The 72,089-nt window shown below is 41.6% G+C and overlaps 2 protein-coding genes across 3 annotated transcripts in view; both read left to right on the top strand.

Annotated features, from left to right (window-relative positions):
* The window catches only part of tbx2b (T-box transcription factor 2b), a 10,272-nt gene extending 1,680 nt beyond the window's left edge, over positions 1-8,592 (top strand). The window contains exons 2-7 of one of the 2 annotated variants that reach the window (XM_061248449.1): positions 2-269; positions 1,885-2,031; positions 3,800-3,876; positions 4,101-4,270; positions 5,434-6,038; positions 6,878-8,592. In XM_061248449.1, coding sequence (XP_061104433.1) covers positions 2-269; positions 1,885-2,031; positions 3,800-3,876; positions 4,101-4,270; positions 5,434-6,038; positions 6,878-7,315 — 1,705 coding nt within the window. In that variant the 3' untranslated portion in view covers positions 7,316-8,592. Of the gene's footprint in view, position 1; positions 270-1,884; positions 2,032-3,799; positions 3,877-4,088; positions 4,271-5,433; positions 6,039-6,877 lie in introns of both variants that reach the window. The other variant, XM_061248448.1, reaches the window with a different exon arrangement.
* Positions 8,593-27,705: 19,113 nt separating this feature from the next.
* tbx4 (T-box transcription factor 4) lies at positions 27,706-57,631 on the top strand. The gene is made up of 9 exons (XM_061247990.1): positions 27,706-27,768; positions 31,638-31,784; positions 33,721-33,815; positions 43,084-43,203; positions 46,044-46,191; positions 53,799-53,951; positions 54,603-54,691; positions 56,247-56,467; positions 57,009-57,631. Exons 2-9 carry the CDS (start codon positions 31,641-31,643, stop codon positions 57,629-57,631), a joined length of 1,593 nt encoding a protein of 530 aa, XP_061103974.1. The 5' UTR covers positions 27,706-27,768; positions 31,638-31,640.
* Positions 57,632-72,089: the final 14,458 nt, after the last annotated feature.

Raw genomic sequence — 72,089 nt, 5'->3', positions numbered from 1 at the left:
GGAGAATGTTCCCTCCGTTTAAAGTTCGAGTAAATGGCCTTGATAAAAAGGCTAAGTATATCTTATTGATGGATATAGTTGCCGCCGACGACTGCCGGTACAAGTTCCATAATTCTCGTTGGATGGTAGCTGGGAAAGCTGACCCAGAGATGCCTAAGCGAATGTACATCCACCCGGACAGCCCTGCCACGGGAGAACAGTGGATGGCGAAGCCTGTTGCTTTTCATAAACTCAAGCTGACGAACAATATCTCCGACAAGCATGGATTTGTAAGTACCTTTTGTTAATAAAAATGCAACTTACAAACAATAGATATAAAAAATGACGATTTTAGAATGCACGGTCTGGCGACCTTTTCAGCAGCCTAAACGGGATTAGAGTAGCCTATTACAATAAAAAGTTAAACGTAGCTACTGTAAGCAATTAGTCAATAAAATGTATTGATGCAGTGTGCCGACTAAACAAATGGATTTGTTGAGACAAAGAAAGCACAGAATATATAGTAATCTAACAATTTAAAAGGGAGTAGCTATAACTATCTATGTGATAATTAAATGAAATACAAGACAATGCTTTAGCCTACATGTTGATTTTCGGTAGCCCCATGGCCTTTTTAAATGATCATTTTGTTGAAGAAATAAATCTATATTTCTCTGTGTTTTGCAAACAACACTATTAGCACTCTCCATGAATAATGCAAAGCAAAACCAAAACAAAAAGCTTAGCTGTTTGATATTATATTTTGTTGCTGCACAATCTATAGGGTTATGCAAGCGACAACAATGTTTTTTCAAATAGGCTTAAGGGTCCTCAGAATTGTATAGTCACAGAGGTCTGAATGCATAGTTCCAGTATTGGCTGGTTTGCAATAAAAAAGATTTAAGCTCCGCGGAGTGGTTTCGTGTGAAACGCGGCGACCGAGTTTGGGATTAGGTAAAGTGGAAGGAATCAGGTCAAGGAGATGGGGCAGACTCTGAGTCTCGCTGTAATGAGTGGGCGAGCCTCTCATAGCGACCTTTGACGTCTGGTTAGATCCCTTCTCTCCAACGGGATGACTTTGGCAGCCGGGGGAAATGTGTGGACAGCCCTAGAGTGTTTTTACTGTCCCTAGAAGTGCAATTTATAATGAGAAGAAGGAAAGAGAAGCGGTTTAGCACTGGAAGAAGAAAAGCTACACGTTACTGGACTACCTCTATTAAACAGAAAAACAAACCAGTGGCGGCATACCAATATGAGCAGCAACATCTTAACCACCATACTACAATCCAATCGGCGTCAACCAATATTTCAGAATACTGGTTGGTTTCACGAATCACCGCCTTTGTGAAACGTAATTATTCGCAACATTTTTATTTTTTCCACACAATAGTTTCATGTTGATCACATACATAATTCTCTTGCAGGAAACCATTTTGTGTTAAAACATTTTATATGTTTTTAATTTCTTCATACACTCTACATTTATATTTACATTGACATGCTGGCATCGTACGTAATCGAAGTACACTGTACATTATTTCAGTTAGCCTACTTAAGTTTTTTAAATCAACAAGTTACGACAACCAGGCCAGGCAGGGCTTCATATCTACCTTGCTTTATTATTATTATTATTATTATTATTATTAATATTATTATTATTATTAGTAGTAGTAGTAGTAGTAGTAGTAGTAGTAGTAGTAGTAGTAATAATAGTAGTAGTAGTATTATCATTATAGTATTATTATGATCAATAACATAATATAATATTATTCTCAAGAATAATAATAATGTGAGGTGCACATGAACAATTTCTAAGTAGCCTAAGGGATAGCATACCACAATGGATGTAATTATATGATAAAATTCCAATTGAGTCTGACACAATTTCTTTATTTTTGCTTGCAGACTATTCTGAATTCTATGCACAAATATCAGCCCAGATTTCATATTGTGAGGGCCAACGACATCCTGAAGCTCCCCTACAGCACGTTCAGGACCTACGTGTTCCCGGAGACGGACTTTATTGCCGTCACTGCCTATCAGAACGATAAGGTAAGTTGCTAATATTTACGAAGGCCTACACCTTTGACACTGTAGTGCAGGGAGGCGTCTCCATTTGCCATAGCATCGTCCTTTCTTGTTCAGAAAGTATATGCTTTTTAAAATACAACTCATTTAAATGTATTCTCAAATTGAATTATTTGGGTGAAACATTTAGTAAGGCTGACTTGTAGAGCACCACTCTAACAGAATTCGACCTGGTAATCGAGAGTACAATAGACTCATGATGTTTTAATACATGTATTTTTTTCTCTGGTTATGGTCATTGTGCTACTTTTATCGTAAAACATTATTATTACATTATGCTGTTATCGTAAAACAACCGTTATCGTTATCAAAAAGCAAAGAAAGAAAAAAAAGAAAAAAAATGCGTTTGGCTGTAGCACGTCTCGTGCTCGTTAGCTCACGTTAGTTTTTCCTCAACAAAAAGGCAGGCCCATTTTTGAATGCAGGAAATGCTCAAAGGCAAATGTGAATATGTTAAATCAAAAAATATATTAATTTAGCAACCGTTAATATTCAATGAGTTTAGATAATATAGTATTAACGTTCATTTCGTAAGGGGAGGGGAATGTTAAGAAAGGTCATATCCATCCAATTTGTCTTGTCACCCAATGAACCCTGCTAGCACTGAAGTAGGATATTTTTGGTTAGATGAAGGTGCCAGTAATTCGTATATTCTCGGGGACTATTTATTTTTTGTTCCCCTCTAATTCTCCCACGAGCACCCCTCCCCTGCCTGCTGATGCTAATTGACGTCCATGTCCGAGCGGCCTGGTGGGCCTGTTGGTATCGTAAAGTTTATGGCAAAGAGTCACAATCGATTAGAAGGCACTTAGGCACACCAGCCATGTCCGCAAGCAACTACCCCAAAGCAATGCAATCTAAGCGTAACAATTCGGTAACGCAAAGCAGGAGCACGGCGCTACACTACCGATTCAGACTCGTTGATGTTTCGAAACACTCAGGGTAGGCCTAAAAGAGGTAATGCAACTTCAACACCACGCTTTACGCACGAATAACACTTTGTGCATGTTATCTATAATTAGACTAATATTATGGCCACTGTAGGCCATATTGCCTGTAAAATGATAAGGCTATAAATTGTAATAGTCATTTGAGCAGTAGGCCATACCACCGTCGCCGCTATTAGGCCATCAAAATATGAAACTTGCGTGAAGTAATTAATAATGTATTATTCAGTATCTCCAGCACAATATTTCAGGCTCCATTCGTATCTCCAACCCTTCCTTCATATATTAGAAAGGAATAAGGGTATATCTAACGCAGCCATGCCGAATATCCTCACGGGGGCAGTGAAAAATAACTTCCTATCATTAAGACTCCATTAATAATGTAGGTTATTACCGTGGCATAATTTAAAATAAATCAATCGGCTGTTAAACAGGTTATTTTCTATGTTGTATAATAATTTTCGAAATATCCAAATGATTTTGTGTACCTCGATCAAGCTGTTACACTAAACAAAGAGCTTTCTCCACAGAGCAGACATTTTTTGTTTGTTTTGTTTTGTAATTAATTATTTTAACATGTATTTTAAATACGTACATTTCACTGACATTATGACATTAACTTGGTTATCTGAAACCCTTAACCCAAATTTCTCACATAGTAATAATAATAATAATAATAATAATAATAATAATAATACTTCAGAACTAATAAATAGTCTCATAAGTGATGCCACGTAATCAGATGTGTGTAACGACTAAAGCCAATTCTGTCCTTCTCTCTTTAGATCACACAGCTGAAAATTGATAACAACCCTTTTGCCAAAGGGTTCAGAGACACGGGAAATGGACGAAGAGAAAAGAGGTATTGTTATAGTTACACAACTGATACAGCTAAAAAAATAATACAAACGTATAATATGTGACTGAGCAAATCTGTAGACTCATAACTCTTGAACGACTGCTTAAACTACATATATCCTATGCCATTCTGTTAAATATAAACAAATAGTCTACTCACATTTTGATGCCTTGAAATTATTTCTTCGAAATACAGATGCAATAAATTAATTTCAGTTCCCCCTTCAGGAAGCAGTTAACCCTACCGTCACTGCGCATGTATGAGGATCAATGCAAAGTGGATCGCGACGGCGGCGATTCTGACGCCTCTTCGTGTGAGCCAACGATCGGCAGGGATTCTGTGCATTCGCCACTCGGACCCGTAACCAGCCCACTGAGGTTCAACAGAACCAGCAGAGGTAAAGCAAATCATGATTCCATGTTGTGTCTACTACACGGCATGCCATTGGCGGATTTTCTTATCGTTAGCCAACGTTAGGTTAGGTTGTTTAGTTTACATTATATGCACTGAGGTTTTCAGTTCGTACTGTTCGGGCCTATGTGAACAATGCCTGGAGTAAATTGCATGCCTTGAACTCTTTGAACTAAACATAGCATATTTTAAACAACTACGTTTGAAATTGCGCAGGTGGGTTATTATTTTGCCAAGAGCAAGCAATAAACAAAAATATATTTAATATATTGACACATTCATTTTTATTAGCATAGTCATAGGCTTCTTTATTGTCATGCGAACGCGCGGCCCCAGTACTTATGGGCTGAACCCTCCCCGCCTGCATTGATTTTGAATCAGGCTTTGGGTGTTATTTCGTTAGAGCGCATGGACATGGGTGAATTCACCCGTCAACCACCCGCCGACCGAATAAGTCATGTGAACAATGGTTAGAAAATAAACACGCGTCCCTACACTGGGAAATAAGAGGCAAGATGGGGAATAAATCCGTGAGTCCTGCATTAGAGCTTTGCGCGTGATCTCACAGGTCAGAACATACATAATGTATAATCCGAGCACGATATGATGGGGGGAAATTACTGCAATTTGGTTCAATGCGCCATCTAGCCAGCCAGCCTCCTCCGTATAAAGCCGTGGTTCAGCGACACCACCTGTCATTGGCCTACAGCACACATATAGCATGCAGAAGCATCTAAACACATAAGCTTATTCAGAGTCCATCTAATTCCCTCCCCTTAAATAAACAAAAACAAGCAACCTGCTTTGCTTTAAGAGTCATAGTTATTAAATTATTTAAATGATTTAAACCTTCTCAAACAACTCCAGCAGGGGAGAAGTCTGATTATTCACGCAGTGGGCCCATTTACTGACATTCTGGATGCCGACGTGGTTACAAAACCCAAATAATTAGGCTACACCTACTTGTATAGGTATTTTATGCAAATGGCACCAGTGTGATTTTGAATGTTTTGACTATTAATTAGCTTATTGTTGTATTTCACACTGGTTGTCTACGTTAGAATGGGTTTAGGCGAAGTGTATGCTTATAACTATGTAATGATAACATGGATTAATCAGAACCTAATTCGTAATTTTATCGATCGACAGACGAGAAAACCTGCAACGACAGCGACCAGGAACTCGATCCGCAGGAGGAGCGCTCTGTCGGAGCGAGCAGCCCCGGTCCCGAGCCACCCTCTCCCTTCAGCCCCAGATGCGAGGACCGAGTGAAAGAAAGGCCCAGCCCAGATAAGAAGGGCGACTATCCCAATTCCAAGAAAGATAACGACTCTATATTCAGCATCAGAAATCTCGAAAAGGACAAGTCGGAAAATAGGCACAGGAAAGAAACCGAGTCTTCCAAGGCAGACACAGACTGCGGGGGCATCAGCGCGGGTAAAGAAAGCTTCTCTCCACTGATGGTGCAGACGGAGAGTCCCTCTCACTTTAGCACGGGACACCTGCAAAGTTTAGCCCTCTCTGGCCTGCACAGTCAGCAATTTTTTAACCCTTTGGGTGCCGGACAACCTTTGTTTATCCACCCGGGACAGTTCGCAATGGCGCCCGGAGCGTTCTCCACTATGGGCATGGGACATTTGTTGGCCTCAGTTTCCGGAGCCAGTGGTCTCGAGAACGGAAGTCTGGCTGCCCAAAGCGCGGGCACCCCGAACCCCTTCCCATTTCACCTGTCACAGCACATGCTTGCCTCTCAGGTAAGCGCGTGATCCCCTCTGTGCATTTCACAAATGCTACTATTAATTCAAAGCCTAGATACAAATGATAATAATAATAATAATAATAATAATAATAATAATCACAACACATATGACATATCACAGCGTTTGTAATGATCTTTTTTCAAGTTATTGCATGCGTAATTCTGTCTTTGAGAGGTGACCAGAGGAAACCGTGTCCTCATGGGACTTAATACAAGCCCCTATATTTTGAGCAGTGTGGAACTCCATCTCATTCAAAACTTCATCTTCTGGGTTTTACCAATGCGAATCAGTTTAAAACGAATATAAAAAAACACATATATCTCAAATATTTTCTGGATATGATGAATCGTTTCTGTGATTTTTTTTTTTTTTTTACAATGTAAGGTCACCAAATGATGCTTTAAGCACAGACTATCCGTGTATGTATACTTATCCAGTACAGCCTATATAGCTATATATCACAAGTATTTGTTCAACGAAACAGTAATACTAATGTGGAAAAAGCTAATGAACAAAATATGGATTTACTGAATTGCATAGGGCAAATTGAGCAAATAATTAGTTGTGTGTTTGGTAACCTGCAATTCAAAACTCGAGCAAGCTTGTATTGTGTGTGTGAGAGTGCGAGTGTGAGTGACTGTTTATACGGAGCCATATTTAAAATACGCACCACAGTCACATAGGTAATGCGACTGGAATGTATGCCATTGCTTTAATGAAGAGTGCAAAGTAGAATTTGAGTCTTATCACGTTGTTATGCACAATATTGCAGTGTTTACATGACATGCAGGCGTCTGTCTCGAAACTAAGCGTATATATGCATTTCATTGCAGGGCATTCCAATGCCGACCTTCGGGGGCCTCTTCCCATATCCGTACACCTATATGGCGGCCGCCGCCGCTGCCGCCTCCGCCCTACCAACCAGCAGCGCTGCGACTTCACTCTCCAGAAACCCCTTCCTCAACAGCTCTCGGCCCCGGCTGCGATTCAATCCTTATCAGATCCCCGTATCTATCCCTCAAAGCACAAACCTGCTTACCACCGGACTGCCCAGCAGTTTGGCCGCGGGGTCCGAGTCATCGAAGTCGGGCAGCAGGGAGACTAGCCCCGCGCCCGAGCCTCACAACCACAAAGCTCGGCCCAGCCAGAGAACCGGTTCTCCCAAAACATCTTTGAAAGAGTCCATCAATGAACTCCAAAACATACAAAGATTGGTCAGTGGGCTCGAAAGCCAGAGGGAGACGTCTCCAGCAAATGACTCCCCAAAGTGACCAAGGGCACCATCAGATTCCATCCATCCACCTGGTTTGAAATATTCGAGTCATTTCATAACTGATTTTGTACAGCACGCTGCAGACTATATGACACGCTAGGATGAAGACGCGATGGACCTGAAACACAGGCTTTGCCACAGGTGGCTGTTCAAGGGTTAAATCCCTCAGAAATCATTTCAATGTTATTCAAATGGACTACGAGAACGTCTCGCACTTGTCATAACCATTGTGGTCTAGTGGCTGAAACCTGAACATATACCTACGAAGCGAGGTTGTGAAGATTTAAGGACGCCTGCAATACTAAAACGCCGTGTAAAGCGAGTTGGTATTAGAATTAATTTTCACGAAAAAAAATTTCAGGAGGTCATAGCGGACGGACACAAAGATCAACTGCTATTGGAAAAAACAAAGGAGATAACCTGATTTAATTGAATAGGCCTATATAAAAATTGATGTCAATTTGGTCCACGAAGGAACTAGAAATAAGGCGCAGCATAAAGTAAGGTGGTTGGTAGATAGTAGAAAAGCTACATCCAAAAATACATTTCAAAAGGGATGGAAAACGAAACGTTCCGTCATGAAAACTGGTCTCTGAAACAGCTGTGGAGGATCGATCGCTTGTATTATGACGGACACTTGTATTTGAATTATTTATGTAATTAAAAGAAAAGTAATTCTGTAAATAAGGTATAAGGATCCAAGAATATGCAAATGGGTATTAATTTATTCAAAGCTGTACATTGGCGTGTACATACTACTTAGATTTTAACACGTTGCATTTATTTTCCTTTTTGTTTTTGATTTTACATGAACGTATATTGTAAATGAAAACCATTTTGCGCTTGCTGGTTTGAAACAGACAGTGTCTCTATATCTGTGATGCTTATTTGTCCTGCCTGTGAAGGAAGCGTGTGCCATCCTTGCATAGCTGTTCATTCGCCGACAACACTCACCATATTACGAAAGCTCCCAACTGACCACCTGATAATATACAGCTACACACAACGGCAGGAATCCCTCAGGTTTTTTCACTCCCGCAGAGAAGAGATTTGCTAAGTTCCTCCTCAGTGTGGGCGCAAGAGTTAAACGTATCTCATTTATGCTGGTTATTCGGGTAATTTCAAATGTTTTGTTGAATTCTCTCACACTTTCAATAAAAAAACAATGTGTTAAAATGTTGTTTGAATCATTAAGCTGAACTTGTTATTTTATTCATAACATGTAAACTTTGTTATTGATGGTTAAAGTAAACTATAGCGGAATGAAAAATCGAACTTCAGTCTCTGCACAGTCTTTCGTGTTCATTTACACCTGAGGCAAATCGAGAATGCAAGATGAAATGAAAATTCCAATTAAGGAGGATTGGGTTTATGTTCAAAGGAAATTTTAAAGCATTACTGGTGAGGGTCAAATTTGAGTGAGATTAAACTAAAACGAAAAACATGGGTCAGGGGCTTTAATGACCACTGCCTTAAATGAGTTACTGAAAGTTGTATTCAAACATGTTTTTGGAACTTGCTATGTTTATCTGTGAAATGTATGCAGGGTTTGAATATGAAAAATACACAAAAAATATGCAAAGAATGCAACAAAAAAGTACACACAGTAATCCTGACACCTGCTTGAATGTTTACTTAAAAGTTGACTTTGAAACTATGACACATAGTGTATGTAGCTATATTTTCCTAAACCAGGCAATGATTGTAGGCTTTAACATGATGCCAAAATGCAACTCCATCAAGTCTGTAAATGTAAAATTAATTTAGCATTCGATTCCCTGATTCCCACCGAAGTAATAGTTCTCTAAACAAACAGCAAGTAGGCCTAAGTAAAAGTAAGTAAATAAAAGGTATTTTCAAGAATGTCAAGAACACTCGAAACATTGGCTCGTCGACATGAGAAGTTTTAACTATCAATAATATTCATTAAAAAAAACAGAAAGCCAACATTGCATTTAATGATTTATATATATCGACATTTCTTATTTGAAATGATGAATTGCAATACTCAGATCTATGGCAACGTTGATGAGGAAGATCCGCGCCACACACGCAACCAACAAAACAGGGGTACTGCGCCCTCTACCGTCACATCTTCGGGGATATTTGTTCACCCAACTTTCATGATACAGTGCTTCTGTCGAACCGTCATTAGGCCAAAAGTTGTTACATTTCGTTGTTTTAAAAAAAAGCTCATAGGCATACGCAACACACGCCACATCTGTAAAACCCATAACGTGAAAACCCAGTCTCATTTTAATAAAAGTTAGTTCAGTAGGCTACAATAACTATATGTAGGTTATCCCAAAATCTAGTTTAAAAAAACAGAGATTAAGCTCTGTTACAATGAACACATAGCCTATGTTGTTACTATCAAAACTGGGGCAACCGATGACAATAAAATAGACTACAGTATATTCTTCTTCTTCTTCTTCTTCTTCTTCTTCTTCTTCTTCATCTTCTTCTTCATCTTCATCTTCCTCTAACCAAAAGTCAGATGCATAGCAAACGATAAAACACGGAAGCATTGTTATATAGGCTAAATACGTTTATTTCTCATAACGCAATTAATTATTTTTCGGGAATATCATATGAATAGCCTATGCAACAGTTTGGATTGTGAATTTTGACTTCCTATGGCTGAAGTAGACCAATTGCTTCGGGCCTAGACTGAATAAAGCGGACTTCCAGTTTCTTCAAGACAGTGCTACCTACTATCTGCCAGTATTTACAAACTAATTTTGGTTTAATTTCAACGGCATATTGTATAATTTACTAAATATATCTAATATGACATGGAAGGCCAACCCTCTTTTCGCATATGCGATGAAACTTATTCGCTCGACTTCACTAGGCCTAATAGCCACTTGATCACTTCAAAGATACATATATCGAAGCATTCAAAACAACGCATAAGCTATATTTTGGCTGATATTGTAAACAATATCTTGGAAATAAATATTCCATCGTTCAATATCACGTGATGTGTCATCATAATCATCGAAGCAGCGATAATAATAATAATAGGCCTAATAATAACGATGTATTATTAGAATTATTATTATTATTATTATTATTATTATGGTGGAAGTGTTAGATATAGGCTACTGTGTATTATGTGCTCCTTGTATTTTGACTTCAACACGGTCACCATCACAATAAGGCTTTTTGCCAAGAAGCTTTATTTTAGATTTCAGTGATAAACATAAATCTGGGTTTCCAGTCTGCTTCCGTTACTTCCTTTAGTAGGCTATCTACAGCTCCGGTTATATATAGAAAGAGAATAGTAGTTTAAAGTATTTTTAGAAGCGTTGTGTATGGTACGGAAGTCCCAGTTTTCAATGTGTTTCAACAACTCCATTCTGTGCCCTTTCTGTGACATGCAGAAGATTGTCTATCAAAACACGCATAGCTGAAGGCTATTAGTAGGCTACGGTGAGGCATTTAATTCACAGCAGTATTTCTTTTGGCCAAGGAAAGCATTTCAGTTTAGCGATAGGTACGATTTGAGCGTCAAATGGATATGCTATAGCGCTGTTTATTGTCACTTCCGTTGTCAACTCAATAAAGCCAATAAAATGATGATCGTCTAGGCCTATAACTAAATGATATATGTGCAGAAGTGTGATTATATAATACAGGCTAGCCTATAGCCGGTTGAACATTTCAGTGAGAGACAATGAATAGGCTAATAATTAGCAGTTTGGACATAGGCCTATTTACGAATCAGTTTTTAAATTGGGAATTGCACAGCGTAGCCAATTGTACCCAACTTTCATCTTGTGGAAAAGTCATTAAATGTTTTGTTTTGCTTTGTGGTTGAAAGCTTGGCGAACTGGACACTAGATTAGAGGTACGGTTTATGTTGTCTACTAATTATTTCTACGTATAGCTTAGATTACATGCGGTTATTGCTCTCAATCTTTGTTCTTTTCATTCAACGCGAGAAGGAGAACGTAGAGTGAGAGGTAGAGAGAGTGAGAGAGACAGAGAGAGAGCGAGACTTTTGCTTGGGAGCTGAGAAAAATAGCACTGTCATAGCGAAAGGGTTAAGCGCCGCGGCAGGGAAGTTCCGGAGGATGGGCGCTTGGACGCCTAGCCACTCTGGCCGCAGACAGCCCTTTGTCCAGGAACCGGCGCCTGTCGCCTGCCTGCCGGCCACACAGCCTCCCCACACCCGCTTACAAAGGCTGAGGGAGATCCCGAGAGCTGCAGCTCCTAATTAGAGAGCCCCCTTCTTCTTTCTTTTCTCTTCTTTCTCCTACGATAATCACAAAACTCTCGTTTTATTAAGGGGCCATTGTTACACTCTGTTATCTCCAATTAACAGAGCGAGGGGCTCGACCTCCTGCTCTCCCGGAGAAAAAACTATTTGTCTAAAACAATCAGTCAATGATCGATCAATAGGCTCCAATGGCGGCCTCATAGATACTGACTAATGATTTGTAATTGTACAGGGGTAAAGAGGCCACGTCGATACACCACACTTTTAACGGCGTAACGTTCAAGACTTCGTATATCAAGTAGTATACATATGATCTCTCTCAATAATACAGAATGACAGGGTACAGATGGAGTAGTTATAATAGGCTATTTGAATTCTCATTGCAAGGCAACATCGCCTGTATCACAGTGAAAATGTGCAGAAGAATATGAACAATGCCATTTATGGTGCACATAACGGCACTTTGCAATGAGTAACCAATTAGGCTATTTGTTTTAAAAGCAATACATTCATATCAAATGGTAATGTGTCGTATCACGAAATAGTAGGCTACTTCCATTGCACGAAAACACACAGTAATATCTCTTAAGATTCTGCAATGATAACTGTTAAGAGATGTAGTTATTGTAGGACATGTCAATTCATGGATGAACACGTACAAATCAGACAGGTTGACACTTGAAATGTAGTGCAATGTAAGTACGCTGGGAAATGAATCTACACGACACTAATAATAATAATAATAATAATAATAATAATAATAATAATAATAATAATACGTTTGCAATGTTTATTAAGAAATTAAGTAATACAAGAAAGTTGCAGGTCAGCGAAATTCCGACTCGACGGAAAGTTGACAGCTGTGGATTAAATACAAAAAAACCTTCAATTGTGATGGCATTTCACCGATTGGAATACCGAAATAGTGCTTTCAAGCTTTATACAAAATAGCAAAACCCCATTTCCACCGTTCAGAGAGGCTATTCATAACTTACTCATTCATTACCACTGTCTTATTGTAAACAACAGGAAAATACATCCTATAACAAAACGACAAATTAAACAACCCCATCATATATTTGTCACCTTCACCACACCGTGTTCTTCAACATATGTAGAATTACTGAACCAAACACAAAGTCAATCCAATTTACACGCATGAATGTCTACCAATTCTGAATGAAACCACACACTCACTGAATATGTTATTTTGAAAACACTAGTTAAAACAAAACATATTTAATTGTACATTGAAAAAATGTACATTGTTCCTGTACAATCCTGTTGGCAAACACTTATCTGTTGATTTGAGAAGGTAGTTTGATCTTATGTTCTACATAACAAAGCACACTGATTCACTTAATGTACAGAAGAAGAAAAAACAACAACACCTGTCTGGATACATTTTAGATATATGCATATAGATGTAATTCATGTTGATCATAATTTAAATGTATTTTAATATGTTAGATCTTGATTGTTTTAATGATTCATTCTCATGTATGAACAATCAAAATACAGTTACAGTAGTTTCCTCCAATGAACTCTTCGCAGATATGAAATGTGTCCTTCTGAAGTATGTACATTTTCATTGTTGTTTTATCTTTTAATAAAAATAAAATGAACAATCTTAATCTAAAATGTTAATTACATCTACTTTTAAATTATTTAAAATATACCTCAAATGTATTAAATCTTATGAGAATTTTATGCATTTAGATAATTTAGAGATGCTCATAATAATGTTACAGGAATGAAATGTAATGAACATTTGAGATATTCTATGTGTTTTGATATAAATATGTGTTGATCAGAAAAAGTGAATAATTAATAGGTTAACATTTATTTATTTGTATTTATGGGGGAATATTTTACTCATATTTTTCAGTTACGATTTGATTTGCTTATAGTACAGACTACTTTGAAATATCTGAGGAGGACAAACCAATCTTTACCCAGTTTTTAAAGTGCCACACAGTTCAAGGTGTTGCTTATTTACCTCTGAATAACATTATATACCAGGTTAAAGATTGTTATTTGTAAAACAGATTGTAAACTGTATGTTCTATCCAGATTTTTTAAAATGCAATGTGATTCCGGGAGCACCCAAGCCCAACCAATACAAACATGTAACACACGGAACCTCTGCCGTTGAACTTGGAAAACCCGTTCTGATACTATTCCATGCTCCAAGGGTGAAGCAGCATTGACTAGGTGGCAGGATATTTTTCCTCCATAAAAGGTTTAAAAAACAAAACAAACATATTGTTACATTTCTATAAGCGTGTTTGCAGTTGGGGGTGTGTGTGTGGGGGGGGGGGAATCACTTTTACAGATCCTAAAAGTGATTTCAAATAAGAGAGATACTGCCCCCTGCTGGAAATAACAATTCACTTGTAACCCTGGCTACACGGTAGCCATGTAGCACACCAGTATATGGTGGTAATTTATCGAATGCAGGCTCGACCCTACGGTAGCTGTAGGGAAACATAAGTGCCAAATTCAATGTCCTCCCATGGGTAGCACACAGCTTTGTACCAAACAAATACCAAAAGGAAATTAAACCTGCAATGAGGAAAACGCTTGGTAAGTAACCATGGTTTCCAGGTCAATACCAAATTAATCCCCATAGCAACAGACCTAAATTCACAACCGCGACCACTTGGGGGCTTGATTGCAAATATATTGCACCTGTGTATGCCGCTTTCCTTTGTACACTGATGGAAGGCATGCGTTAGTGTTTTTTTTCCTATTATGATATAGCCAAACAATAAAGGCCTCCATTTTTAAATTAAGTGCCTCCTATTTTATTCATTTTAATTCACAGCACATGAATTGATCATTTATTAAACGTCCTGATATGTAGATTACCTTTAGCAGTTATGTGGCGTGACAGACAGTAAGCACGTCTCCATTTCTGATCAGCATATTACTATAGTAATTCGTAAACCCCAGAAAACCTGGGCCAGAGAATTTACTTAGCTGCATTTTTTCTAGTCATATTTTTCCTCCTTTGATGAAACCTCTAACTGATGAGACTCACTTAGCTAAAATTTCACTGTTGTCATGTGTTGGTCCACATCAATAGTTTTAAATAATAGTATTGATATGGTTTTGGTATAGATAGAAAAAAATATTAACAATGATGATCATGATGCTGATGATTATTATTATCGTTATTATTAGTAGTAGTAGCGGCAGCAGCACCAGTAATAGTGGCGTTAGCATTTCTTCATTGTGCTGATCGCATTGAATAAAATGTAAACTGTCACGTAAAGGGCCTGGCGTACCGTGACTTAACACTAGGTGTCACCATAACTCCCTTTGGAAAATAAGACCAATAAAAACTAAAAAATAATAAAGCGGTGTGTTTATAAATGAATTAAAATATTACAATGTATTTCAGAATAGAGCCAAGTAAATTAAATTGTTGGGTATTTGACCTTATGTCATTATAAAGGGTATCTTTTCAATACAGCGGGATTTCATTATATTTTCAAAGAACTGGGGTGTCATGCTGTAATATTGAATATATTGTATGAGTTTCAAAGTAAATAAAAAGTTAAATATGCTCTTTCCAGTTTTGTGATATAGTGCTATCATGCTCACATATCATGACGATTAACCTGTAGCCTATCTTACTGATAGTCAGGTGTATTTCTGCTAAATCATTGATTAGACCACTACTAACTACTTAAATCCAAAAATAAAACATATGCTTTAAAAATAACTGTTCATTGTTAATAAAATAAACCTTTAGTTATTTTTAGACAGTTATTTTACCTTTTCATGCATTAGCATTTTGTGTCTAGGACCACAACCACAGGCTCATCAGGACAATATTGCAATGCCTCCATAATAACAGATAGCTGTTACCATTACAAGCAATGCAAACATAATGCAAAATAACTATCTCTAATGTATAGAAGAGTCCAGTAGTATGTAGGCTCTTCATTCTTTTCAAACAATACTATCATGAGTTAAATTATATGAGAAACTATTGAGAGAATTATTAATTTAATGAACTATTACAGTTCAAATGAGCAAAATGTCATACAGGATAACAGTCCAACATGCTGAATGCAGAAATGCTACAAAAACTAGGTACAAATAAAATAAAAACTTTAATCTCTCCCCTGGGCATAATTATATGGGTCTAAAGTTAAATAGATTTTTAGTCTTCAAAGCCCTTTGTCCCAGCACAGGAATTTCAGCCAATGTCATCCTGGATAACATGTAATCTGGAGTAATTTATAAAACATTTTACTTTGATAAGTCCTTAAACAGGAAGTGACATCATACAGGAGCTTCTGAAGGACCCCTAAGATGTGGTAAAAGGTCAGTAAGTCTCTGCTAAAATATTTTCATTTACCCTTTTTACTCACTGGTACACTATGTTGCAAAATCCTGAGTCATACTGGATAATGGCAAAAAGGCTCTATAATGTTATTTTCATGCACATTTGTTTATTTGATATGAAATTACACATTTGGTAGTCGAAGGTCAAGGGGATAGATTTCTATAGACAGACCAATTTGACTGATTAAAGTTCAAACTCATTTATTTGTCATACCGGATAACAATTACGTCATGCGGGATAGTTTATTTGTGTTATCTCAGTGTCATTCACTATCCGGAATGACATATTTATAATTTTTTTGCTATTAGGTATATAATGTTCATTGTCATTGTGCATTACATTGTAATTAACATATTATAAGTTTTAAAAATGTTTTTAAAGAAAATGTAATCTGAATTTATGTCCATAAGTAACAAAAGAACAAAATCCAACACATTCATCGCTTATTGTCAATATAATGATTATATTATTATTTACCTTTATGAATGAATACACATTTTACAAGTACAGTTTTCACATTTTAATGGAAATTAACTTGATGACTCTGTCCTGCAAAGAGAGAGTAGCCAGGTTTTTGGTCCACAGGAATTCTGACCCATCAGCTATGGAGTTTCTTGCAAAAAAGAGAGCAAGGAAGTAATATGGACCAGCTAAGTGAAAATTGCAGTTAATTTAAAAGGAAATCTGAGATATGATAACATTGTTTTATCATACTGTAGATCACACTATGGTGGTCTATTTTGGCAGACTAATCAGTAGGCCGATATTTATAACGGCATGGTTGTATTAACTATCCAATGGATCAGCTACGGAACAAGAGCTGTTGAAAAGAAAGCCTAATTTTTTTTCATACTAGTTCTTTTTTCATACTATAAAGGTCTATTATTGTGTGACTAATCAGTAGGTCATTATTTATAAATAATTTAGGTCAGGCTGGATAACACAGATTCTGTGTAGTAAAAACACATACTTTAAATTGAAATAGTTTAGAACACAACAACAATGTGGTGCCAAGTACTAGATAAGTCTCTTATACAAAACGTGGACCATTGTCTTACTTACAGAGACACATTGACCCATAATCTACAACAAGTGGCACTTATGTATAGATTGTATAGATATTGTTACTTGTATAGGTATTGTTATTTTTTGTATTCTAGCTGCAATTGTGGTATGCTAGTTTGGAAGTTGATTGTGCTCTTAAAGGGTTCTGATTTTCTGCATGTTTACACTACGACTCGGAACTATAATGTCCTCTCAGGTCCTCTTTGCACTTGTTCTTGTGTTTAATTTGCACTTTGTTGTACGTCGCTCTGGATAAGAGCATCTGCTAAATGCCATGTAAAAGTGCATTTTATATCAAATACATTCTCGTAAATGTACTACATACTTGTTGAGATCTCACCTTGAATATTTACTTGCTATTAGGTGATATTTTATATCAAATACATTCTCGTAAATGTACTACATACTTGTTGAGATCTCACCTTGAATATTTACTTGCTATTAGGTGATAAAATAAGTAAAAAATAAATATGTTTTCCCAAATGACATTTGTGACTGATGTCATCATATGATTCTATATTAAAATATATAAATTACATTGGCTAAAAATAGGTTCTTTTAGAATGAACTCAATATAATTCTAATGAAAACTGCGTTTATTTTTTTATAAACTGGAATCCGTTATTTGTCACTGATCCATACTTTGTAACAGTGCAATGCTGAAAACCATGCTGACCACATCCCCCAATTTGTACCGTTGTTTGTGTTTGGAGTAATTGTGTTTTATAAAAACACAATTTTAATTTAAAAAAGGACATAAGGACTTCAGGATGTTAAGGACATAATGATTTTTGAAATATCAATCCCAGTGACACAACTGGCAGCCATTTTGAGGACACATCTAACAGCCCTAGAAACCTAGTAATGTTTTCAGTTTCTGAAACCAGCCTGGGTTCTTACAGCCATTTACTGGAGAAGCTGCAGAATTTATAGCTTATTTAAAAAGGCACTTACATTAATTTCAAATTACAGTTGACTTTCAACATTTCAAGCTTTCAATATCGGTCTCACACATCCCATTTACAATGCACACATTAGCATTGGGCTCGAATTTGGGCCCTTGTGAAATCATCTGCTCCTGGCTCCCAGCCATCATTCTGACATGGGGGAAGAACACTGGAGGTAAACCAAAGCTACGTGTCTCCGTTTTGACGGACAGAGATCTTCACCCTTGAGCGCCTGAGACTAAATTAGCCGGCGCTCGTATAAACATGCGATCCCCTCTCACCTCCCCGGCTTCAGCCGTGTGTAAACAGCGAAGGGTGCAATCGCACACAGGCCTCCACACCTACTCCACCCACACCGAGGAGGTCGCCCTGTCGCACCAGGAACACCCCTCACTCCCGACTTTTATCAAACACAAAACAAGACTGCGTGGAACCGATTAAGACCCAAAAGTCAGTATCACCCTCCGATGAATGAAGGAAGAACCTGACTAAAGACAGTCGACACCCATAGTATGTGACATGCACATACCTCTGAACAAGCTGGGACTTTGTTGCTGTAGATTAGAACAGCGCAACTGCATTTAGATAGCGCCTTTTATCCCGTTTAAAGGATTTCAAAGCTGTTTACAATTGGGAAGGTGACTCACTTCAACCACCACCAGTTTATAGCATCTGCCTGATGCATGGCAGCCATTTTGTGGGAGGATGGTAATCACACCACAGCTGAGGAAAGACTTTATTTACCCAGTGAAACTGAGGACTGAATAGATGGACAGATTAGCAGATTCATTTTGAAAGTTTTAGCTGTTTTTCACAAGTACAATCACTGCGATCGTCATTGGTTTCTAAAAGTTGCCAAGTCCAGAACCAATCAGGAAATAAAAAGTGTACATACCAGCTGCATTTACTGCGGTCGTACTCGTAAACATCACAGGCTTCATGGAAATGGTAAATGGTAAATGTCTGCGTTTATACAGCGCCTTTATCCAAAGCACTGTACAATTGATGCTTCTCATTCATCAATTCACACACACACTCACACACCAACGGCGATTGGTTGCCATGCAAGGCACCAGCCAGCTCGTCTGGAGCAATTGGGGGCTAGATGTTTTGCTGAGCCAATGTCATCATTTCACAAATGACCTAGCTGTTTAAATATGTATAACATGATATTTACAAGTTGTCCTTGAGATGTACATCAAATAAAGGTATTCATAATAAGAACTTTTAGAGACCTTTCCGCATGCTTGCAGTGTGGGCATAGGGTGCTGCTTGCCTTACTTTTCCCAGAGTAACAGAGGTGTAACAACATGTCTAAATATCCAAATGGGAGAAAAATAAAAAAATTGAGGTTCGGAAAGAAAAAGTCTTCCCAGCATTTAGTTTCAATCATCTGTATTTACTAATTAGTAAAGTTCTTCAGTGCGGAGAGAGAACTAAGGCATGACAAGACTTTCTCACCCCCAAACTTAACCACCTCTGAAAAATAGTTTGGAAAAGAGAGGTCACCGATATCAATGTTTATAATAATTGTTGCAATAAATATCTAATTATTTGAGTGGCTTCAGGGATTTATTTATTTCACTGTAGAAAATGAGTGTCAGCATCTGGACCCAATATCACACATAAACTAAGCACAATAGGCTTTGTAACATATTCACAGATTCATTGGTTTTATCTCAAACACATTTTTCATTGGTTTCAAAGATTGGCAAAGATCTTATGGTTTTATGTAAATATATATTTTTTTAATTATACAACATACACAACTCAAAGTTAAGGACATATTGAACACTGGAGACATATAAATTAACAGATTTTTGATTGGGCTGTAATGTAGTCTGTTATTACCTAAAGGCTTTAGCTGCATTAACACATATCTACTGCAACTTTATACAACATAAGCATTGATTTCAGATCACTTTATAGACTGACGCTTGCATTTCCTTTACCTCTTCCAGTACTCTGCCCTTACATGTACTTACAAGTTGCATGTAATGAAGCCACTTCTGAAATGATTCTCGCTGCAGGAGTAAATGGATGATGTTCTTAACACCCTTCCAAAACCCTTCCTTTTCACACGTATAAAGCAACAAAACTGATCTGGAAAATGAGGCTCTTACTGCAGGGATCAGCAACTCACGGTCCTCGAGGGCTGAGAACTGCAGGCTTTCCACCTTTCCTTTACCAGGTGTGAAGACAGTCTGGCCAGTCACTAATCACTAATTATCAGCCAAGCATGTGGCAGCAACTAAATGCATAAACGCATGGATACGTGGTCAAGAGCTGTTGTTCAGACCAAATGTCAGAATGAGGAAGAAACGTGATCTAAGTGGCTTTGACCTTGGGATGATTGTTGGTGCCAGACAGGGTGGTTTGAGTATCTCAGAAACTGCTGATCTCCTGGGATTTTCACGCACAACAGTCTCTAGAGTTTGTCGAGAATGGTTTGAAAAACAAAAACACAAGGTAGGTGAAGTCCATGGATTCAACACAAACACAAGGTAGGTTAAGTCCATGGATTCAACACAAACACAAGGTAGGTTAAGTCCATGGATTCAACACAAACACACGGTAGATTAAGTCCATGGATTCAACACAAACACAAGGTAGGTTAAGTCCATGGACTCAACACAAACACAAGGTAGGTTAAGTCCATGGACTCAACACAAACACAAGGCATGTTGGGTCCATGGATTCAACACAAACACAAGGCAGGTTGGGTCCATGGATTCATGCTGTTGGCGCCAAATTCTGACCCGACAATCTGTATGCCTCAACAGAAATTGAGATTCCTCAGACCAGGCTAAGTTTTTCTAGTTTTGAACTGCCCAGTTTTGGTGAGCCTGTGTTCTTGGCTGATGTAGTTTTCTGCTGTTGTAGCCCATCCATCTCAAAGTTCGATGTGTTGTGCATTCTGAGATGCTTTTCTGCTCACCACAATTGTACGGGGTGGCTATCTGAATTACCGTAGCCTGTCAGCTTGAACCAGTCTGGCCATTCTCCATTGGCCTCTCTCATCAACAAGGCATTTTCTTCCACAGAACTGCCGCTCACTGGATGTTTTTTGTTTTTCACACCATTCTGAGTAAACTCTAAAGTTGTGCGTGAAACTTTCAGGCGATCAGCAGTTAAAGAAATAGTCAAACTGGCCCGTCTGGCACCAACAATCATGCCAGGGTCGAAATCACTTAGATCACAATTTTTCCCCATTCCGATGGTTGATGTGAACATGAACTGAAGCTACTGATTTTATGCATTACAGTGCTGCCACATGATTGGCTGATTAGATAATTGCATGAATAAGTAGGTGTACAGGTGTTCCTAATAAAGTGCTTATTAAGTCTACATTTATTTTACCAAAAGAAGAATAAAAACTAATACTGCAAAATTGTCATCTTTGCTTTGAAAATACATCTAAGTTTACAGGGCATTTCTGGACACTGGAGCCTTTACAGTGATTCCCCCACTTCCACCCCATATAAGGAGTGTTAGAGGGAGGGGCTTGTTAATGTTTAACAAGTATGTTTATATTGTTAATGTTTATATTTTTTATTTTTCATCTTCGTGAATATGAATTTTAGCTTAAAGATGACATTTGTAACAACTTCTTATCAAACAATAAACACATACACAGACTGAATAAATACAGCAATACATAAATAATTCTAAACCTGCCAAAAACTATTGGGAGTTGTAGGCTTTTGGTTTGTTTATTTTTAGTTTAAATGTATTTATTTGACAATAAAAGTAACAAGATTACATCTTAGCTTCAATGTCAAAGATAGCACAAAAAGCCACAAACTTATTTCCAATGTTGTCAGGTCTGCACATGCATATACACTCAGTGAGCACTTTATTAGGTATTTTAGACTTATTTTGTTTTACTTCTGCTGCTATAGCCTATCCACTCAGAGTTATGATGCGTTGTGCGTTCAGAGATGCTCTTCTGCATACCACTGTTGTAATGTGTGGTTATTTGCATTACTGTCACCTTCCTGTCAGCTTTGACCAGTCTGGCCATTCTCCTCAGACATCTCATTAACAAGGCGTTTTTTTTCTGCAGAACTGCTGCTCACCGGATTTTTTTTATTTTAATTTTCTTTGCACCATTCTTTGCAAACTCTAGAGACTAATGTTTGTGAAAATCCCAGGAGATCAGCCGTTTCTGAGATACTCATACCTCAACGGTCAATGTCACTTTTTTCCCCCCATTCTGATGGTTGATATGAACATTAACTGAAGCTCCTGACCCGTATCTACATGATTGTATGCATTGCACTGCTGCGACACAATTGGCTGATTAGATAAATGCATGAATAAGTAGGTGTAATTAAGTAAAAATGTTCCTAATAAAGTGCTCGCTGAGTGTACAATACTGTTCAAAAGTCTTAGGCACGTGTAAAAAATTATCTGTAAAGCGACAAGGATTTCGAAATAATGTAAATGTAAAGTTTATAAATATTGCCTTTAAAACTGCCTCAGTTTTCTTAGGTACACTGTCCTGCAGTTTTATAAAACAAATCGACGGCTAGGTTGTTCCAAATATATCGGAGAACTTGCCACAGTTCTTCTGCAGAGTTTGGCTGTCTCCAGGTAGCTCCAGAAAGCTGTTACGATATTTCTTTATCAGAAAACGGGCAATATATTACTTAATTTGTTACTTCACTTCATTTAAAGTAAAGTTACTGCAAGAAAACTGCAAGTAACATTTAATTATTTTTAAAAATAATTGTTTGGAAAGCTCAACTTGCTCTTCAACTGACACACTAATAAAACATAAAACAATAAACACCAAAGACCAACTTTATATGAAAAACATCGAAGACGTTTGCACAGTACTGTCCATTCCCACGCTGTTTGCATTAATGCCACAGGCAGGGGAGCTTCCTCGTCACCGCGAGTCTGAGAACACTTCAATGAGTGAAAGGGTCTCACCAGCTGATAATACCGTCAAGAGCGTGTCAGTGGACACCTCCAGACGCTACGGAACCTGTAGATCATATCATCCTATTTCCTACGTCAAGCAAAGTTCATGTTTATCTGACATTTTCAAACCAGCTTGAACTTGCTCAGTGTCACTTCACGAGACAGCACCGTGTTGCCATTGTGGGAAATATTTACTCGCACAGTGGAACGGCCATAGGTACATTTTGAGCATGTGTGTGGGGCATAACAACTGCCTTCATTTAATAGAACACATTAAAACTGAAACAAAATGTGAATTTAATTTTGAAGAAAGACAGAAAGGAAAATGAAAGCAGACCACAAGATAACTGACAGTTTACGAGAGCAGTCTTGATAGGATAATGCCTTTCGCCGAAATGGAAACGTGCACCGGTGGCACACACTGACCGTGAAGTCAGCAGCAACACGTGCTAAATAGGAGGAGGCCAGTGACATCACTTCCACTAATAGCCAAACAAGGCACACAAACATTCTGACACAAGTCACTCACACCAGGGATAAAATGTTGATCAGGTGATCCCCAACTTGCCGGAAAAAGCCATTGCACTGGCTTTGCCCTGGAGTGCACACGGAATGTACAAACTATTTATTATTTGTATATGCCTTGCTCAGCAATTTGAACCAATATGAGGTTAGTGCCAAAATTCTGGCACTAACCCAGATCCATTACATTTTGTACCATGCCTGAATGACCAAACAACAGCATAATGCTTAGTATGTCTGAGAAAGGGAATGATATTCACTCTACCCCTACATATTCTCTCCCTACTGCCAATTAGTATAGACATTTCTCTACTGAAATGTTTTCAACTCATCCGTCATTTGTGTGAAATAACATCATATAGAAAGAGAAACGGATAATACCTGCTGTCAAATATGGAGGTGGGTCATTGATGTTTTGCTAGTGGTCCAGGGGCACTATTTAAGATTAATGATGCAATTAATTCAATAAAGTACCAGGAACTTTTTCCAGAAAATCTGGTCATCTCTGCTAGGTCTCCTGAGGCTCCAGCAGGACAATGACTCCAAAACATACATTAAAATCCGCACAGAAATGATTTAGTGAAAACTATATCCATGTTCTGCAATGGCCATCTCAGTCTCCAGACTGTAATTCTCATCAAAAACCTGTGGCCTGAACTATAGAGGGGAGTCCATAAGCGCAAAACCAACTACATCAATGATTCTGAGAAGTCCTGCATGGAGGAACGGTCAAAAATCCCCCCCAAATGTGTCCTCTAACCTTTAACAAATGAATTTGAAAAATGTAAGACTTTGGTTGATTCAATTGAATCATAAGTAAAGCACACTACCTTACACAAAAATAAAGCTTATGTTTATTTTTGTGTAAGGTACTATTATTAAACTATTTACTATGAAACTATTATTTTTAGTTTTAGAATTTTGTTGTGCATATTTCCAAAGGGTGCCAATAATTCTGGAACCCACTATATAGGCTATATAGAAATATGGAAATGACATGTTTAAATTATTGAATAAATAGAAATGGGAATAGACTCGGAATTAAACCGTTCGCGTCGCTATCGCTGAAAAAAATAATTTAGCAAACAAATGGAACCATGGAATGAATTTGTTTGCTGAGTTCTTTTTTTACCGATAGCAATGCGAACTGTTTAATTCCCTGAACATAGGCAACATTCCCATTTCTATTTATTCAATTTCAATTCTTTACGCTTGTCATAATTTAAACATGTTCGTCTTAATAGTATTTAGGCCTACTATATGTAGCCTATGGAAGTAAATGTTGACTAAAAAATGATCCTTACTAAACTTTATTCGAACTTTTCGGCCACAAATAGCTAAAGGCCTAAGACATGTTTTATGAAGTCTGTTGATGTCCCAAACTCAATGAACAACAATTACAATTGTTCATTCATTTGTTTTAAGATAACAAATATGTTCTTCTATAAAATTAACTAGAAACCAAAAGCTGTTTAAAATAATAGTATTGAAATGATACAACATTAGATGATTCTCATTGAAAAACGATGTTATCTGCGATAAGAAGAAGAGCTTTAAGAAACCTGCTTTCTAAATGTGAAATTGAATCAGCTAGTATCTATACAGTCTTCCTTAGAAAATTTTTTAAAGTCTATAGACTAGCGACTAATAAGAATAATAATAATACGAATAATAATTTTACTATTCGTAAAAAATACACTACACCATGTTTTTCATCCAAGTAGGGTACCCTGTGGACAACACCCTCCCAAATAACATCTTAAAAACAGTTCCGTTTTTCTGCCCCTGATCGCTGCATCACGTGACGCTGGGAGTGAGGGTTTAAATTCACTTTCAGAAGCCCCGCTCAATTCAACAGCTATAAAAAAAATCAAGCATTTAATAGCAGCAACTTATATACCACGGTAAGGTAGTATCTCCTGTTGGAGGGCCCCCAAGATAGACATGTAGCTATATTTAGGGGGATAGTGTGCACACGTTAGGATAGCTATTGCAACAAGACTACTGGACTTCAACATAGGAGGTAAGGGCAAGATATTTTAATCACGTGTAATAATGTGGTATATTACTTTTATATATGTGATATTTTTTGACTTTACTTCGTAAAGGCAATGCGTAATGATATATTTAACAAAAAATAACAGTGGTATCTCAAACCCGGGTTTAATTGAGTTATGATAACTGCATTTATTACAGAGATTAAGTTTTGTCTGCTGGTGCGCATGAATAGGTTTGCTTGAATCTGAGTGTGGTTCAACCCCGGAATTCATTTTTAATAACGCAGATATGATAAGATAGACTTCTGAGTCTATTTAGACGTGTTTGTGTTGTTTTACTACTTTTACTTGGACTTGTAAAGTCTACATTTTGGACTATATCATATAAAGAATTTAGAATTCTGTCTACTTATTGTCAGAACAGCAGTTACTTGGCTTTGGGCGTAATCAAAATCTTCACTAATTGTATTATGTGTCTTGTCTATACTTTATATCATCGTGTCATATTGATTTTACTATCTAGTGCATTTTCTGGTGATTAATTTTTATATTGGTGATTTATATTTAAATATAAAAAGTTACAAGCTACCACTAGCTAAATATAGGCCTTTTAATTTCCACACTGCTATATAAAATGCACGAAAGACAACCACGATACTATTTAACAAAGAGCAAACTTTATGCAATAGGTAACACAAGTTCCACTTACTACAGGTTGAATAATGAAAATCGTTTATCTTTTTAACTCCAAGGATTTTGGACATTTTGTTTTTTCCGATTTTACAAAGAATTACACGGGATGAAATTAGAGAAAAAAACTTCAAGATTTAGAAGAAAACTGATTGCACAAATAGAAATACTAGCTAATTCATGACAATCTTCGTCAGTCTATCACACGAATTATTGCATATATTTCCATTTTCAAACAGCTCTGCATCCTAAACGCATCGCAAATTATCCGCATGAATAGACGTTAGAAGAGCAATATGGTGTGAAATATATATACATTGAAAGACAATACTTAATTTATAAAATGTAGGCCTACGTTTGAAAGCAAAACGCAAGTGTGAGAAATAGGCCTAATTTTAGAACTAACATAGCCTAATAACTAAGCCTATGACGCTATAGGCTAGATAAAGGTTGAATCATAAATAAAGCATACTACCACACTGCACTACCTCATTACGGAGCATTGTTTTCCTATGGCTATAAACGCTTTTGGGGCCTGTGTGAAAACTCTTAAATGTTTTCACGTGAAATATGGAAGTGATTTTGGAGTAAATCGGTCGAAGCACAAGGCCGAAAAGACAATAAATCACATGGAAATACTGGAGAGACAGTCAAAAATGGAAATACATCAGCTGGTGAAATATGTCCACAATCCGCCGTTCAAACAATTTTCCGTTATATTTCAACTGACCCGAACTATTTGCGCGATTTGTCTGTCGCAGGATAACGATTACATCAATACCCTCATAAGGGCTACAATAAGCCTGATTGACACACACAAGTGCTCATCCACTCTGCCACGTGGTACAACTCCACCAGGTAGCCTACTCTTGATCGTCAGGATGAGACGTCAAAACCATCATATGATTGACATTTGAAATACGTGTCTCTCAATAGTGTTGTTTGAATGTTTTCTTTCCAAAATTTCCTTTGGGCTGGGGTCCAGCTTCATTTTTTTTGTTGCGCTGAGACATAGATTAAGAGTCATGTTCAACCTATTCTCGCAGGGGTAAATGAATCTGTAAAATAGTGTAGGCCAACCACATGAAATTCACAGAATAGAGTGTCGCCTATATACGTGAAATGTATTGTAAACATATTGTTATGTGACCTAATTTGTCGTAATTAGGCAACTCATTAATAGGCTATTCATTAATAAAAATACAATGAGGAAAATATATGTAAGGACAATATGGAATTGTGAATGATAAAGAAATCGCTACAATTAATCGTCTTTCACAAGAGATAAACATCCGCTGGTGCTGAACAGATTTTCACTGGGAGTAACGTCAGCACTGCTTCGGGAGAAGGAGGGACGACACCAAATAATTCATGCAGGCGTTTTAACAGATCAAAGAGTCGAGCAAACTCTCTTCGTTCCAAGAAAACATCACATCGGGTTCTCTATGTCGCAGCGTGCCGAGGACCAGAATTTCGTTCAGACGCGCCTACTTTGCCACAGTGGGGTTAACACAGAACGTGCGCGCTGAGGGAGATTTTAGGCGTACCGTTATGTTGAAAGGGAGATGAACTGTTTAAGCGATACTAGATGCTGAAAAACACGTCGTTGCTGTAACCACTTCTCAATGGAGAGTAATTTGCTACAGTCTCTTCGCCGTGGAACGCAAACTGTCCTTTGAACTGATATGGAGGATTCCTGTATATATATTTCATGAGGTAAGCTGAAATAACATTGTGAGATGAATCCCATTGGTTTCCTGGCTGGTGTAAGCAACTGATTAACATGGTGGAGACTGTTTTTGGGTCTAATGAAAAAAGGGATTAAAAAAATATAAGAAGAGCAATTTACTAGACTCATTGTGTACTTTATGCAAAACAACTTTGTATTGTGACTCAGATCAGGAGCGCGGCCTCAGATATTGAAGGCAATATTCCAATATAGAAACTGTGAATGACTATTTTAAAACGTTATGAAAAAAGCTCGACATATTCTACCAGATTCGCTTCTCATGTTAATTCCTCTGCTGTTATTTAATCATTAAGAAACATACTCATTAATTTTACGAATAAAATAGGCCTACGTCTGAAAATATAGAGTGATAATATAATCATATCATTATCCAGCAGATAATATTTTTAAATTGTGTATATTTGTTTCACAATTGCATACGTGTTGGTAATATAGCCTAGTAGCTACAGCATGACACATCTGATTAAAACAGAATTGAGCACTTGAATAAGCCTATCAGCTGAAAGCTTCAGTAGGCCGCGTTTTAATTTTATCGTGCATGTTTAGTACCAGTGACAGCACATTTCACTTAACTTTAAACATAGATCTAAATTGCTGAAATTTTAATAGACATATCAACGCATAGCACATATGGTTTACATGCATAGATTGTTTCTGAACTATTTTTTAGTCATTGATTGCAGATTACCTGCTCTGACAATGATTTCCTAAAAACAACCGCTTGTTATAAATTATTACATGTACTTAAAACCGCCCCTACTCCATTGTAAAAGGTGTTTTATCAAATTAGTCATTAATAATCATGTATACTACTTCTGCTAACTTTAACAACAACAACAACAACAATAATAATAGTAATAATAATACGAATAATGTGTACTAATAAGAATGAAAGGAGGAAGAAGAATAACTGAAATGATCAGGAGTACTACTAAATGTTGTTAGTACGATTTACTATTCTGTTGGCTTGCTTACATTTACATTTTTTAATAATTTTATACCTGAGAAATGATTGACTTTAAATTGTTTATTGTTCTGAAAACGTATTTGTACAGGATTGCCCAAAAGGTGCAACTACAACATCGATGGTAAAATAGTTGTATTTCAGCAACACCACCACTGGTCAAAAATGTAATTAAATCATAACATAAACATAGGCCAATCCAAGTGTCACAAATACAAATGAGTCGAAATAACAAAACCGAAGAGCCAAATACGGGAAAAATATGCTTCTACAAAGGCCTGATAAAGCTATTTCTAATTCGGAACGTGTATATTATACATAAACTTAGATTATAAGCAATTACTATGATAAATGTTTCCTTTATCGCTATCATAAATGTTTTTTTCGATGAGTCATTAAACCCTTGCCCCCCCCCTCAAGATGGATAGTACACGATCCCTCCATTTTATGTTCGGTGTATGATGAATTAAAACATTCTCAGATTATGGGCACAGAAGCTCGTTACTTTACATATATACGTTGCATGTAATATAATCATCGATCAAATTTGTTCCATTTTGCTTGCCAGGTTAAAGATAACTGCTGTTCTCCTCTTGTGCTGGTGTAAGTGTAAAGCGTTTGAAAGTAATAGCATACGTTGTTATTCATTTTACTGTGATACATTCAAATATACAGGAGATTACATTCCACCATTACACCTTACAGAACTTCAATTTTCACTATTCCACTGCCTTAATGAAACAAGTGTGAGCAGAGCAGAAGAAGGCCTTTACACACTCAGGAATTATGTTTAGTTACAATGAAATAATTAATCATTCCATTATAAATATAAGACACTTTTTCTGCAATGAGATAATGCACAATTACTAAACAAAAAAAGATTACAACCTTTTTTTGGCAAAGGGACTTAAAATCGGCGGTGCTGTCGCAGTTCCATGGACCACAGATTACACGCAGATTTTCACCGCCAGATCTGCCCAAAACGTCACACCCATCGATTGAAGCCTCTTGTTATTGCCTAAAATAAAGCAATATGCATTGGCTTAATGAACATATTATAAATGTGAAATTCAGTAAAAGCGACATACTGCCAATAATGTTTGTATTTATTTAATAGAAAGGGGGATGCATCTTTCACTATTTTGGAGTATGGGGCACTCAAAATGACTTCATAAACGCAATGTGCACTCAAACCATATCTGCTGTGAATAGTTTAACGGATTATCTCTGGAGTGACACCGATGTAAACACAGTGCTTGCTCGCAGTTCTTAGCTAAACAGAGCAAGTGATAGAGTAAGTGGTACATTTTCGACTCTAAAGGTCCGTGCGTGATTTTGTGCGGCATTACTGTGTCGGTCCTTATCTTTATTAGATTTTGCAATGTCTGCACGAGTTTACGAAACGTTCAATTATCGCCTTTTGATCTTAAGTGTACGCAGTCACGAATTTATGTTTCTTCCTTGCATAAACGTGAAATGAGTTTGACACAGATTTAACAGGACTGTAGTGGAATTAGATGTCCGACTTGTCTCCTCTTTCCTTCGGCATGACCATTTACTGAAATGTTTGCATCTGTGCAATGGAGAACCATGGGAAAGTGTCTCAGCCAGATCCAATCGCTTGAATATGTACCGTTAAGCCTCGTGACACGAAACTAGGACACCATAATATTAGAAGCATAAATATTTAATAAAAAGGTCTTCAGAAAAAATGAGTGTTTGAGTGCGATATCGGGGCACTCGTGGGCGGCTCACTCTAAACATTTACTCTGCAGTTTACTCCCCAGATAATGCAGAATACGTGCATACCAAGGGGCCAATGAAAGAGCCAAAATGAGTGATGCTGCGTATGACACGGCCTGCGCTTACGTGTGCGTCTGCCGCTATTGGTTTGGCCTGAATTTGCCGTTCACCACAAGGCAGAGGTCCAGTCTCATCACTATGTTCTACACGATATTTGTGATACTTTCTGTCAACACATGCTAATTCGGAGCGTGGCTAATTTTATTCTCGCTGATAGTTGTGTAGGGATGCAGTTTTGGCTCGTGAATACTGCATATCACATGGCTGTGTTTTTTAAATAGAAGCATTGGTCTTCAATTTATAAAAGTGATAGCAGGCACATGCAATGTGTTAGAGCAGAAACCTTCGTCCTAATATTTATTTTCAGTTTAGCATTATCTTGAGAATAATGTGTATGTTTTTTTAATGTTCGAGCAAACAGTAACTATTCATTTAAATAGCGAGACAGAGACCAGCTTTCAAGTTTGGAGACAGAGGTCACACAGGCTCCTGAAAACATTAAAATAAAATAAAATCAGCTGATTAAAAATCATTCGCGCATTGCCAGTCAGCAAAAAATAGAAGTATGGAAAACTTAGTGTCCTTATTATAAAAACCAGGTAATCTTTTATTATAAATACTGTTTATGCTCAAAAACAGAAATATAAGACATGATCAGCAACTCAATAATGTAAAGATTAAATTGCATACAGTTCAGTCAAGAATAAAAAAAACAACAGTCAGTTGTTCAAATTAGTACTCATTTGGCTCCTTTGGAAAATGGTCATATTTCCCCAACCCAATGGGACTGATGATTTCTGTAACAAGATGGCTGTTGGTAACTCAATACAACTAGACATTTTAAGGTCAAAAGTACTACCTCTAGACAACAAAGATGAAAACAAGACAAACAAAAAAATAGAAAAAACCCAGTCCAATGAATTATGCGACATGCCTCAAAACACACAGCATTCCACAAAAATCACCAAAAAAATGGCGGCAGTGGACACAATTAAATACATCAGAATAATACATCCTTGAGCTCTGTTAGTGGCGAGACCCAGCCCTGACCTAAGCCCTTGTCCTCAGGAGATGCTACAGGAGAAGGTCTCGGCTGGGACAGATGAAGGCGTGACCGTGGACCCTCCGGCCGGACCTCCAGAGCCCGTCCCCAAGACCTCTCATCTGGGGCCGGCTGCGTCGGCCACCACGCCACTCAGCAATGAGCCTGATCAGGTACGAGGCCTGCCCTGCCCTGCCCTGCCCTGACTACACTCAGTGTGCTTTGACCTTCACTTTACAGTGATGGCATTTGGCAGACACTCTTATCCAGAGCGACGTACAGTTGATTAGTCTAAGCAGGAGACAATCCTCCCATTACATTACATTATTGGCATTTAGCAGATGCTCTTATCCAGAGCGACGTACAGTTGATTAGTCTAAGCAGGAGACAATCCTCCCCTGGAGGAATGCAGGGTTAAGGGCCTTGCTCAAGGGCCCAACGGCTGTGCGGATCTTATTGTGGGATTAGAACCACAGGCCTTGCATGTCCCAGTCATTTACCTTAACCACTACGCTACAGGCCGCCCCCTGGAGCAATGCAGGGTTAAGGGCCTTGCTCAAGGGCCCAACGGCTGTGCAGATGTTATTGTGGCTACACTGGGGATTGAACCACCGGCCTTGTGGGTCCCAGTTATTTACTTTAACCACTACGCTACAGGCCGACCTTTCCAGACCTGAGACTACAGACCTGACACTGCTAACTCAATTACCTACTCTTGCTAGACTGACCACTCGGCATTGTACCAGAGCAGAGTAGGAGAGTTGAGAACTTCATAAGTCACTTATGATCACATATGCACCAAGTGATCCATTTATTAACACCAGCTCATTAATGCAAATATCTAATCAGCCAATCATATGGCAGCAACTCATAATAGCATGCCAACATGGTCAAGATGTTCAGTTGTTGTTCAGAATGGGGAATAAATGTGATCTGTGTGACTTTGACCGCGGAATAATTGTTGGTGCCAGACAGGGTGGTTTGAGTATCTCAGAAACTGCAGATCTCCTGGGATTTTCACGCACAACAGTCTCTAGAGTCTGCAGAGAATGGTGCAAAAAATAAAAACATCCAGTGAGCAGCAGTTCTGCGGGCAAAAACCTGTTGTTAATGAGAGAGGTCAGAGGAGAGGGGCCAGACTAGTCGAAGCTGACAGGAAGGTGACAGTCACGCAAATAACCACGCATTACAACAGTGGTATGGCTGGCAGCCCCTAAGGGCGATCAGTTATCTCTAGTGTCAACCAGGGGTTCAGTCAAGCAGGCTCATATGGTGTCACTACTTACCAGTGACCCCTGCTGGTCAGCTGAAGGCCTGCATGTTAAGTCATTACATCACATTATTGGCATTTGGCAGACGCTCTTATCCAGAGCGACGTACGACAAAAGTGTCTTCTGACCTGTTTCTGTGAGAGGTTGCAGTGTGATCAGAAGCAGTGGCTGACACCACATGCTTAGGAGAGTAACAACACGCTTTGTGACATTTAAAAAATTAGGTATCATTAGTAAAGGGACTTTTATGCTTTTTCGCACAATATATTAATGTAAATTATAACATTAATAATAATATAAACAAATAATTAGGTTGACATAACAGCAAATAATTCTGTGTAAAACTCAATATTGATAGTCATTTTATTCTTGGTATTCTTGGTCGCTTATATATTGTATATTGGACTCATATAAGTGGTTATAAGTTTGCTTAAATGGTAATGGAGTGCATTTATATAGTGCTTTTAGCCAAATTACTTTACAACTGATGCCACTCATTCACCCATTCACCCATTCACACACACACACACACACACACACACACACACTCACACACCAATGGCGACTGGCTGCCATGCCTGGGTGCCAAGGCACCAATCAGTTCTTTAGAGGATGATAGAAACAGTGAGGGTCAAAAGTAGCCTAAAAGTCTCAAACAGATTCCGCTTGCATCGGTACCACTACTCTCCTTGGTAGCTAACCCTTGGGCCTGTTGCTCAACTTAAATTTCGGAATAACGGGGCACCTGGTCTGTAAGTCTTTTAATCAAACTTTGAACACTAATAAACTGCAAACTTATTTAGCATTTTGAGCCTACCAATTCATTCTATGCTTCCAGAATATCAAGAACATCAAAGTGTTCCTTCAGGAACGGGACCTGTGGAAGAAGTTCCACGAGGCTGGGACTGAGATGATCATCACCAAAGCTGGAAGGTGAGGAACAGAATCGCTATTATCGCCCTGTGTCCTCAATTCCTTCAGCTCTACACCGTATTTCTCTCAATATAAGGGACATTCAATTGAAATGGAATATTTATGTTAAATATACACTCACCGAGCACTTTATTAGGAACATTTGTACTTTATTACGCCTACTTATTCATGAGATTATCTAATCAGCCAATTGTCTGGCAGCAGTGCAACGCATACAATCATGTAGGTACGGGTCAGGACCTTCAGTTAATGTTCACATCAACCATCAGAATGGGGAAGCAGTTCTGCAGACAGAAACGCCTTGTTAATGAGAGACGTCAGAAGAGAATGGCCAGACTGGTCAAAGCTGACAGGAAGGTGACAGTAATGCAAATAACCACACATTACAACAGTGGTATGCAGAAGAGCATCTCAGAACACACAACGCATCATAACTCTAAGCGGATAGGCTACAGCAGTAGAAGTCTAAAAAATAAGTCAAATAACTACTTAATAAAGTGCTCACTAAGTGTACATTCATGTTTTTGTCATCCAAGACACTTATATTATGCCAACAAAAAGTAAAATACTCCTGGGTCTCATGAGTGTTTCCCCTATAATATTTTCCAGGCTTGGTTGCCAGATTTAGACGTTTTAGAAGAAACCAGGCACCATTCAGTTTGTGTTTGTTAACTGGTGGAGGTGGGGGCAGCTTGAAACTTGATAAATATCTTGGGAGAGCTGGGGGGGGTGGGGTGCTTATGGAACCTATCGTGGACAGGGTGGAGGAGGGGACCTTCCAGAATGGACCAAAGTATTTGAAAACTGGACATTCTGGATGCTGGAAGGTATATTGGCGTGGTTGACTAGGAAGGATGGTGCAGCAGGCAGTCTGCAATTGATAATGGCATTAAAATTTCTGTTTGCTCTGGATAATCAAGACTTGGCCCAAAACAAAATGCTCACAGGAGAGGGTGGTTTAACATACTACATTTGTTGCATAGAGATAAGCCGTGTAATCTATGCCATTCTTATAGAGCCACTTTAACAATGTTACGAACTTAATTGACAAATAACCTTTTAAAGTAAATTCAATAAAAAAATATATTCGATCAAATTAAATGACATTAGATTACATTTAATTAAAGTGCCATGGAGGTGGGGAAATAGCGATTAAACTACCTGCTATTAAACTACGTCGCAGCTTTACCAAGGTTTACATACATTGTGCATTAATGCTAACAATCGTCTGACATTTGCCAAACATTACCACAACATGTACAGGGTTAGATTCGAGTAATAATAGAATCTTGTAGTAAGTAAGTTGCATTATGGGAAAATCGTAATTTTGGCACGCAAATTCGTCAAACTGATCGATCACAGCATCCTTATCCAATTTTCGCTATATGAGAGACAGTAGGCCCTCCGTGTAGCGCTAGATGGCTGGTTGATTATTTTAATATAGTTGATGCAATAATATTAAACTACGTTGGATTATGGAGTCATATTAGACCAAATCGATACAATGGTCATGAACACAATGTTACGTTAGGTTGTAGTGGCCTACTGACAGTGCAAACAACCACTGGCATTGCTATTCCAGAAAATATTAAATATCAGAAACTTACTTTCACTTCTGGAAGCAATGTAGAAGAGCAAATGAAGTTAAAACAATTAATATGTCTCCAGTCCGCTACACCTACGCGCTGTCGCTCCCCGCAGTTATCATCGCGAACAGCTTCAGTGGAAGATGTTGGCTCACATTTCGGGACAGCGCCGCGCGGAGGCTCCCAACCGCAAATAATTAATTAATTCATTTAAATTAATGTAGACGTTGCACGGCCATTATGGATTGCAAGAAGCCCGGCCTTTGTTGTTTCAAATGTTAGGTAGCCTACAGTTGGCATCAATATTGTAAGTCTCCCAAACCCAAATTTTGTGATTCGTTATCTTTTGGACACCTTAGCAAGTGATGGCTCAGTGATTCAAAACACAATACCTTTCCATTTCATATCGTCTGATTTGAACGGGCCTCATCTTTAAAATGTTTTTTTTTCCAGATGTATATGGAAAGCGCAGCACAATCGATGCAGTGTGATTCTTCAGTTAACTGAAGTCATGCATCCAGTATTATGACATAGACCCCATAGACATGTGAGGAAACACTTTACACTTTATTTTGTGTGTCCACTGTTCACACTCAACTTGATATTAAGTGAATATTAATTCAGTGGCAAATTAAAGTAACAACTCTTTGAGACTCTGTTTATACTCAGAATGTCTTGTTGACGATCAATAGATTGCTCTTTTTAATTGTGTCATATGAGGATGAAATGTGGGTAAACATTGATAGTCATGTTGATAGTCGTGTAATATTTAGTTGACTTTATTTGAGATTGACTTAAAATTACAGGAAATGTCCACAGAAAAGCTATGTACGTGCTGTAGATAGGAAGTTAACATATTTGGTGTTGAACTGATGTCTGCACACTTAGTTAATACTCTGTTGAGTATCAATAGAGTGTTTCTTGGAAAAGAGTTTGTGGAAAACCACTGACATGCAATTGACTTTAAATTAACACTCAATTGATATTCAGTTGATATCACTGAAGTTGATGCAGTTGATATCTACACTGGACGCAATAAAGTATAACCAATTTGGGGTAGCATATTTCTGCATGTATAAATATATATTTTCAACAAAATAAATTAGACTGAACACAACCCTGAATTTCGCTGCAGCGTTTTTGTGTATTTGCATGCAATCTTAGCTTTAATATATTCAAAATATGTGCACAGACAACGTTCATATAGTACGTCTGGGTGGTTACTGCTTTAAGGTCCTTTTAGCAATAATAATTTTCCACACCAGATATTTATTAGGGCTGTCTAGCTGCAGGAGTAATTTATATTTTAGAGACAAGCACAAAAAAGCTAAATAGCAAGTTCAATTTAAAAATAAACTATTAGGTGAAATTATAAACATCATACCACATACAGAGACATGAGTAAATTTGGCCATATAGTATATGAATAAATAAAAGGACAACACCCAGGTTGTGCCATTACCACAGTGCAAATTATAGCAAAGTCCATTTAGTGATATGTAATTCTCCAGTGGTGCTGATTGACGGTTTGGGAGGGGGTGAACTTACATGTTAACAATGTGTACCATTATAACTAAGGAGCATGGTACATACAGTGTGCTCGATTAGAATGTTCACACAGCAAATTTATTAATATTAAATCAACTATCAGTGTTAAATCAACCAATATGGACATGTACTCTATTAAGAGTTTATTTTATACGGAAGATAATGTTGTGCAGAGACTAATGTACAGAGCACAGAGAAGAATATGTGTATGTTCCTCTTGAATCATATGACATACAGTGAGCTCCTCGATATTTCAGACAAAGACATTCGGTCGGGTCCAGAATTGTTGGTACCCTTGATGAATATGCACAAAAATGCTGTAAAAAGTATTACATTTTTCAAGTAAGAAAATATGAGTCTTTTCCAATAATTTGTGATAAGGTCAGAAAACACATTTGAAAGGATTGTTGATCATTCCAGAATGGAGACCTTTTCAAGATGATTGATATGGTTGGGTTTGCACTTATGGACTCTTTAGTTCAGAGCAAAGGTTTTTGATGTGATTTAAGTCTGGTGACTGAGATGGCCATTGCAGAAGATTCATATTGTTTTCACTTAACCATTCCTGTGTGGATTTTGATGTATGTTTAGGGTCATTGTCCTACTGGAAAATCCTGTAGGACCTATTACCAAGTCTCATCTTCCGAACAGAGACAACCAGATTTTCCACTAAAATTTCCCGGTACTTTGTTGAATTAATTGTGCCATTGATCTTAAATGGTGCCCCTGGATCACTGGCAGCAAAATATCTCAAAACATCAATGACCCACCACCATATTTGATATTTGATAAGGTATGAGGTGCTTCTCCTTGTATGCTTTTCTCCTTTACCACTAAACATGTTGATGGCATGGATAGCTAAAAAGTTACATTTTCGTATCATACCTGACAATAACTTTCTTCCAGTCATAAATCCAGTGACAGTTGGGGAACTCCAGGTTTTGTTTATTGTGTACAGTAAGGGCTTTCTTCCTGCCACCTTTCCAAAGAGTATGTTGCAGCTGGCATCTTATGGTTCTTTTTGAGACTTGGTGACCCCAAGATGCAATCAATCGTTGCAGTTCTTAAACTGTGATCCTTGGGTTCTTTATGGCCTCCCTCACCATCCGCGGGGACAACAGCAAGACACCAAACCCCCAAATACGCATCAATTGTACAGCGCTTTATTGGATAAAGGCGCTATAAAAATGCCAACCATTTACCATTTAACATGGACGTTCCTACTCTTCCTGGCAAGAATTTGTTACAAATGTTTTAGGGGGTTCAACGTCACTTTGAAAAGGCATTACAGAACTTTATATACATAGCCCCCCACCCCCATCCCCATTCCAGGGAAAAATGCCTTTTCACATGTTTCTGATTTCTCAGGTGCAATTGCTTCCTTGCAGGTGCAGGTATAAGAGAGATTTTTATATTTAGTAAGTTGATAAGTTAGTCTGGCATTCTAGGCTTTTGATTGGCTTTGGAATCTGTTACTGGCATTTTTTAACATGAGGACCAAAGTTGTGACAGTTACAGTTAGCTGCAGTAGCGTAGTGGTGGTGACCCTGGTCAAGACAGCAAGACAATGATCCCAAACATACTGCTAAAGCAACAACGTTTTTCCAAGCCAAATACTGGAAAATTCTTGGCTGGCCATGTCATTCGCCCAATTGGAATCCAATTGAACATGCGTTTCATAGTCCGAAGAGAAAACTTGAGGCAAATAGCCCCCAAAACAAGTTGGAGCTGAGCATGGCTGCAGTACATCCTTGGCAGGGCATCACCAGAGAAGATAAGTACCTGGTGATGTCACAGACTTTTGTTCACAGACACAAAAAAATACTACTTTAATTTACATAACATTAATATGTCCCCAAACTTATGGTGCCCTAAAATGGGGGCTATGTATAAAAAGTGCTGTAATTTCTACATAGTAAAACACAAATGAATAAAATCAAGAAAGAAATGTCTTTGTCCCAAACATTATGGGGTTCACTGTAAATATGTTGCTAAACAGAACAAGCATTCTCACAGTTTACTGAATATGCATGCAAACAATGTTTAGGTGGTCCACTGACAGGTAGAGAAGCCGGTGAGTGTTATTAATATGTTAAATAGTTAAATTATGTTTTTTAAATTGAATAAATAGTTAAATACTAGCTCATACTACTATGTACTATGTATTATGTGCAGATATACAGCTAAACAGGATACCCATTACCCTATTATAACATATCTTTGCAAAATGCTCAAATGTTAAAGGTGGAACAAAGAAATCTCAGTAGAAACATATGAAAAATAGTCAGGGATTACTGAGTGCTCTGTGACCTGACGGAGGATGAGTGAATGTCTCTCTGGTCTGGAGGGCGGGGGGTGTTGGAGCAGAAAGCCCCACTCCGGGGTTGGGGCGGGGTGGGTTTTGAGCAGCAGAGGAGGGGTGCAGCTGGGTGCGCAGAACCCTGGGAGAACTCCCTCTGAACCTGGCCCGGTTGTTCGCTGGGCCACGGCCCCGGCGTAAGCCAGCACTACAAAGCCGGCGGCTCGTCAGGGGGAGACGCGGCGGGCTGATTAGAGGCGAGCAGCGCCCCTGGATCAGCGGCGGGCCTGACGGCTCCCGTCAGCCTCAGGGGCCTTTTGATCTGGTGGGGCTGGTGTTTCCCAGAGATCAGCATGACTCACCGGGGAGAACTAAGAGAAGCAGCTGGCACCGCGTACGTGCTGACACTGATATGATACACTCTCCCTGCTCCCATTTCTCTCTCCCCCGCTCTTTTACAAACACGCATGCACGGACACGTACACACACACACACACACACACACACACACACACACAGTCCTGGATAGCATTCCTGTAGCGAAATTGTAGAAGTGCTTACTCTGAGGTAGTATTAACCACATGTAAGTTACAGTGCAGAATCTGAACAATTCCCAAGCGCACCCTCGATGGTGTCATTACGCATGTCAGTTGGTGTTTAAATTCTGCATTAATTCTGTGCATCTTAATAGATGGCAACCTGCAATTGATTTAAGCTGGTGGATCCCCCCCCAACTCCAGCGACTAAGTTTGGGATATGTGGTAAAGGAATTGCTAGAAAACTAGAAGGTGGCAAGGAGGGAGCTCACAGTGGTATACTGTACGATGACAGGTAGCAGGGAAGACTGAACTGTGCCCTTGGCTGGGTAGGCCACCACTAGGGTCTTGGGTTTGAATGCGAGCCACAACCAGCGGCAAATGGAAGACAGCAAGAGACACAGCTGAGAGTAGACTGAACACAGAGACTTAAAGTGTGCGTGGAATAGATAGACATTTTTAAGCTCTGGAGCAAGAATTAGCAGGAATGAGCCACTCATATGTTCTGTTGGCGTGTCATTCAGGGTGAAACTTAAGTTCTGTCGAATGGGGTGGTGATTGAACAACTCTTAAAACAGTTGCTTTTTCGTTTGTGCCTGAATGGTTCCGTGTGATTTTTTTACTGAGCCCCATGTGTTAGCAACATCCCAAATAGTTATACATAAGAACGTTGGATTTTTGAGTCAATCGTGGTTTATTTTGTGACGTTGATTGATATTTTCCTGAACTGTGAAGGTCTTGCTTTTTTTATGAAGTGAACTAACTTGAACTCTTCTGCCAATTTCCATCTATTTATCGAAAGGAAAACCCTTTGAGACGAAAACATTTTGAATCGAGAGTCACGCTTCTTTCTATCGGGCATGTTTCAGAGAGGACACTGTTTGGCTGGGAGGTGGAGCAGGTCTGTCTTGAAAACGTGTTACACGTGTGAAGGAAAGTCGCTACTGCTCCCCTGCCACTTGTGTGGCAGCTAACTCAGACAGACAGATTGGAGCTGGGGAAGGATGAGGCCCGGAGAAGGCCTATTAGACATGCCATGTGATCCACTGCAGCCACTGCCCGTTACAGCAGTCGCAAGGAGCAGGATTCCATCCACACAGCCGCATGAATCATTACGGAGATGATATTTCACGGCTAAGTCAAGATCGTCTTTGATTGATTGACACTGTCTTCTAAACAGGCCTTCTCTGTGGGGAAGAAAGGAAAAGTTTCAGTCATGAGAATCAAAGCCTGTTCCCTTCATTATTATTTGTTTTAGTTGCCCTGCTATAGAGTTCAGCTATACCAGTTTGAGCATCTTGAAAGTTGAGCTGGTCAAGTTGGTCTTCAGCTGTTCTAGCTGGGTATGAAGTGGTAAACCTGCTATTGCTGGTAGCTTGTCCGAGCTGGTGAACCTGCTACCAGCTGTTTCAAAAGATGGTGAGCTGGTCAAACCATGTCAAGCTTTGAATTGGTCTTAACTAAACCATGATGAACTGGGAGCTGTTCTGAACTGGTCAACTGGCTACCAGCTGTTTCAAAACCTAGCTTGAGTTGTTTCAGCAGGGTAGCCATGATAACGGCTGGGCAAACAATATCTGCTAACAAATTATGGTATTAGCAGTTTAGCAGTTTTAATCTGTTTACTGTGGAAAAAAAACCCAGATGTTGTTTGTAGGCAGTATTTCTTCCCCACAAATGAAGCAGGTGGGCTTATGGACATCCTAAGATTAAATGGCATTCCCGCTTAAGAATGACACCAGGAGTGATTGTGAGAAGATTTTGAGTCTTGGACAGGTCTCTCATGGGGTATTAGATGTAATGCGATTCTGGCTAGCACTTCAGGTTTGCCTTTCATGAAAGGGAAGACCTTTGAAGCGCCCCGCCACAAAGTGGATACAGAGCAAAGTGCTTGACCAGAATCCTTCAACTCCACTGTCATCTCTCTTAAGTATGTAGCTGGTCATAAATGAACATATGGCGCGCTCACGTGTTGCCGAAGGGGGCACCAGATAAACCGGGGATCTGTGACGGCACACTTAGAGAGCGATGACGTGTCTATTGTATAAAGTGCAGCCCAATCTGAGGTCCTATTAAAAAGCACTTAAGTTTTAAAAGGGCACCAATTCCCTCAGAAGCTTGCTTTGATGCCAATAGGATGAAAAAAGACAGCCATGTTTGGGAAGAGGTCACGGAAGGCAGTGCCATTGATGTGTTTTATGGTCTTGTCTGCTACATTAGCATATTCTGTCTGTCATCTTGGCCTTCCTCATGCACAAGATCAGTGACAGTCCCATATTTTACAGTGCCAGGATTTCAGAACCGTCAGTGGAAGGAGTTCATCACCAAAAATTATTGTTATGTCCTGTGTGTAAAACAAAATCAGAACCAGACCTGAGCTACAGTATGTTTGAGATGTTGCAGATCCTTGCATCAAGCTAACCTTCCTTTATCCATAACTGAGTAATGCAGTCATACCAGTGTCTTGTCTTTTCTCTTAGTTATGTTCATTAATTTCAGTGATTAAATGACGTATGATACAGAATATGAAAACGAGCAGACGAACAAAGCACACTCAAATTCGTAATTCATCCCTCAAATTAATCTTTTTCTTAAGAAAAGAGACATGCTTCATTCAACATGTGCAGCCACCTCCATCTGCCACCTGCTTTTAATAGGCTACAGTACAACACAATGGTGTTGGTGGACAAAGATGGAGGAACCAAGCAATCTAAAAGTGGTCGATCTGAAATGCTGTGCCATTAAAGATGTATAATGACGTAAGCGAACAATTCAGGTTGGACTCATTCATTTATTTAATTAAAGAGGATGAATTGCTGAAGACAAATTATTGGAGCAGTGCTTGCCTTTGTCCAGAGATAAAATGTTTGAAAAAAGGCCACTCATTTATTATAAGGGCCTTGAATATCAAGAGCAATAGCAAGCCAAGTCTTGCTGGATAGCATGCAAAACTAGAAGGGTTAAGAAACTCCTTTTTGAGATAATAAATTACTATTAATAAGTTGAGAGTTTAATTGAACATCATTTCAATAAACATGGTTCAGGTCTTTTATGAATGTAGCTACTGAGTTCTCTTGATTTTGAACCAGTGTATTAAAAGCAAAAGTCTGAAATAAGAAAAAAATCCTACAGCAAAGAGTTACTAGGTTTATAGACTTCATATAAATTATATAAAACATAATAACGCTTAAGGAGAAGTTCCCACACTGAGGCGGATAACACATTTCTTGGTCAGAATACATATGCATAATTGTATTAAAAGACTGCCTTTCACTAAATATTTATTGTGTTCACTACAGGCGGCTGTTCCCCAGCTACAAGGTGAAGTTGACAGGGATGGACCCCAAAACCAAGTACATCCTACTGGTTGATGTTGTCCCTGCCGACGACCACCGCTACAAGTTCTGTGACAACAAATGGTGAGACCAATAAAGAAGGAGTTGATTGTCTCCACTCTGTTGCCATCCTTAGTGTGTTGGTCTCTCATGAATCAATTATTAACAATCGTGCAAAAACACTGAGCGACATGGCTCAGGCAGTAAGAGCAGTCGTCTGGCAGTCGGAGGGTTGCCGATTCGATCCCCCGCCCGGGCTGTGTCGAAGTGTCCCTGAGCAAGACACCTAACCCCCAAATGCTCCTGACGAGCTGGTCGGCGCCTTGCATGGCAGCCAATTGCCGTCGGTGTGTGAGTGTGTGTATGAATGGGTGAATGAGAAGCATCAATTGTGCAGTGCTTTGGATAAAGGCGCTATATAAATGTTTACCATTTACCATTTACTTGATCTAAATTCTTCCCACCCTTTCACCCCAGCACCCTCTCCTTCAGAAAGCACTTTGGCCTGAAGCTGATTTCTTACTCCACAGTCTTTAAAGGCTGAAATATACACTCAGTGAGCTCTTTATTAGGTATATTTTAGTCTTCTGCTGCTGTAGCCTATCCACTTAGAGGTTTGACGCGCTGTGTGTTCAGAGATGCTCTTCTGCATACCATGGTTATTTGTGTCAGCTTCAACCAGTCTGACCCTTCTCCTCTGACCTCTCTCATAAACAACGCGTTTGTAATTTTCAAAGGAGACCTGAATTGCACAATGTAAATAAAATAGGAGGGTGGAAGTAAACATATTTCCTTGATAATAACATTGTCCACATGTGGCAACATTTCAAAGCTAAGTATATAACGGTTGTCAACCGCTCAGATAAAGACAGCATGCTGAATTATTGTGTCTTTAGCTTGGTCTTCATTGACTACAGACCATTCGTAAATGGACCTAAAAGTAATATCTGTACGTTAAAATGTTAAATAACATTAACCAATTGCTATATTTGGGATAACTGTATTTGATAATTTGCCACAGTATGGATGAATCAATAAAAAATATATACCTTATTTTTAAAAAATAACATGAATTTATTTTCTGCAGTCTTGCAATTGCTTAAAAACTAAACCAAAATATGACCCAGTTTTCCTCCCAATAGCTGGCATGGAAAAAATGAGTGTGCCGTGTTCGTTTGAGGGACGAGTGGCCCATTTGTAGGGATTAGGTAAAGTACTGGAGCTCCTGTGATGAATTATAAATAGAACACAGCTACAGATTCATTAGGAGGTGGAAAATGTGTATATACTGTGAGTCTAAGTATGCATATGTGTAGTCGTATGCCACTTGAAAGTCTCCACAGCCACAGAGAGAGAAAGGGGCAACTCTGGCTTCGTTAGCTGCTTAGCACGGCAGAGCTAATTATCGTAGCAGCATGTCAGAAATGAGGATGCATTGTTATGGGGGTGGGAGTAATTAGTAAGATGTCACAGCTGACTAATAGATAAAAACGAAACACTGGCACTACCCCCCCCCCCCCCCCCCCCAAAAAAATAAAAGGGGAAAGAACCCAATAAAATACCCAAGACCTCATGAGAACTTAACATTTCGTGGCCATATTTCCAGATGTGTGGGATGGCCTGGAATCTCGACGTTTGCCAGCATCGGGATCTGGAGTTCCTCAGCGACACCTCTGAAGCACATGCTTAAATGTAGTGTTATGGTCAGAGCTGCCTTCCCTCAAACCTTGGGAATCATTCCCACAATGCGAGCGAGACAGCGCCCGTGCTCACTATCCGTCATTAGCGTGCGTGTACTCCACATGAAAGGGCTCCTCACGGCAGCCGAGGCTCACTGGCCCTGCGCTGCAGTGGCGTGACGGTGAAAATGCCCATCTGCTCGGACCTGACTCTAGTGATGTTGAAATGCTGACTGTGTTTCTGTGTGTGTGTGTGTGTGGGTTTGTGTGTGTGTCAGTGGTGGTGGGAAATAAGGTGCGTAATGCAGCGCTGAGTGGTCATTAATGTGGGCCTGCATTAGCGAGTTGCTAGGTAACCCGGTAAGGGCACTGATGAGCAGCCTGTAGTGATGAGCTCCGGCAGATAGAGCGGTGATGAGCAGTCTGTAGTGATGAGCTCCAGTAGATCAGTGATAAGCAGTCTGTAGTGATGAGCTCCAGTAGAGCAGTGATGATCAGTCTGTAGTGATGAGCTCCAGCAGATAGAGCGGTGATGATCAGTCTGTAGTGATGAGCTCCAGCAGATAGAGCAGTGATGATCAGTCTGTAGTGATGAGCTCCAGTAGATCAGTGATAAGCAGTCTGTAGTGATGAGCTCCAGTAGAACAGTGATGATCAGTCTGCAGTGATGAGCTCCAGCAGATAGAGCAGTGATGATCAGTCTGTAGTGATGAGCTCCAGCAGATAGAGCAGTGATGAGCAGCCTGTAGTGATGAGCTCCAGTAGAACAGTGATGATCAGTCTGTAGTGATGAGCTCCAGTAGATCAGTGATAAGCAGTCTGTAGTGATGAGCTCCAGCAGATAGAGCAGTGATGATCAGTCTGTAGTGATGAGCTCCAGCAGATAGAGCAGTGATGAGCAGTCTGTAGTGATGAGCTCCAGTAGAACAGTGATGATCAGTCTGTAGTGATGAGCTCCAGCAGATAGAGCAGTGATGAGCAGTCTGTAGTGATGAGCTCCAGTAGAGCAGTGATGAGCAGTCTGTAGTGATGAGCTCCAGCAGATAGAGCAGTGATGAGCAGTCTGTAGTGATGAGCTCCAGTAGAGCATTGATGAGCAGTCTGTAGTGATGAGCTCCAGTAGATCAGTGATGAGCAGTCTGTAGTGATGAGCTCCAGTAGATAGAGCAGTGATGAACAGTCCTTAGTGATGAGCTTGAGTGTGGAGGGTAGTGTTGCTGACGGCCCCCTCTGCTCTCTCTCCAGGGTACCAGCAGGGAAGGCAGAGCCAGCCATGCCCGGCCGGCTGTATGTCCACCCAGACTCACCTGCCACCGGGGCCCACTGGATGCGTCAACTGGTCTCCTTCCAAAAACTGAAGCTCACCAACAATCACTTGGACCCGTTTGGGCACGTAAGTCTTCCGCACCCAAACACACAATGACCATAGGCTGCACTAAGACAGCCAAACTGCAAACCTTAGATCCATGTTGGGTAGCCAGTAGTCATGAGTTGTTGTCAAGACCAGTCCAGATTCAGATCCAGACCAAGACTTTTGGTACCCATGCTCAGATCCAGATTTTTGTCATCTTGAGTAGTCTCATGAGCAAGACCATGAGACCGAGACTTCATCTCTGGTAGCCAGGGTAGGAAACCCTATAATGTTTTTCTACCTGAGAAAATGTAGGTGCCATTTTCAGCAGGAGGGCTATCAGCACATACACCACCATACCCACACCCAAACAAATATGCTAACATCTCCATACACATACACACACATACACCCATGTAAACACCCATAAACAAAGGCATATTGTAAAGGTATAAACTGATACTTATAAAAAATACACTCACACACTCGCACAAACAATCTCTGTGTGAGTGTGTGAAGGCATTTTTTTAAATGTGCTCCAGGCTCACAGAGCTCCATTAGCTGTTCCTCACCCAACCAGCCCTGCTCTCTCCAGGACCAGCCCTGGCCCATAACAGGCCCATCACAACCTGGAAACCAAATCCCAATGGAAACAGGGGCTGAACAAACAAACATACGGCTGAGATGAATGTAATGACCTGTCCGGGCTAAATGACTCACTGTGGCCCTCTCAAAACTCCAGTGTTCATTTGCCCTGACCTGTGCCGGGGTTAAGCACGGCACACAGTCGCTTCTGTCCGTAACGCCACTCACTCCACTGGAGCGGGGCCGACATATAACCCACACCTGCCACTTGGTAAGGCCATTATGGGCTCTAACGTGAGCGAAGGATCAGGAGAGAGGGAGCGGTGACCTGCACTACAAATGTAAAGTGTCATCCGCGAAAGTATCGCAGGCTACAACAGGCTCTGACTGTGAATTGTTATGGTTTGCTAAATTCCTGTGTTACAACTTTTGTGAGAGGCTTCAGAGTAGGGCTTGTGGTTATGGCAGTGAGCTCACTCGATATGACGTATCGCTACAAGAGAGAGAGTGAGAGATAGATTGAGACAGAGAGAGTTCTGAAACACCTTTATTGAGATTTTATATATTTTTTGAGAATTATAGAACTTAAAAACAAAAGCCAAGCAAGAGGAAAAGCTCTTGGAGCAGCCACTAAATGCATTTCTATGCCCATTTATTTATAGGGAAGGTTAAACAGACTTTAAACCGCACTTACTGTGATTGTGCTGCCCGTGGCCTAATGACCTCTCGGTGACCCCAGCTCGTCACATCTGGTATAGCACCATTCACTGTGAAGGAAAATGCAAAATGTCCATGAGGCACAACGCAGGGAAGTGATCTGGAGAAATTAAAACAACAACAGTATAGCATATTTAAAGAAGCTCCTGACAAATTACTGTAGATTATTTATGAATTAACAAAGCAAGAAACAAGGGATACATAGAATCAGTATGTACAAATTATATACACAAATGTTCATATCAAAAATAATCATGTATAAAAAGAAACAAATATGAGAAAATATCTATGAGTTGGATAGGCCATGTAAAACAGCTGAATATCAAAACAAAAAGAAAATAAATTTTAAAATGTGTTTTTTAGTTTTAGTTTACTGTACAGTAGTAATAAAAACAATAAAAGAACAAAAGAGGCTAAACTAACTGCATACATTTTGATCTATTTTATCTTTAAAAGCTAGATGATACAAACAGGACAAGAGCAAATGCCAATGAAAGATAAACAAAATCATTGCAAAATCCCACAGTAATGATGATGCCTGTGCTCAAATTAATGACAGTAAGAGCTTGGTTCATTTGTTCCTGAACTCATTAGTGACTCACTGTTTATTCACAAAACAGTACATTGTTTCACCAAACAAGTCACATCAACTAGAAATGTATAGCCGTTTAACCTGGCTAAAAACCAATACTAGAGCAGGGAATAAGTGAAGTTACAATGAAATTAGTGTCAACATCTATAAACCCAATAAACTCAAGAACGAGGCATGTTTCTCATTTTGAAAATGAAAATAACTAATGAATCAATGTAATATCTGAACACATATTTAACAAATATTTTGTGTAAAAACCAAGTAAAGTAAAGTAATGGCAGACAGCAGCTTGTTTCTCTACTCTCTATTTTGTAATGGTGTTGGTGATCCTAAAACAGGCAAAGCCATTGTAAACAAGGACAGCAAAATGGTTCCAATATTCCATTCCTAAAATAAATGTTAAAACCTCCCTTATAAAATCACACATTAGACCTCCAATAAGTGCAAAGTCTCATATTTGTGCAATAATTGTTGCACATTCAGTAAGGAAGTTTATTTTATTAAAACAAACAAAAGACAAGAGGTCTTGCATAAGGACATTGCTTCATCATTGTTGCTGCTCTTCACACTAGAGCCATGGCTTGTTCACTCCAGAGGCCTGACCTGGCAAATTGAGGCAACAATCTTAGGGGGCGAAAAACCGACTCACATGACGGCAATTGTAGAGATTTTCCGGAACGTTTACGGGTTAAGGTGCGTGTGTGAGCGGGGCTCCAGCGCCGGGCGGGCAGACCCTGGGCCGGCCTGTCCGAAGACATCCCGTCAGTGGGCCGCTCATTAGGTCCATAGCCCTCCGAGCCGGCGGAGGGTCAGACTGTCAGGATTAGCGGAAGTCTCCGGAGATGATAAGGGCGTGTAATGAGGACGGACACGGGGAGGCGAGTTAAGCCTCGCCGACGCCCCTGTTCGCTGGGGGGCTCCCCGGCTGGCCAGGAGATACAGGCACTAATGGAGGCAGCCCGTAAAAACCCCCCGGCTCACCCCGACCGCGAGAGCAGCTCACCGTCGCCCAGTCAGGACGTGTCTAGCATTATGAGTGGCTTATTCAGCCGGGCCATTCTGAGGCTGGGGCCCTGCATCAAATTCACTGGTAACCTCCTGAGACCCAGGACTTTTTTTTTTCCACATAATACTTTGACATAACAGTTTGACACAAATTGTGTTTTGGATGACAATTACACAAAATGTACAGATTACTTAAACTAAAGTTACAGTGAAAATACTTTTAAAAATGTAATGTTATGTTAAGAGAAATACTGTATAGAGGACAGGGTAGCCAAAAAACTGTATGTCCCTATTTGAGGACGCAGGGTTTCGGGAGTTTAAGGGCACCACGCGTAATGGCTCATAAACGGGGAGCCGTCCCATGTGCCACGAGGAGTGCAAGGGCACCAGCATGGGCACCTCCACCACTGCTGGAGAGAGGAGCACACAGCGAGCGTAGAGCCTGCAGCCATGGCGACCAGTCATTACATTACATTACATTAATGGCATTTGGCAGACGCTCTTATCCAGAGCGACGTACAGTTGATTAGACTAAGCAGGAGACAATCCTCCCCTGGAGCAATGCAGGGTTAAAGGCCTTGCTCAAGGGCCCAACAGCTGTGCGGATCTTATTGTGGCTACACCGGGATTAGAACCACCGACCTTGCGTGTCCCAGTCATTTACCTTAACCACTATGCTATAGGCCGTCCCGTAACAGTGCAGTGGGGAGGGCCAGGGTGCAGGCAGTGGCTGGTGAAGATGCAGACATGGGGGGTGTGGGGTGGGGGGGGGGCAATTGCTGGTGGCCTGTGTGACTGCAGACCTTGGGGGTCTTTACATTCCCGACATTCCGGTGATTAGGCACCCCCCCACCCCACCCCCACCCCCCCCACCCCACCCCCACCCCCCCTGCGCACCCAGAGTCTGCTCAGCAGCAGTAGAATGAGATTATCCCTAGATACTACTTCCTATGGGCCACATTCAGAATTTCATATAAACGTGTATCAAACATCTATCTTGCTCTTACACAAACACAAATGTGATTGCCACAGTTCAGTACATCCAGTTGAAATAATTCCTTCAATTATTATTTTATATGGATGAAATGATATACAATCAGTTCCAGAGGTATTGGCACCATTGATACAAAAATTAAGATGAAAGGCTGCATCCAATAAACTATTCAGATAATCATATACACTCACAATGTTTTAGACTTATTCTGTCTTCTGCTGCTGCAGCCTATCCACTTAGAGATTTGATGCATTGTGTGTTCAGAGATGCTCTTCTGTATACCGCTGTTATAATGCGTGATTATTTGTGTCACTGTCAGCCTCGACCAGACTGGCCCCTCTCCCCTGATCCACAGAGCTGCTGCTCACTGGATGTTTTTTGTTTTTCCACACCATTCTTTGCAAACTCTAGAGACTGTTGTGCATGAGACACTCAAACCACCCTCTCTGGCACCAACAATCATTCCATGGTCAAAGTCACTTTGATCAAATTTTCTCCGTCTTCTGACATTTGGTCTGAACGACAGCTGAACCTCTTGACCACGTCAGCATACTTTTATGCATTTAGTTGCCACATGATTGGCTGATTAAATATTTGGATTGACAAGCTGGTATACAGGTCTACCAAATAAATTGCTCACTGAGTGTATATGTTTTGTTCAAACATATCGGAAAATGATATACTTTTATTTCAATACATTTATTGTCATGTTTTAATGTTTTTTTAAATCAAGTAATCTATTTATTTTCTGAAAACTACTGGTTTTAAAATTATTGACACCTCTAACAATTACTATCAATAAAAGCAAACAAGATGAAATTGACAATGGAATTTGACTTGATTTAGTTAATCAGTCAAAAGGAAATATATTGTGTCATTCCATCACTTCCTGTATCACTAGAGTATAAAAACAAGCATACAAAATTCCTTTGTCATCCATCAGCATGGGAAAAGCCGAACTGTCAATTCAAAAGAGAAAAATGGTAATTGAACATATCAAGCCTGGTAATGTGCAGTTTTAAAGCATAAATGGTTAAACATGCCACTGTACTATAGCACTTTAAGCCAATAATAAGGCAATAATAATAAAAATGTAAGTATGGAAAGGTTGCAAACTTGCCAGGAAGAGGACATACTGTCAGTGTGAGGAACCCAAGTATCATGTTCTTAAGAATTGCAGAGATTGGTTGCATCTTGGGGTCATCAAGTCTCAAAGACAGCCATAAGATGCCACCTCCATTCCAACAAACTCTTTGGGCGGCACAAAGGAAGCCCTTACTGAGCACAATAAACAAAAAACAAGCATCTGGAGTTTGCCAAATGTCATTGGAAGTATGACTGGAAGAGAGTCCTATGAGATCAGATGAGACCAAAATTGAACTTTTTGGCTACATGCCCTATCTGCATGTTTGGAGGAAAACGAGGAATGCATTCAAGGAGAACCATCTCATTATCACTGTCAAATATGGAGGTGGGTCATTGATGTTTTGTTGGCAGTGAATTTCTAATCACACATACATTTTCACACGGATTTAATAAAATATTTCGAAATTAGGCCCAATCTGAGCGTGGATCTCAAGACTGGCAAATTATTATGAGATATACATTTTTTGAAAGTGGTGTAGGGTATCATTTGCCAACATTAGCTAATGGGTACTCATGACTCAGTGAAAAGAAGCATTCACAAGATATTATTTGCTCTTGAACAGTGCACAATCCCAATTTTATAACACTCCTGTTTGTGCAAAATGAAAAAAACAACAACCCACCTTCAAATGCATGAGATTATCAGGTTTGGGTGTAAACATGAGTCAGCCTCTAGATATTCATAGCACACACAAAGCAAGTCATTCAAGTCCATTTGCAGTCAAAACACACTCCTGCTGCCTTTATTTGCCACACTTTGCAGACTACCGCTAATTGCTCTACAAAAAACGGTATTTTCACAAGACACCTATTCAGACCCTAGACCACTCACCTCCTTAAGATGGTAGCTTACAGTGCGAAAGGGTAACAAAAGGGAGGTGTCAGAAATAAACCTGCACGGAAAGGGGATAAAGAAATGGCTCCCCGCTGCATGGATCTGTGAAGCTGTGAGAGAGATGCAGCTTGACAGCATGTGGCCCTGCTCCTGCATCTCTGTAACAATGAGTATCGGAACGCATTACCTCAGGACTGCAGCCAGCCGACCACGCGAAGGTCACAGGTGTCATCGCCCGTCCCTCTCAGGCCCCGCCCACATCTGCGTCTGACACGGGGAGCGTTGCTGTGGTCCACCCTCTCTGGTCTGCTGAGCGTAGAGAGTGACTGGAGCCTGCAGGGGGTGGGGTTCAGTGGGTCTGCAAGCTCGGGGGGTGGGGCAGCGGGGTAGTGGGGAGGGGTGGGGGGATGTAGGGTGTTGCTCATTGTGGGTGACAAGCCAGAGAAACTGACCCTGCTGAACACACCCTCTACACAAATATTACTGAACACAGGAACATGCCCTGTACACACATCGTACTGAACACAGGAACATGAACTGTACACACATCTTACTGAACACAGGAACATGCCCTGTACGCACATCGTACTGAACACAGGAACGTGCCCTGTACACACATCTTACTGAACACAGGAACATGCCCTCTACCACAGGAAACATTATCTTACCCCAACACAGGAGTGCAGAACTCAGGGGGAATATTAATTCTACAGAGAGTAGAATTGGGTAAGTTGTCAAACTGTTCTTTTCTCCCAAATAGGAGGCACTGCCTCAAACAATTTTAAGCCATTTTCTGGGACTTCATGTTCTGAGGTCAATTTACAATAATCTCAGGGGAGGATAGTTTTCTTATTTTTCACCTTCAAAATAAAAAAGTTATTTGATGCAATAAAATTTGTAGGTACGAATGTTCAAAATTATATTTTTGTAATGACTAGATGAGAGATTAAAGAGTATTTTCATACTTTAAAAAAATGAAAAATCATTATGGTATTGTATAGTTAGCAACAAGGTGTCTTGCAATACTAATGATAGTATACATTGATTATTATATATACATATAGTTTAGGGCAGCAGACATACCCCTGGACTAGACAGGCTTTTAGTCTGACTATCAAAACGATGCTCCTACCCAAGACCAGGCAATTTATACTTGCAAGAAATGTAAATCTGATTCGGAAGAGTTAGGTTAGTCAGATATTCAGCAGACTACAGCTGCCACATGCCACAGTGTTCTGCTGTTGTTCATTTAAGAGATTATTAATGGGGGATAGGGGGTAAAGCTGGATGTCACTAGCGGTGGTCACAGTGGTTTGTCACTAGCAATAACGGGGGTACCTGCAATTGCACTTGGGGGGCCTTTGATGAAGTTATTTGACTGGTCCAGATGAAGTTATATTTGGTGTGACATTTCTAATAGAATACCAAATCATATTCACAAACACTTTATTAACATTTTATGTTCTTATTTGTTGAAAAATCCAATGTGACAACTTACCCACTGATGGGGCAAGTTGGTACAAGTGCACACTCTCTACTTAACTGTGTATAACTCTGAAGTAAGATACCAAAGATGTAACAAACACAAAATACATGCCTGAGACCTCATTCTTTCATTTGGTATTCATTCTACTGTGATGTATTGCACCCAAAAAATGAAATAAAGAGTGAAAAGTGTGACAATATGCCCCGCTCTCCCCTACATTGGAAACAGAGATGTTTCTGAGGGTCAGCACCAAGCTAATCTCTCTCTCTCTCTCTCTCTCTCTCTCCAGATCATCCTGAACTCCATGCACAAGTTCCAGCCGAGGCTACACATCATCAGGGCTGACGAGAACAACACCTTCGGCTCCAAGAACAACGCTTTCTGCACTCACATCTTCCACGAGACCGCCTTCATCTCCGTCACGTCCTACCAGAACCACAAGGTGGGTGCCCCTCCCTTCTCTTGCATGGGAGGCAGGAACTACGGCAGAATTCCTCACCATCGCTCTACGAAAAGGTCCATAATAACGCAATATATTCTATTAAATTCAAGTAACAGCAAAGAAAAGTGATTGAAAAAATAATTTCATTGATGTTGGCTGAGAATTCGATGCAGTCGGGCTCATGCTGATAGTGTGGCTGCTACACAGCTCATCACTCACATTCACTGTCAGGTGTTTATATCTCAGGCTAAATGACTGTGCATTGTTCAAGTGCTGTTGGAGTATGTTAGCTCAGTATTGAAAAGTTTGCACATTACTTTTTTTTCTGGAATGTCAGTTTTATTTTCCCCGTGTGTGCATTAGCATTATCACATTATCACGGAGTAGCACTAATAGGCTACTTAAAAAAAAAAGCCTACGGCAATCACAATGAGAATAGGCCACCATAAAAAGGAGATGGTTATGGTTAAATTTAGCACATTTAAAATGTGTTTCAACATTTAGGCATTTTTATATTTTTAAGCAATTAAACACTTAAACTCACACGCCTAGAAGGAACCCAGAAATCCAGCCGTTTGGGCTGGTGAGGTTTTTCATGGCTGTGAGTTCTGGCAGGTAAATCTGTTTCCATGCCGGTGGATTTCATTGTAGATCACCCAGCTGAAGATCGAAAACAACCCCTTCGCCAAGGGCTTCCGGGGCAGTGACGAGGGGGACCTGCGTATGACGCGTCTGCAGGGGTGCGTATGCCACTCTCCTCATGCTGCAGGGGTGCGTATGCGGCTCTCCTCACGCTGCAGGGGTGCGTATGCGACTCTCCTCATGCTGCAGGGGTGCGTATGCCACTCTCCTCATGCTGCAGGGGTGCGTATGCGACTCTCCTCATGCTGCAGGGGTGCGTATGCCACTCTCCTCATGCTGCAGGGGTGCGTATGCGACTCTCCTCATGCTGCAGGGGTGCGTATGCGACTCTCCTCATGCTGCAGGGGTGCGTATGAGACTCTCCTCATGCTGCAGGGGTGCGTATGCCACTCTCCTCATGCTGCAGGGGTGCGTATGCCACTCTCCTCATGCTGCAGGGGTGCGTATGCCACTCTCCTCATGCTGCAGGGGTGCGTATGAGACTCTCCTCATGCTGCAGGGGTGCGTACGCCACTCTCCTCATGCTGCAGGGGTGCGTATGCCACTCTCCTCATGCTGCAGGGGTGCGTACGCCACTCTCCTCATGCTGCAGGGGTGCGTATGCCACTCTCCTCATGCTGCAGGGGTGCGTATGCCACTCTCCTCATGCTGCAGGGGTGCGTATGCGACTCTCCTCATGCTGCAGGGGTGCGTATGAGACTCTCCTCATGCTGCAGGGGTGCGTATGACTCTCCTCATGCTGCAGGGGTGCGTATGCCACTCTCCTCATGCTGCAGGGGTGCGTATGCGACTCTCCTCATGCTGCAGGGGTGCGTATGCGACTCTCCTCACGCTGCAGGGGTGCGTATGCCACTCTCTTCATGCTGCAGGGGTGCGTATGCCACTCTCCTCATGCTGCAGGGGTGCGTATGCCACTCTCCTCATGCTGCAGGGGTGCGTATGCCACTCTCCTCATGCTGCAGGGGTGCGTATGCCACTCTCCTCATGCTGCAGGGGTGCGTATGCCATTCTCCTCATGCTGCAGGGGTGCGTATGCGACTCTCCTCATGCTACAGGGGTTATTACCTTCATCTAACCAGGAAGATTAGTTCTCATTTCCTCATTTTCTCATTTTATGGGGCGACATGGCTCAGGCAGTAAGAGCAGTCGTCTGGCAGTCGGAGGGTTGTGTCGAAGTGTCCCTGAGCAAGACACCTAACCCCCAAATGCTCCTGACGAGCTGGTCGGGGCCTTGCATGGCAGCCAATCGCCGTCGGTGTGTGAGTGTGTGTATGAATGGCTGAATGGAGAAGCATCAATTGTACAGCGCTTTGGATAAAGGCGCTATATAAATGCCTGCCATTTACCATTTCCAATAACAATCTGAGGTTGGGGCACAAGTCTTAATTCAACTTCAATTAGAGCTAACCAGCGGTGAAATTATTCTTAAAATACAGCTCTGATAATGCACTTTCGTGGTTTAAGCTGCTGTTTACTGGAAAGCAACGCAGCAAACACTGGAATGAGATAATCTCTTTTTCTCCCTCCCTATATCCCTCATCCTCTCTCTCTCCATCTCTCTCTCCTTCCCTGCATCTCTCTCATCCTCTTTCCCCCTTTCTCTCTCTCCATCTCTCTCTCTGTCTCTTCCTCCATCTCTCTCTCTCTCTGTAGGAAAGATTACCCCGTGGTCTCTAAGAGCATGGTCAGACCGAGGCTGGTCTCCTCACACAGACACCTGACGGGGAAGCTGTCAGGGCACCTACAGGCCCTTCCTCACTATCAGTATGAGGGCGTCAGTCCCGCGCCCAACACTGACTCACAGGAGCACCCCGAAAACCGATTCTCCTCCGGCAGAGAACCAGGCCTGCTTTACCACTGCTGCAAACACAGAGGTATGGCCCAAATTCCCACCCTGCCTTTAATAGGAGAGCTGTGTGTTACACATATTCTATGCTGAGTGAGCCAGCTGGGCTGACTATAGACCACAGACTGACCATTGAAAAAATGGTTAGGTCACCCACTGGGCTTATGAAAAGCACTTTGAAACCACAGAACTCAAGTTTACAGGTGCAATATTGTAACTTGAAGCTAGAGACTGCATAGTGTGGCTCCTCCGCTAAGTGTGTAAGAGTAATGTAATCTGTCCCTGATTTGTCCATGAAGTCTTGCTGTATAGTCCTAATCCACAATACACAAACTGGGGAGACATTCGATGAAGAATAAAAAACATTGATTGCAACTACATTTTCTTGTGGGAAAAAGTATTGACTCTGTATTTTGACCGCAATTGTTCCATTGATTTGACATTGCAAACAGGTCTCAATGACCTATACTGAAGCCAGTCGCGCTGGCACTATCTCTCAGCATGACCAGGAAATGAGCGTTAAAAGAGAAGCCGCTTGGCGCTGACACTTTTGCTACTTATTCTTGCAGATAGCAGCCGACACTTGGAGCTGGGGTGCAAACGGCCGTACCTGGACACAGTGCCACCTGCTGTCACAGAGGAGCGCTACTTCCGCTCCCCTCCCTCCTTCGAGCCCCCGCTGCTCTCCCACCCGTACTGCGGCGAGGCGCTGAGCTCCCGAGAGGCCTGCATGTACAGGGGCATGGAGGGGGAGCTGGGGGCGGCGGCCCCCGACGACCTGACGCCCCCTTCCCTGAACTGCAACGTGTGGGCGTCAGTGCAGCCCTGCCCCAGGTACCACGTGCAGACGGTGGAGGCCATGCCCTACCCGCCTTTCACCGCCCACTTCACCAGCCCTGGCTCGACCGCTGCCCCCACCGCCGTGCCCCAGATCCCTGCCTCCACCCAGTCCCCCACCCGGCCTGTCTACCGCCCAGGGGCCCCGTCCCCCGCCCCTTCCTCAACACCGGTCCCCAACCTACAGGACAGAGGCTCCCACCCTTCCGCCTACCCCAGGAATCCCGTACCCTCCCCGCTGCCCCACAGAGACTATCCGACAGTCCCCCTGCAAAACCCCCCCTCAGTTCGGGACCCTCACTACCTGCATCAGATGGGGCTGAGTTGCACGGGGGGACGCTGGACTGACAGCTAAGAGGGCGATCGGTGCACACGGCCCACTGTCCACCCCTCCCTGCACACGGAGGACTGATTTTGAGATGAGATCTACTTGATCGCTTTAAGGGCAAAAGTAAATCAATCAAGCAAAAAATAATGAATCCAGTTCCAGGTCCCAATATAGTCTGCCTTTCTCAATGTATTGCGACATGGTGGTGGAGGTACGAATGAAAATGGGTTTTTACTGAAGGGTTGACACCTTGGGTCATACAGTAATAAATACGACTACCTTTTTGCACTAAAAGTGTTGTACATACTTCCTGATTCTGTTAATTTCACTGTGATTATAGATGTGTGTTTCAAGATCAAACAAAAATAAGCACAAAGGCATTTCATGGACATGTTCAGTACATATAAACACATAATAGTCTTGTTTGATTGAATTGCATATGCCCTTAAAGTAGCCAGGTTAATTTTATTGTTATCTAGGAATGTTTGTCGACTGAAGTGCTGATCTTGATGAGTTGCACAATGTGTCATAATTGTATACTGACATTCAGCAAATTGCTTATGTATTTCTTTTGCTCTACAGTTTTGCATATGATGCCATGGGTCTATTAAAATACCTGCAGTATAAAATGTGATATACAGAGAAAATAGTTATCATACCTACCTGATATCGGAAATTCATGTTTATTAAAATGAAATTAAAGTGTGCAGATATATTTTGAGATATAATATGCATAAATCACAGCATTTTTATCTTAAGATAAAAGATTTTGTAGTGCCTTTTTTTCTCAGCAACACACTAGGAGAGAAAAAATGTCAAGGGTCCTTTACGTGTTTTGAGGTGTCAGTATGATTTGGTTAAAGAGGTTCAGATGAAAGATACAAACAGGGCATATAAGCAGTTCTCATACTGCTTGATAAAAACAATTGTGGTAGCAGTATGTCATTTTAGAGCATTAAATAATAAAAGAGCCTCAATGGTTGTTCTCTATGAAAGCGTTTTTGTAGTTTATAGTAATACAATAACTATGTCATAGAGCAGGGATCATCAAATCACGGTCCTCGAGGTCCGAGAACTGCTGATTTTCCACCCTCCCTTTACCTGGGGGTCAGGTGTGAAAACAGTCTGGCCAATCATTAGCACTAATTGTTCAGCTAATTACCTGGGAGAAAAGAAAACCAGGGCCAGATTTGATGATGGCTGCCATACAGTATGTAAATAGAAGTGGTGATTGATATAAGGACTAGACATGCTAGAAGAATGTTGGCGTACCAGAGCCACACCAAGGTTTGACTTAATGTTGCCTCATTGGTTTGGCTTTGTTTTCTCACAGAACCATCTTATTTGTCTGTCTATATTTCTTTCAGCTGTAATTGGAATTTGAGCAACTTTCAAATGTAAAGGCTGAATATTGCTCTTTTCAGCTTGAAGTTAATCTTAAATTTTGTAAAATTCTGGTGTCATGCATGATGAAATGAAACAAATATTTTTGTATTTAGTTTTCCCTACTGGCAGGTGTTAATCATGGCAATATGTTCTACAGAGCCCTCTGGGGTAGCACTTTATTTTAAACAGGCAATTCTACCAATGTAAAATAATTGTAACTGATATTTAACACTGTATAGCTACTCTTCTGCAGATTCAGTGTTTATCTGGTTACACAGTTGTAAGAACAGTTGTAAGACTCTGTAACCCTCACCCTAAATGAAGCCTACAATCTAAAGTATCACACCAATCAATGCCAACCCTCTGGAAACAAACAGTGAGACAGTGTTTATGTGTATGGCAGTTACACTGTACTTAGCACATCTGCATAGTATACTTAGACACAGACATTTTCCCACTTGACATAAGGCCTCTCCGGTTTTTAGTTTGAGCCCCTTTCTCAAACTCTATAGTATACCTCTGACACACATCACCAGGGACCAGTGGGAGATTAAGGAGTTGTGCCTTTAAGCCTGGGAAGAAGGGAAAAACTGAAAATAAATCTTTATGGGAAACAAAGAAAAGGAGTGAGGTACGGCTGTCACTTTTTGTTCTGTAATCAAACTTGTTAGAATCTGAAGAAAATGTAAAATGTAGGCCAATGTAATTATGTAATTAAGGGTTTGAATTTCTAATCCTGTTGTATAGGAAGTCAAAAATCACCTGGGCTCTGTGCTAATTCAAGTTGTGCTCATGTCAGTGTTCAATATCAAAGAGACAGATAAACAACAAGCCATGTTATTGTTTTGTCTGGACGGAATGCAGGTGGTAGCCTAAAATAAAGTTATGCGGGGGTCATGCTATCCGCATAGCCTGTAGGGTATACAATCGAAGCCCAGAAAAAAACTCCACACTACACCTCAGAAGTGCTATTTGTAAATATTATGGGTTCACTCTGTGCCAGTGGAGACAAAATAATAACCAAGGAGAACATTGTGCCCTACTAACTACTCCAAGGGCTGACACTTTTTTTCCTTCCAAAGGAGATTTGTCAGTTCAGTTTAGTTTAAATAAACTTGCTATTGTAATAAATTAATGATGGACTTTTATTTTGACAGTTGACCTACTGATTAATTTTATTGCTGTGAACGGAATTATCGGCATTGTTATGATCTTTTACCATCTTCCCTGATTTTATTTTGGTTGCTAAAACGTTTAGATACTGTTCTTAGTTATAGCATAGCACTTTTAAGCTATAGATACAGTTTTACTTGAAAATTCCTACTGGGCCATAATTATTACACATTAGGAAATATTTTTGAAGCAGAAAATTCAATTCGAACAAATTCGAACACATTTTTTATTTATGGGAGTCATTCAAACTCAGTTTCTGGAAAAGGTGACAGCCCTATTGTAAGGTGATGGCAGCAGAGGAGACCACGTGTGAGCCGGGTGCCGTGGCTCTCCTGTAGTTGCTGGGCAGCGGCTCTTTCTCTCATTCGCCAAATCTTTCTTGTTGCAATTTCAAATGGGTACTGTGATGTGTTTTCCTCTTCTGAATTTAAAATCTTTTTAAGCACCTAATCATTTGTATATCTTTTTCATCTACTCACTGTTATTTTTTATTTTTTAGGCCTTTTTCAGCTTTATTGGACAGTATACAGTATAGAGAGACAGGAAGAATGGGAGCGAGAGAGAGGGGTTGACATGCGACAAATGTCAGACGGTCGGATTCGAACCGCCGACGTCGCGGCTCGCAATGAGCATGCGGTCAGTGCTCTACAGGCTGCGCCACCGAGACACCCCCTCACTGTTATTTCTTGACCTGGATGAGCACTCACCACAGACTGAAAAATGTTCCTGTTAAAGTCCATCTGATGACCAAATAAATAATGGTACGTACTCAAAGGTTGAATGGAAGAGCACAAAAAGCAGCTTCAAAATTGAGCTGGTCATAAAGCTGGTCCAATTGCGTATGAACTGGTCAACCAGCTAGTGCCGGTAGCTTGTTTGTTTCAAAACGTAATTTGGGCTGGTCAAACCATGCCAAGCTGGGAGCTGGTCTGAACTGGTCAACCAGCTACCAGCTGTTTTAAAACCTTTTCAGTGAGGACAGAAAGTTTCTAACTGACCATATTATCAAAATGCCACAGAACCCTAAAACACAGTGGACAAAGGTAACGACACATGGCAGCAAAGTAAAACCATGGCACTCTTTATTTCCCCCGTTGTTTAAAAAGAACAAAAGTTCACCCTCATCCATTCAAAATTTAATTGCCCTTTTATTTTTCAGCCGCAGCTTAAGCAGAGAATAAAGGGTTTTGAGCAGACACTTTGGAATTTATGCCATTCCAGTTTCCACATAAAAAGCAATCTATCTCCATTAAAGGGGAGCCGGGTTTAAACCCTCCATGGCCGGCCGTAGCTCCACGGCGCGCTGTATCTGTGAGAAGCAGAGCTGGGGCATCTGGAACTCATTGCGACGGATCTCCGGGTGCCTCTCCGAGCTCCGCGCTGCCCTCCTCACCCTGGTTCCCGCCGCGGCCCGCGCCTAAATCCCGTCACCCGAGAGCGGCCGTGTCCCTGGCGCTGCGTCCGCTGGGATTAATTCACCCGACTTGTTAAAAGGGTTTCCTCAGCGCTAGTCAGACTGCTAGTCGTTTTTGCTACGGGAGCACTCACCGACACACTTTAAACAACGGGGGGAGATTTAATATCGGGTCCATTACGGACTTTTGGGAGATTAGCGAAGAGTCAATTAGCGGACGGTTCTGATTTGAGGCCCAGCTGGCTGTGTACAGGGCCAGAGTGAGACACTACCCCCCCCCGGCCACCCCCCCGAAGAAAAAAGCGAACACTGTCCTGAGCTGGCTTGCCTGCCCTCCTGTACCCCCCACCTGCCCCGGTGATGTCATCTGTTTGCGTCCAATGCGCTTTCATGTGAATCATGACCAGGGTAATCATTAGTTGAAATCTGGGGGTTGTAGGTTGATGTACTCTTAACCGTGGCCTTGTGATCTTTGATCAAAGGGACATTTGGCCTGCTCTCAATACGCACAATGAAGCACAATGTCACTAAGAGTTCCTGCAAGAGAGCTGCAAAAATGTACCATTGAGAAGCCAGGCAGGGCCCACAGTGAAAAACGCAGGTTTATGTGCCCTTTCTAATTTAAACCATATAAACTGATTTGCTTATAACATGCAAAATGTACATTTGATACCAATTAGATTGACAAATCCCCCCATGTATAACCCTGGTTCCATTATTACTATCTTTAGAGCAAAGCGTCAGGGAAACCAATGATCATCTGGTATCTGCTTTGAAAGTAATTGCTGCAAAATACTGTGGAATATGTACCAAAGAACAAGAATGTTCAAGAATATAACATCATTACTCCTTGCAAATGGCTCACAGGTCAGCCCAAACAGACCTAAATGTGAGGAAAAAAATCAATGGCAGTTGATTCATGATCCAGCGAAATGATTATGTGCAAGTTTTGCCTGATATGGTGTTATATGATGTCTGCAGACACATGGTCCGCAAATAGCTTTATTATGACAACAGTCCTTCAGCTCTTCTTTAAAGCCAACCGTCAGATGAATGTTTCTACGCAGGCCGATGGCAAACTGTGCCGTATTGTGTGTGTATGTGTACTCGGCTATTGCGTACATACTGTGTGTGTGCATGTGTGTACATGCATGTCTATGTGTGTGTTTGCATGCGCAAGTGTGACCTTTTCTGTCTGAGTATGTGCTTGTGAGGGTGCATTTGTGTTTGTATATGTGCATGCGAGTGTGTGTGTGTGTGTGTGTGTGTGTGTGTGGGCAGCTCCTTTCCATGTCTCTCATATGCTGCCCTGCCCTCTAATGGGCAGTCCTCCACACTGCAGTTTCCCAGCCTGCCTGTCACAGACCGCCCCTCCCACATTCTACTGGGGCAGGTAAACCAAGTGACTGGAAAACCACTTAACAGTCGCCAACCTGTTTTCAGATTGAGACATTGACCACTGCCTGGCAGGCAATGTTTTACATGTTTACACTTTTCTTTCTCGTTGGCCCTTTCTCATTGCTGCCTCTATCAGACTAGCACACACTTCCTTCTCTCTGCAGCCCAGCTGCTCAGCAATGCAGTTGGATTAGATGGCAAATCTTGTGCATTCAGTGAGGCAGATTACTGTGAGGCTGTTAGATGCAATGAGGCAGCAGCATACAGGCGTGGATAATGAAGGAGTATGCTTGTTAATCATAACCTAAAACAGGTTCAGGACAGGCATCAAACACTTAACTTGTAACTGCCATCCATATATACTGAAGGGCACTGGGTACTGGTACTCTTATACACACTCCAATGCAGGACATGTCTCTTGAACAATCACACAAACACTCTCAGAAATAAAGGAACAAAAGGTGCCTAAATAGGAACAAATGCTTCTCACTGGGGTGGTACATGAAATTGTACCCCTAGCCAGCAACATATCATTAATTTGTACCTTTTTTTTTGCTTGGAAAACATACTCATTTGTACCCAAAGAGAACATTACTGTACTTCCAGGTACATTAGGGAAGTGTGATCCTTGAAGAACCTCCACTGTCACTTTATGTCTGAGAGTGTAAACGTGCAAACACAGAGGGGATGAGAAATCGCAAACACGGACAGGAGTCCCATGCCAGGACAAGCCACCCAGAAAGCCCGCACCATGTGACCCGACCCGGTCATGGGAGGTGCCGACCGCTCCCACGTCTGGAGCCTGACTGTCGCGGCGGCAAGACGGCGAGTCGGGGGACCTAAGTTCTGTCACAAGGCCAGAGGCGCAGGCGGGTGGTCTTACGGATGGGGGTGACCCTGGCCGCAGACGCCGAGACCGTGAATCGCGCTCCCTCTTTCCACCTCCTCCACCGTGGGTCAGTCAACGAGGGGGCGCCCTGGCCCTACCCTGACCCTCCTCCACCTCCTCCTTCAGGTTCACTGGAGAAGGCTGATGAGATTGCGTTACTGAAGCAGCGTGCAAGGCGCAGAGAACGGGCACTCAACCGGCCGCCTCTTCTTCCCATGGAACTCCGGGGTAGGGATTACTCACTCACGCGACCCGAAAAACAATTACTGAGAGGATTGAGACTATTGATATTGACCTGGCTGGAGAATGAAACCTTTATACACCATGACAGACTGTTTTCTCTCTGGCAGCTCATCTTCAAAACAAGCACGTGATAAATCGGAAAGTCGAAAGAGAAATAAAGATGGCTGCCGACACCTGTGTAATGTATTGATGTGAAGTAGGGTCAAGATATTGAGATTGTAATGAAAACTCTGTGTGAGAGAGAAAGGAGTCCAACCTCCTTAACTCTGCAGCTCTGTGGTCAGTTGGAAAAGAACTTGGGTACCATCGCCCTCTACTGGCTAGAGGTCTGAACTGCACAGAGAAAGGTAGATTCTCAGACCATATTAGCTTCCCATTGGCAAAACCAGTCTTCACCAACCCACCAGCTTTCTGTTTGTCATCCCATCGCAGGTTGTTTATATGTTCAAATTCGGTATTTGGAAATTAGACAAATCCAACATGTGTAGTTCTTTTCATATTCGTTACTGAACTATACGTATATCTGGAAAATATGTAGGCTTTCTAATGACCGCAACTGCCGTCGTGAACTCATTATCTGTTTTGAAATGACCCAGAGCCTATGCGTAATGAAAAACTATGTACTGTAATTCGCAAAAGAGGTCAGGCTACTTGTTAAAATGATCCCCGCAGAGAAGATATTGTATTAAATTGAACACATGAGGCAGAAATCGTGCTTAAAGCCAGGGTAAATACAGGGCAGGCCTTCTTGGACCAGGCCTACATTCTCATAACCAAAACAGTAAAACCTCCATACTGATGTAATACACGGTTCATGTTTTATGGGGTGAGGACTGTGTATTTATAAACAAACAAGGGAAACGACGTGGCGCAGTCTCGGAACACCCCCCCTGTATGAGGCCAGTGCCAAAATCAGCTATGCTAAACTGCTTTGCACGCAACTTGAAACTTATAACGAAGGTTATAACGAGGTGGTGAGACCTACCCGCAGTCCCGCCGCCTAAACCGTGTACCTACAGTAGAACGATTAAGAAGCATTTTTAATCATTATTAATGAGCAGTCCGTGATTGATAAGATTTCCTTTGTGTATTGTGTTCACCAGAAGGCTCCTTTCTTCGTCGTGAAGAACAAGGCACACACAGAGAAAGGCTGTGTTTGTGATTAAGGGTTTGGGCCATGGTACAGACTCAGAGCCAGCTCTACAGAGCTAGCCTGGGGCAAGCAGGCAAAATCAGTAGCACTTTGGCTGAACTGACTTGGAATTGCAGGCTTGTTGGAAGCGGGAAAGATTTTCGGGATTAGCTGAGGGAAAAGGGACTGTACATCTCCCCGGTGATGAGTCAGTTTGTCCTCTTTTAAATCCCCGCCGTAACGTTCATCCAGCTTCTTAGATTTCCCCTCCGACCAACACCCTGTACAGATTGAGTGTTTTAGTTCGACGAATAAGGCTTATTGGGATCTGGCCGTGGGTGAGTTACCGATTGGCTCAGGCCTACGAAATAGGCGATTATTTGCATTTAGATGAGGAGAGCAGAGTAACCTTGTTGTCGTTTAGCTCGCTTTAGTCCACAAAAGCTAAACATAATTAGGCTGCTGTCAAGACATCCTTTTTTATGGTTATTGGAGAACTTTCATATGTGTAATACTGACTGCAAGGCAACTTAGCGAGCTTTTCATCTATGCAGAAACCTACGTAAGACATATTGTGCTTACAAGAACTTTTAGCTTTCTGTTTGATATTTTGCTTCAAGATATCTTTTGTGTGGTGTCCATCTCAATGTGTCATGGGGGTTTGGAGTTGGGAGGTGGAGGGTGGGGGGTCAGTGGGAGGCATCGGAGGGGCAGAGACAAACCTTGATTAATTGAACCCACCGGCCAAAGCTTCAGCGAGCCGCCGAACGGAGAGATTGAGCCACGGTGTGACTCACAGGGCGGATGTGCTCCTCGCCCTGTCCAGCGATTGTGCAGAACATAAAGCAGAGCCGTGCACGCACAACACCAGCCCCACCCATGCCCCTCACATATAACACACAGACAAGGGGAACAAAGGCTATCACTAAATCTCAGGCTTATACTGTATGCTCAGCGCTCTCTGTCCTCAATATCATTTCTAATGGCCGTTCCCTTGCGGCTATAGTGCAGAACTAGTCGCTTTGAGCACTGTGTTTTGGCAAACGTTTGATTCAAAACAGTAGGTGAGGTGCTGTGCAACTGAGCGGGTCACCCTGCTGAAAAAAACAGCTCAAGCAAGGTTGTAAAACAGCTGGTAGCTGGTTGACCGGTTCAGACAAGCTCCATACTCAACATAGTTTGACCAGCTCAATCTTTATTTTGAAATAGCTGGTCACTGGTAATTTCAAGCTGGTCAGAGCTGGATTTTACACCAGGGCAGGGTGCGGTTTTGATGCCATGAGATGCAGTTATGAGGTGCCACCAGCCTTTGTGGGGGTGGACTTGAGTGGGAGACCCCAGAAAACCCTTTCTGTGCATAAGGACAGTCCCCTGCAAATGTGCCCATCTGGGACACCGTCCCATGAGCCAGCGGGGCTGTCTGCGAGTCTGCGAGAGGCTTCCGTCAGATTCCCAGATAAGACGGGAGAGATCACGCATGTTCGTGAAAGCGCTCTTACCACCTCAGAGTGACACACAACGAGCCGACGCAGATAAAGATGAGAAGGGAGCGATCGCAGACAGAGATGGGAGCCCGACAGCCGTTTACAGTAAAGCAGGTCGGGAGGAGGAGGAACGTCGGATCAGAGAGGCCTTTGAATACGTTCTTTCTCTATCTCCCTCTCTCTCTCGCTCCCTCTCTCTCTCCCTCTCTCCTGTGAATAATTGCACTTTTGTATCTCTTCCCCTGGAGGAGATTGCCCTGGCTCAAGGAGAGGAATGTGAACTATGCTAAGCAGGTAGTCACCCTTTGTAGGCGAGACGCACTTTCGCTGCTCGCCGTTCTTCAGACACTTTGTCTGCGTCCGTGTCAGACAGCCTTCCCACACGGCTCTCGCGCCGAGACACAAGCCAGACTGTTTTGTTTCAGCTCTCGTTTTAGGAGACAGAAGCTTCCGCAGAGTGGGGGCTGTGGGTGGGGGGGGGTGACTTAGACCCCGAGCTCAAGGGGTCAGACAGCTTTCGCAGGGGGCGTTAACGCCAGCCCGCCTCGGACACGCAGCGCCCCGACCCTCTTCAGGAAACCAGGGGGCAGCCCGGCGACGCTGTCAGGTGTTTGTTTTGAGTCGTCCATTTTGTCTTCTGCTGCTGGAGTGGAAGAGAGCACCCAAAACAAACACTCAGATTGCCATCGCCCAGTCGGAAAGGGCATGTCTGCGAGGAGGGAGGGCTTGGCTGTAGATATCAGCTGTTTTCCAGCTGAAAGATGGTAACACCTAGCCTTCCTTACTCTTCACAATGCGCTATCTGCGTTCTCTTGCTTTGAAACATCATTGCTATGAAAGCCCTCATTCAACATACAGTTCCTCAGTAAACAACCAAACAGGAACTGCTGTGCCAGCAAAGGGTATTCACACAGAGGCAGTGTGCACCATTTGATTGGCTTCTGGCTTTCACAATCCCTGGGCAGAACCAGGAAGAAATAATAAAGTGCATCTTTGTGGAAAAAAAACAACAACGGCAAAACAACTACTGCTAGATTAGTACTACATAAGTACTAACTGAGAGAGGTTAACAATAACCTACTGATCCGTTTTTGATTTTGCATTTCGAGCTTGAATTTACCACTTCTGTTTATAACTGACCCAAATATGACTAATTAAAGCCCTTGGAAATGCTGAAAAACAAGTGTGCGTGTGTGTCTGTACACTGTATGTGTGTGCGGGCGTGATCTAATCTTCTATCACTGAGATTGTGCTTGTGGAGAGCAGGGGTCTCTATCTCCAGTCCCCATCACTCAAACACACACAGCGTCTCTGAATGCACAAACAAGCTTCTGTCATGGAAATTAGCACAACAGAGTGTCTGCAACCGTAAGCCAGCAGCCAAGCTGATGGCTTCTGTGCGTGTGTATGTGTGTATGTGTGTATATGCATGTCTGTGTGGGTGTGTGTTCATGTGATTTTGTGTGTGCGTGTGTGTACAGTATGTCTGTGTGGAGAGGGTCTGGGTGTAGAATGCAGACAGTGTATTCTGGACAGGGGGCCCTTGAGGTGCCAGGCTGGCTGTGCCACTGATTGTGCTGATAGCTGTCTGACAGAGCCAGGAGATGGCAGAGGGGATGGCACCAGGCAAACACAAGCGCCTACTCACACACACAAACACACACAAACACACGCACACACGCACACACACACACACACACACACACACACAGACAAATACACATGCATTTATACATGCACACACAAACACACGCAAACATTCACACGCACACACATGCAGTCAGCCTTTAACTCCCTCTTTTCGTTTATTTTCAGAGAGCAGTGTCCCCTTAGGTACTCTGCCTGACTCGGTTTGGACGCATTTCCCCCAGAGCTACCCAGAAGGCAATGCTGCCCTATGTCAGGGTTGTGCGAAGGGGTGGAGGCATGCTGATGTCCTTCCCTCGACCAGGCAAAACAGTCCAATCACGAATGACTAGCCTTTCTATGTTCACCTGAGTCACAGTCATGGAACACAATCCCTAACATGTCTACCACCTCAACACAACTTTATCTGATACAGAACACCATCACAAACATGACTACAACCCAACACAACTTTATCTGTAACAGAACACCATCACAAACATGATTACAACCCAAAACATCTTCATCTGTAACAGAACACCATCACAAACATGACTCCAACCCAACACATTTTCATCTGTAACAGAACACCATCCCAAACATGACGACAACCTAACAAAACTTAATCTGTAACAGAACACCATCACAAACCTGACGAGCTTGGCCATGTTGGTTGGCCAGCTCATAGCCATGTAGACCAGCTTATAACCAGCTCACATTTTCACATTGTGAAATTTGTGCATCATGTGAGCCGGATTTAGAACCAAGCTTTCAGTATGAAATACACACACACGCTCAGGAACAGGATGCTCTCCTGCTGTGGTACACTTGCAGATTTTTCCCATGTTAATCATGTGTGAATCATCCCGCTCATTAAGAGACTCCATTCCGGCTCGGTTAGGAGCGGACGCGGGTGTCCAGGGCAGACTCTCTGCTGATAAACAGATGACTGAGCGCTAACAAGAAACTGGGACATTGCCTCGTTGGGCGCTCGATGCCAAACTCCCAACTCCAAAAAAATGTGCAATGAAGAGAAAGAAAAGGAGAGAGACTGAGAGAGAGAGAGAGAGTAGTGTTACTAATGCCACCGTCGTTTTTTTAAAATAACGCTGTCAGCCGCTTGTCACTTGTGTCAGTCTGTAAACCAGACGGCCTGCTTCCAGCCGTCTGCACTTAAAGCCCCCAGACGCGGCAAAGCCAGTGGCACAATGGTTAATGGTGCGCTTGCCCGGGCAGGCTGTTGCCGGGCCTATTCTGAAGAGCTCATTGATCAGACGGACGTGAAAGGCCACTGCTGGTTCCCTCTCGGCTGTGTTGTTGCAGCACCAGTGCGCCTTCAGGGGGGGCGAGTCCGCTCAAGGCTTCCGTTAGGCCCTGGGGCTCGTTGCGTGGAGAGCGGGGTACGAGTGCTCCTCATAGCATAGGCCTCCATTTTTGGAATTTGTTGTAGAAACAATTCTGTCACCTTGCACCCTTAAGAACCAGAACGCCAGCAACACCACATCACTTATGTGGACCCTGTGTGCTGACAGTTACGGTATATTCATTTTTTTATGGTTCCACAAACAGGTTTGTTTGAACCCAGCGTGTGGACATGAGCGACTGGTACCACTGAGTCAGATGATGTGATGTTAGTGTCCACCGAGAGAGGAAAAACATGACCCCAAAAAATCTCAGAGAGCCCACTGCTGTAGGTCAATAAATAGAACTATCTGTACCTGCTTCCCAGGGTGTACCGGTGAAGCTGTCTCCACAGGAGAAGAAGAAGCTGACTCTGTGCTGCGGTGTAGTGAGGAAGCAACTGTGGTGCATCAGCGCCCCCTGGTGGAGCTCCAGCTGAGTGGATAGTAGGTGACCGGGAGGACAGGCAGCCGGGGGACTCAGAGTGGCTAAGAGAGCTGCTCTTCGGGCGCTGACACTAAACGGAGCAGACAGGGACGACAGCGGGAGAGGGGTCCCGTCCTCGACACCTCCGAGCCGCACTCCTCAGCTTCCCCGGCCCACGAGGAGCGGGGCAATTAGACAGGGGGGTCGCCGTCAGCTGGCAGAACTGCCACCCCCTGCCCGCCCTTGCCGCCCTTGCAGGGTACTAATGGGACACCGTGTTCGTTCGGAGGGTGCGGGGTGCGACACGTTCGCGCGACCCGGACTCCCCTCCGCCATCACGCAGCCCGAAGGAAGCGCCAAGGGGGCCGTGGAGGAAGCTTGCGAAATCTAGGTCAACGAATGAAGGCAATTAATGAACAGCCCAGTCTGAATGATCGCAACTCGCATGTGAAACTCGTTGCAATTAGTCAAATATTTGTACGTTGCGCGTTCTCGAAGTGTCGAAGTGCAGAGGTGGAAGGCGTCACCTTTTTTTTCTGGAGAAAGCAGCCGTCTTCATGTGCATAAGTCTCCAACACCCTTGCGCTGTGTTATGTGTGCTATGAGAAGACTTTCATGTTTAGATGTTTGGTTGGCATGCTATAGAGCAGCTACACAGACGTATGTGTGTGTGTGTGTGTGAGTGTGTGTGTATGTGTGTGTGTGAGTGTGTCTGTGTGAGTGTGTGTGTGTGTGTGTGTGTATGTGTGTATGTGTGTGTGTGTGTGTGTGTGTGTGTGTGTGAGTGTGTTTGTGTGTGTGTGAGTGTGTGGGTGTGTGTGTATGTGAGTGTGTGTATGTGTGTATGTGTGTGTGTATGTGTGTATGTGTGTGTGTATGTGTGTGTATGTGAGTGTGTGTGTGTGTATGTGTGTATGTGTGTGTGTGTGTGTGTGTATGTGTGTGTGTGAGTGTGTATATGTGTGTGTGTGTGTGTGTGTGAGTGTGTTTGTGTGTGGGTGAGTGTGTGGGTGTGTGTATGTGAGTGTGTGTATGTGTATGTGTGTGTGTGTGTGAGTGTGTGTGTGTGTGTGTGAGTGTGTGTGTGTGTGTGTGTGTGTGTGAGTGTGTGTGTGTGTGTGTGCGTGTGTGAGTGTGTGAATGTCAGAACGGCAGAGTCGCTAACCTCATTCAAGCGCAGACTGAAGACCCATCTCTTCAGGCTACACCTTTCCCTCCCCAACTCACAATCACAGTGATTAACCTTAGACCGTAATGGCACTTATGTATAGATATCGTTACTTGTATAGGTATTGTTGTTTTTATTGGCTGTTGTTGTATTCTAGCTGCCAACAGTGGTATGCTAGTTTGAATGTTGTTTGTACTCTTCAAGGGTTCTGAATTTCTGTATGTTTACACTAGGACTCGGAACTGTACTGTCCTCTCAGGTCTACTTTTGCACTTGTTCTTGTGATTGATTTGCACTTTGTTGTACGTCGCTCTGGATAAGAGCGTCTGCTAAATGCCACGTAATGTAATGTAATGTGTATGTGTGTGAGTGTGTGTGTGTGTGAGTGTGTGTGTGTGTGTATGTGTGTGTGTGTGTGTGAGTGTGTGTGTGTGAGTGTGTGTGAGTGTGTGTGTGTTTGTGTGTGTGTATGTGTGTGAGTTTGTGTGTGTGTGTGTGTGTGTGAGTGTCTGTGTGTGTGTGAGTGTGTGTGTGTGTGCGTATGTGTGTGTGTGTGAGTGTGTGTGTGAGTGTGTGTGTGTTTGTGTGCGTGTGTATGTGTGTGTGTGTGTGCGAGTGTGAGAGTGTGTGTGTGTGAGTGTGTGTGTGTGTATGTTCTGTTCATACAGCTGGCTGAGTCTCCCCTAAACCTCCCATTGTGCCTTTGTCAAAAGTCCTATTTGCCTTCTCATTACTCTCCTCCTCC

This window comes from Conger conger, chromosome 7 (genome assembly GCF_963514075.1).
Source record: "Conger conger chromosome 7, fConCon1.1, whole genome shotgun sequence".
Lineage (NCBI taxonomy): Eukaryota > Metazoa > Chordata > Actinopteri > Anguilliformes > Congridae > Conger > Conger conger.
This window is presented reverse-complemented; position numbering and strand designations above follow the sequence as displayed.

Excerpts from the sequence above, each read along its gene's own strand:
- tbx4 (XM_061247990.1), top strand. The coding sequence starts at position 31,641 with ATGCTACAGGAGAAGGTCTCGGCTGGGACAGATGAAGGCGTGACCGTG. Across the intron at positions 33,816-43,083 it reads ATCATCACCAAAGCTGGAAG|GCGGCTGTTCCCCAGCTACA; the intron begins GTGAGGAACAGA and ends TGTTCACTACAG. Across the intron at positions 43,204-46,043 it reads AAGTTCTGTGACAACAAATG|GGTACCAGCAGGGAAGGCAG; the intron begins GTGAGACCAATA and ends CTCTCTCTCCAG.